Source organism: Papilio polytes, unplaced genomic scaffold (genome assembly GCF_000836215.1).
Source record: "Papilio polytes unplaced genomic scaffold, Ppol_1.0 DF824146.1, whole genome shotgun sequence".
Lineage (NCBI taxonomy): Eukaryota > Metazoa > Arthropoda > Insecta > Lepidoptera > Papilionidae > Papilio > Papilio polytes.
The window spans coordinates 1,145,534-1,217,622 of NW_013525058.1; the positions used below are offsets into that span (position 1 = coordinate 1,145,534).

At 33.2% G+C, this 72,089-nt stretch overlaps 2 protein-coding genes across 2 annotated transcripts; one reads left to right on the forward strand and one right to left on the reverse strand.

Annotated features, from left to right (window-relative positions):
* Positions 1 to 13,855: 13,855 nt before the first annotated feature.
* LOC106111905 lies at positions 13,856 to 48,941 on the forward strand. Its single transcript, XM_013294104.1, has 3 exons — positions 13,856 to 14,133; positions 32,118 to 32,166; positions 45,981 to 48,941. Exon 3 carries the CDS (start codon positions 45,998 to 46,000, stop codon positions 48,104 to 48,106), a length of 2,109 nt encoding a protein of 702 aa, XP_013149558.1. The 5' UTR covers positions 13,856 to 14,133; positions 32,118 to 32,166; positions 45,981 to 45,997; the 3' UTR covers positions 48,107 to 48,941.
* Positions 48,942 to 49,197: 256 nt separating this feature from the next.
* On the reverse strand, positions 49,198 to 57,328 carry LOC106111726. The gene is made up of 5 exons (XM_013293869.1): positions 57,119 to 57,328; positions 56,519 to 56,688; positions 54,739 to 56,047; positions 51,985 to 52,166; positions 49,198 to 51,549 (listed from the first exon to the last, which is right to left on the reverse strand). Exons 1-5 carry the CDS (start codon positions 57,120 to 57,122, stop codon positions 49,480 to 49,482), a joined length of 3,735 nt encoding a protein of 1,244 aa, XP_013149323.1. The 5' UTR covers positions 57,123 to 57,328; the 3' UTR covers positions 49,198 to 49,479.
* Between the last annotated feature and the right edge of the window lie 14,761 nt (positions 57,329 to 72,089).

A 72,089-nucleotide genomic window follows, 5' to 3' on the forward strand; every position in this document is an offset into this window, starting at 1 on the left:
TAGCTGATAGAAGCTCAGATAGTTTAAAATGGACGTCACTGGTAAGGTAACAAAATACGATATTTCCATCACTTATTTAACACGTTGGATTGTTACAGACAATTTACAATTTGGTGGTACAGGCCACTTACATCATACTCAGATTTTGTAAAGTAATTACTGCTTTTTAATATGAGGTAAACGTAAGAGAGGTACTTTCTTTCCCCCTTATAATTACGTCCGTTAAAGAGGTAAGTAATGCGGAATAATTTACGCACGCATTATAATCGTGATTATTAACATATAGACAGTAAATATCCAATAAATCTAGCCGAGTTAGAATGTTTAGATAGTAATCAACCTAATTCTAGTTCATTGAAGAAACTAGTCTCAATATAGGTATTTGGAGCAATAGGAAGTTAGAATTAACGGTGCGTTCAGGACCACTTATTAGTGGATAGAATTCTATGCCAAGTATACACAATACAGGTTAAGTAATTTAGGTCAGTCTATGCTATTTTAATTACCGAAACTTCATCTGGTCACAGTCACAGAACAATTTAGTCTACTGATTGGAGCTTATTGCATCACATATAACTGTTGCACTGAGTGTCAGTGACACTAAGGAAGCAGCTAAGTGTAGATTTATAATATTTAATCTATAATAAGTAGCTCCTTGATTGTGAGTACGGCAGTAAATGAGCAACGTTTAAATGCATATATGTGAAAAAGAAATCTATACCTATTAATGTATAATAATAAAGAGGAAAGATTTGCATTTTTGAATTTCTGTATGTATTGAAATAACTCAAAAACTACTGGACGGATTTCAAAAATTCTTGCACCATTAAAAAGCTATGTTATCACTTAGTAACATAGGCTACATTCCTACATTCCTTTTTTTGTATTCACGCAAACAAATTCGCGAGCAACTGCTATGCATTATAATTTCATCTGCACATGGAGGCCTTGTTCGAAAAGAAAATTAATTCAGCCTATAAAAAGTTTGAGATGTCTACGCACAGATTTCCTGAGTCATGCTGACAGCGTTGTGTAATTATTGTTTCTATTTTTTATCATTATTATCCATTATGATCTACCACGATGCGCGTTGTATTACAAAAAACTAATTTCGCAAATCAAAATAACGCCGTAAGGCAACTAACGTTGTAGTTGGTACGATCGTTTTTAATAATTACAGTTTATTGTTTTGTATACTTCGATATAAGAGATAATTTTAGGCTAATAGGTCATATAATTAAGACAGACAATTTTTGGAGCAACTAACTGTTATACTATGCCTTAAAAAATGTTAAGCCTAAGGCTGCTATTGTACTTACTTTTATAAAATAACGAGCTGTTGCCCGCGACTTCCTCCTTGTGGTATTAGAAAACATACGAACTATATAAATTACAAAAAGCTACGTATCCCTCGGGAACCGGACATTTCTCTGGGATGAAGCTTATCTCATGTGTAGTCCAGACTTTGTTTTATATCTGTGCCAAATTTCAATAAGATATGTTGAAACGTTGCAGAAGGATCGAGTGAACATTAAAAAACTAAATTAATGGATCCCACGGGAACCGTAACTATTCCCGGGATAAAAAGTAGCCTATGTGTTCTTCCAGATTATGCTCTAAACCTGTGCCAAATTTCATAGAGATCCGTTCAGCCGTTCAGGCTACAAACGCTAACAAACATCCATCCATCCATCCATCTAAACTTTCGCATTTATAATATTAGTAAGATGTTATATCTTTTTTAAATTCTAGTACCTAATGTAGTGACAACATTATAATTAGCTTTTAATGCTCACATTTATAGGTCAGTTTTCTGTTACTTTTGCCACAACCAATTTAAGAAACATTTAATTACTTACATTAATTATTTATATTAAGTACTGCTCCAATACCCTCGATTCAATTGAATTCATTATCTTATTAAAAGAGCAAACTTGATTTGATCATACTAATACTATAAATGCGAAAGTTTAGAGGGATTGGTGGATGTTTGTTAGAGTTTGTAGCGTAAACAGCTTAACGGGTTTCGATTAAATTCTGTATAGATGTAGAGGATAGTATCAACGAACACATAGGCTACTCACTTATTTAATTCCACGCGGACGGAGACGCGGGCGAAAGCTAGTAATAAATGAAGTAAAATAGATGTTGACTTAAGATTTTCTAGAAAAATTGAAAGAGAAATAAAATTGCGCCGTTATTATTAATGTTTCACATTTGTTGGAGAGTAATCGGTTTGTTTTCGGAGACAAACGAGCGTGGGTGTGCGGATGCAAATGCGAGCGCGACGTGCGGGGCATTGTGAGGGGAACAGGGGGCCGGGGGGTCCAGGACTCGAGTCTTCCTGTGACGGAACACCACTAATTGTGTCCTGGCCACAAGCCGCAAGGTCGCAAGACGGCCACTAACTGCATAAATGCGAAGATTGCTATTATAATGCGGGTGCCCCAGCTTGTCTGTACTGACTGCAAATAAAGCGTTTTAGAATTTTGACAATTTTTGAATTTGTCGTATGTGTGGGAGAAACTGTGGAAATGCATAACCCGACTTGAGGTACATGATTTGTCGTTTATTCTACTTTTGCGATTCTTTCAACCCGCTTTTGGCACAATATAAAGATAAATCTTTTGTTCGTTTCTTTGTTTTCTTAATAGGTATACAAGCGAAAATAATGAAAAGCAATATACACTACGCTAAAAGCAAAGTGTATTTATATTGTTATTGTTCATTGGCTTTCTAAATTATTCTAAAAATAAAATTACCTATTAAATGTTTAGTAATAAAATCTTAATCTTGTAAATAATTGTTGTTTAGAATTGTTTTGCTGTCGGTACCGTTGAAACGTTAGTGCGGAGACGGAGGCGCTGTTAAATTCGGTACATATATGAAGATTGATAGTGCCCACCCTGGATTATTTGCGACACGCAACAAAGCGTACGGATCAGCGACGACGATTCAATGTGTGAATACTGCACGTTGTAAGGATGAAATTCGACAGATGGGTGCTATGCATCAACGCCGAAATTTATTCTTATCGTTCGAGCAATGAAGTCAATAAGAAAATTGTGGGAGTCAATGTCGAGGCCATGAACTTTGAGCATCCAACTTGACCTTGCGGTGTTTCTAGCTAATTTAAAGATTTTTCGTGTAAAACCAAACTATTGAAAACACAAAGTTTAACACATTTAATGCCACTGATTTAATTTTTTTGATTTCTTTTTTGTTACCAAAAAATCATTTTGACATGAAACGTTTTAACTCTACTTATTCCAATTCAAAATTGATTCTGTATAAAATATTGCACGTAACTTCCGAGACATTCATCTTTAAATAGCCTACGTGCTACAGCATTCGTAGTCGTAGATTGCTTTGCAAACTGTACTGAAGGTCGGTCCGTCTGAAATAGACTCGTTGTGCTAACTATATTCATCAGTCACTTGGCGGAAATCCATATTGAATGCAGGTGAAATTGAATTATGATTTATTGCCTTAATGGATGCTTTGCTGTCAGTAAAGTGTATTATTAACTACCTAAAGATAATCAAGGACAATCGAAGAAACTGTTACGGTATCGAGGTCTTGAAATTAGAATATGCCTGGATATTTGTGTGATTTTTGTCGCCGTAGAAAGGGAACGGAGACAAAATTGATACAATAACAGACGGACACGAAGAAAACGTTAAAATTATCTTTAGAAAATGTAGTGCAGATATACATAAATAAATAAAAAAATAAATAAATCTTTTACCATTTGCGAGTCATAACAGGTGTTAAGTTTTGTACATTGTGCAGACCGTAGTAAATAATTCGTAGTTGTTCATTGTATAAGTTGAATATTCATCTGCGCCAATTCGCCCACAGCGGGAGACCGACGTGCCATTCATTAACCAAAGCCGTGAAGGTATATAGAAGTATTGCTGGTAACCAGTAACACGTTTTAAACGATTAGATCTGGCATATCAAAAACTATTCCGTTTCAATAATGAACTTTACTAAAGAAAAATAAAAGGAATGCAACGTAAAAAGCAAGTTAAGCGTTTTTTGTAACTAATGAAGTATATTCAGGTTACGATTCCAAGGAATTGTTGAAGACTATATTAAGAATGCAACCGATGTTAGTAACGAAACAAATCACGTTATGATATCATGCTAATGTTATAAATGCAAAAGTTTAGATGGATGGATGTTTGTTAGACTTTGTTACCTAAACAGCTGAACGGATCTGGATGAAATTTGGCATAGATGTAGAACATATTCTGGAAGAACACATAGGCTACTTTCTTTTGAATTGACTGTTTTCTTTTTAATTCCACGCGCTAAAGTTGTTCTCTGTAATAATTCGAAAACCCTACGGGGGAAGAATCATTTATAAAAGATCATGGAGCATATGGGATCTTATCTACTATCTACCGAAAATATGACAATTAAAGTGGCTTTTTCTTTTTTGCAGGTGATTGTACGCCGAGTTATATCCCAGGTTGGATTGTGCCGTGCCAAGGCCTCGCCCACGGTTTGCTTTACGAGTAGCGCAGCATTTGTTGCCGCCGACATCCGTCGATTTATTGTCTTCATACCGGTCCTTACGATATCCTGTTCTAAGAGCAATGCAGATTAAAGGATCGAACTCATTGGTCTTATTTTCTTGTATTATGGACAAATTTAACGTGATTTATTAAACATGTGGTACCAAACACATGTGGATCTGGGATATATGTATTTTCTAATTTACAAGCAGTTATCTGTTATACGTTTCATGTTTTCTAACATTTAAACTGTTAATTGTAAGAAATCCCACACTCCTTCCTCAGTGGCGTTACGAAAGGTGCCATGTACCTATTCGAAGAACTTGGTTAATTTATTTATCCCTCTATGGTCCAACGAGCGTTGTCCACAGTTTCTTGTTCCGTTTCCCTGCCAACGATGGAAAGCTGTACCAATATGTTATGTACTCAACTGAGTTGTGTAAGATTGAGAGCAGATATCTCTTATGAATATTGTTTATTTCCGAATTATTCACGATATTAAAAGTGTACATGAGGTTATTTCCGATTTTATATCTTAATATGGATAACGTCAATGTTATTGCCATTTATGAGCAACACCGTTATGTCCAAATTCGATATTTTTGTATTCACGGTACACTTGAATATTTTTAATCAATATTTATAGTAGGTTCGGTTCAGGTTCTGTTCTGGTCTCACCTCAGATTTTTTTTCCCCTTCAAACTCGAGAACTTTTAACATTAATTAGGACGTTAGAATTCTGAGGTCCCTCATTGAAAGTACTGAAGATAGCTCTATTACTGAGAGTTTACTTTAACTATTTTTTTAATTTATTCAGTTTTCATGTTTTGATCATATGTTTTAACAGAAGGCAAATTCTCAGAACAAAAAAAAGCCTACTGACATATTCACAGTATGAAAGTCGAGACTTTTTTTAGCACCTTAGTGTTGTGTTTTAACAATGGACCATACACTTCATGCTCTCTGGCTATGCGCCAACTAAATACAAGAAGTTTCTTTTGAAGAAAACATTTTTTTTGTTCATAATATTTTCTCTATGCAAGCGTAAAATCATAAAAATAATTAAACGATGTATTTGCAAAACAAGTGTGAACACGTTTCTTTTTGTGTACAAAAAAGATAGTAACATTCGGTTTTAACGAAGGGTTTCGGTAGAGAAATTTAACGACGAAGTATATTGTGTACAGGAATGTGAAGTCGTAAGGGGACTTAATACTTGACAAATAACAAACAAGTTTGTTTATGGCATCAATTAAGTGGTTAAATGCTTTCACTGAGCGACCCTATAAAAGGTTAGCTTCAATTAGATAATAGGAGCGTTTGTCCACAGATAATTTTATTTACTAATGTATTTGAAGTTACTCTATTTGTTTCTTTCTACTTTCATGTTGACTTTTCGTTACTTAACCCATTAAAGATCGTTACTGAGCTTTTAAAAATGACTTCAGAAACAATTATTTCTTGGAATTATTGTCAAAGTAGTTACAACATATTTATATTTGCCAATAAGTTACATTTTGTTATGGAAAGGATTCTTCTTCATAATGTCTGGGATATAATTCTCTATGAAATATGAATAGACAGATTTACTTACAACCTTAATACGCGTCTTGCGTCTACCAACGAAATAATAAAAGTATTTACGTGAAGAGATAAGTTGAAAAATTCATAACTATTCAGTATCGAGTAGATAGCAATACATTGTTAGCTGACCGCAATGTGCGATTTTCTTTACTACACCTTCAATATGTAATCAAAGTATAATTAAAAGATTTATATAGATAACTGAAGCTAAAGTGAGAACACGTAATTGTTTTTTCAAAGTTTTTTAATCATTTAAATACCATTCTTATGTTATCTTGTCGGTAACGAAAAAGTTATGTAACAAAAAATATCGTTATTGACCTTAGTTTATTTTTACAAACGTACGTTTTTAATCTGTGGTTAAAGATCAGACTACAAAATAAAAACATAGATAATATATTTCTACATTGTCATTTGTTTTACTTTTTTCACTGGTAATGATGAAAAAAGATAATAAACGAACAGATGTTATAGCACGAGAAGAGGCCGTGGGAAATCCTGATTAATTACTATAATACATAAATAATTTTTATTTTAATTGACGCTGGCAACTGAATTGGTTTGCTCTTTATCTTTGATATATTCAATTGTTTATTGCGCGGCCATTTCTCTTTGCAAACAATCATTTCACATTTGATTGCGAACGATACTGGGACGAAGGACAGCGGCAACCGATTTACTTGCATATGGTTCATGCTGTAGAAATCTTTCTATTTTTGTATATACGGATTGTTGTATTTACTCAAATAACTTAAAACCTACTGGACCAATTTCGAAAATTGTTGCAGCATTAAAAGGCTATGTATAATTGTGTAACTTAGGCTATGTTTTTTGACTGTTTTTAACGTCACGCGGATGAACTCGCGAGCAACATCCAGTTAGTGATAAATTAACTATGTTATAATTCTAATATTCTTAGGAGGACAACTACTGCCTTCTCAGTCTAAGTATCCAAGTATAGAAGTCAAATTAAGGGTTAGTATAGTTTTCATTTGTTATAACGGTCAAGTACAATACCGTACGTCATTTACCTGCAAAATAAGTGAGGTTGCTTTGGTTGATATATTTATTTTAAATATGTATGATACCATAAGAGTACATTGTGACACGATGATAAGTGGCCGTGGTCGCCGGCGAGGCCAGGCCGTTGTCACAGTTTGTCATCATATCTAACTGGTACGGTTAATGTATCAAGAAACATTATCAAATAACTACTCTACATTTATGTTTTTGAATATTAATAAATAATTTAAAATAGTTCACTCCGTTTCGACCAGTTTTTAGATCTTCTATTGACTATTCCAAATTTCACCTTCTTCAAAATCTCTTACTTTACTTCAATATTATTAGTAACTACTACCTTTTATTCTGCCCAGACACCGTTAATGACGCTACCAGTCTAAGATATGTTATAATCAGCTAGCTTGAATAGACTAGCAATACCCAGAACGGCACGAGGTATGTTCATAAGCTGCCATCTAAAGTTGCACACTAACTTCACGGCTATCTCGTTTTTTGCGCGGTTTAACCACAAAATGAGCAATTAGGCCAATGATACGAGTTTCTGCTCAAATCGCTTATATTACAGTATAGGAAATAGAAGGCAACGCATAATAAACTTGGTCAACTAATAACAATAAACACAAGCTACTAAGTATCGCCAATCTAAATGCTGTCGAATTATTTAATATTAATTTGCTTGTAGTATTTTTGTGTTGACAAAGGTAGAGGAAGACCGAAGAAAACATAGATGGATTGTGTGGATGAGGATTCAGATATGACAGCTGACAAAAATATATGGACCAGCACGTACTGTGCCTTTTCCTCTGTAGAGACAGGGGAAAATCGACGATAGGTGTTTTGTGATTACAAAACATTGTTCTCTATCGATGAAATACTTTGAGAATCAAGAGCATTCGAAGCTAGGTAATTACGAAACTGGTGTTGCTTCAAATCGACGTAATAATGTCTAGAGCGCAACATCGGGGCAGCTCAAGCGTGTCGTTGAACGATAACAGGCGGCAATTGTCGCATTTGCAAGATAATGGAAGTGGCTGGAAACGGATAATCTGTTTCACTATGCGACTCAGAAAATGACGACGGCCTAGATCCGACTAATAGACTTCCGTGCGAATTGTGCGGGTGATCTTATTTTACGTCTCACTTCCGTTCAGGAATGACGCGAAACTGAGATGCAACGGGTACAGAAACATCTATCTAACACAAGAGATCTAGAGATTTCATGCAAGCACTAATACATAAAGTGAGAGTATATGAGATCATTGGCACTAACCTAATACTCATCAATAGAAATCTTCAAGAACAAGTTTAGACTTAGAAATAGTTCTTTATAACCTGTCGTGTTTGTTAACTAAAATATCATTAGTTAATTTATTTTTGAAAAAATGTAAACAATAAATAATTCTCATTATTAATTTACCGCTTATTGTAAACAAAACCATTAAAGACTGTCTTAAGTCAACAGAATGATGTATCTGTTTGTTTTGCATGCTTCCTCCTAACAGAAAAACTCAAAGGGCAACAATAGACCAACTTTTTGTCATTAAACTATGAGACAAGAATTAAACCTCGCATTCCATCGTCGCCATTTGCACTGTATGCTGATGACGTCTACTCCCGTCGGTGGCTCGGACAGAACTGGATTGACTGTAGACAACTGATAAATATATGGTAAGTATGGAATTAAAAAAAAAGTTAACGATAAGATTTCTCATCGGAACCTTTCTTCAAAAAACTTCGATAAGGATAATTGGAATTTAGAGTACTTACTTTAGAAATGGCGCTTGAAATTTTGAGAGCATACAAAGGCTTTAGGCATCGATGTTTATCTTTATAAGGAAAAATCATTTAACTTTAAGTCATGACGTAATGTACTTTTGTGTCACGTCACAGCGTATCAGTGAATCATGGTCGAGTCGTTTTGCAGGTTATCGCAAATGTTAAAAATGTCCTAATCTTGCTTTTTTGTACGTTCACTATAGTACGAGGTAAACCAAAACATGACCCGTCTACTTCTCGTTCTGAGTATTTGAAAATACGTATGTAGCGATTAAATTTTCTGAGAAATTAGTTTTGTTTACTTTATGTATATAGCAGGGTGCGGTGTCAGCGTGGTTTTCGTACATTTTTAAGCTTTTTGCTTTTGAGTTTAATAACATTTTATTATTTTTACTTCTTAATTCGAAAATGTTTGCATCTATGCAAGGTCTAGTACATTTTTTGATAGTATTCTTACTATGTGTATTTATATGCATTAAAACTAACATGGGAAGCATATTGGGAATATTTTCTAACCACTATTTGACATTGAATAAACCACAAATGTTAGTTATTTGATAAACTTTTATAACATAAAGATAATGTAACCATATTTCAAATAAAGTATATGGTATCCTATTGTATTGTTTCGTGTTCTGTGTAATTTGTCGTTGTTGTTTTTTCGCGTAAATATAAACGCAACGGACGTGACCGTCACAATTGCGGACATCCGCGTAACCTATTACGCGTAACATCAGAAGATTGACTTTGGTATGAAAGTCAATTTCAATTTACAGACCTTACATTGTGAGCTTATAAACTGTTCAAGAACTCTAAAGATATTTGTTAAAATTGAAAATAATTTAGAGAAAAAGAAATGGACCATTTGATGAATTTTATTGAGTCAAATAACTGATGTGATGTACAAGGAAATCTTTCAATTAAAATTTAATCAATTGATTCATAAAAAATATAGATTTTATGGAATTAATCTGACAATTAACAAAAGACATAATATACGCACTCTTTATACGATCACTAGCTTTCGCCGCCGCGAGGAATAAAAAACATAAGTAGCCTATATGTTCTTCAAAATTATCACGTCTGTGCCAAATTTCGACATCCGTTCAGCAACTTAGGCCACAAACTCTAGCAAACATCCATCCATCTAAACTTTCTCATTTATATTACTAGTAAGACTAAGGTTCGCTATAAATCATATTTTAAACAAACATAAACACCTTCCATAACGATATCCTGTTTTCATCTTAATAGCGCGAGCGTGAAGAAACAATAAATTAATCAAGCAGACAGATCCGAAGGCGAAAGCGATCATTGTGGCCTCAACCACTTGTGTGAGGACTTCCAGTTTTATTATCGTTGTTTTATTGGACCTCTTAAACATGCTTTCAACCACCTAAACTTATTTGTATGTTTTTTTCCTCCACCGGCGTTTTTGTTACCTTGAACGTTTTCTATACTAATATTATGAATAGGAAAGATTTCATTGTATATTTGTAGGATTTGATACAACTGAAACAATTTCAAAGAGACAAAACAAATTATAGAATTAAAAAAAGGAATATGTCTTCATTTGCTAATAGCCTGAAACTGTTTGCAGTATTAATCATTTTTAAAAGATTAATTACTATCTTCATTCAATAAATGCTTGGAAAATATCATCTCATTTCAATTTCTATAAACGTTAAATTTTCCTGGTAATTTGAACTAATACCTGTAGACAGTAAATGCACCGTAAGTTAAATTTAATAACCAGTGCTGTTCCTTTTAATAATGTAATTTGATAGCTCCCGTTGTATGGCCGAGTTATACAAGAATTTAAATTCTATATCAAGTATTAAATAATAAGTGAGTATTTTCAGTAACACGAATAAATAAGATACGAAATGAGTATATTAGAGGAAGTTTGAGAGTAGCCCCAGTAGTAGAGAAGGCAAGGAGTAAAAGGTTAGCATGGTATGGGGAGGGATGAAATGCATGTTACAAGGAGAACGTCATTTATGAGTGTGGAAGGGTACATCGGTAGAGATAGACCTAGAATGAGATGGGTGGATTGCGTAAAAGGTGTCATGATTTTTGGGTCAAGAGTTGACTCGTAAAATCCCACTGGGATTTCAGGAAAAGTGTACATAAATATTCTTTTAAGGATACAAAATACATAAGGAGTGTGGAGAGTTAAAAAGCCGTCTGATTACATTCACAGTGCTTTACCGTTAAGCCTCGTAAAAGCGAAGACCTATTAAGATTAACGAGATATTGCTTCCTTCGACTATCCTAATGTGTTTACTTGTTTATTCAAGCTTGTGCGTTAAGACATCAGTACTTTTTAACTATGTCTTAATGATGTAAGAAGCATTGTGTGACGAGTTTTAAAGATATTAGTAAATGCAGTGACAAATAAACAATGTATTAAATAACAGCATACAATAAGAAAAGACAATGTTAATGAATTTATGATTATATCTACATATGTCCATTAAGTTCATTAAATCCATTTAAAAAGATAATAAAAACCAAACTAATAATATAACCTTCAATTAATTTTATCAAGACAAATAAATTAGATATTTCATTGCACATTCGAAAATAGAATTAAAATATCGCGAAATCCTATATTTAATGTAAATTTAATAAGATTTAAATATATATCACATTTTCTTAAAATAAACAATTCAGTAATAATATTACGATTACTATTACAATGTTTTGCACATCTGTGTCTCGATGTCAATTAAAAATCCATACGGAAATGTAGCTATAACGGATTAGGTATCAATTTCTTGATGGAATTTTATTTTATCTACTGCATAACAATGATATCCTGCTCAAATGTTAAGTCCATCAATGCTGATTTGTCATGTATATAATTATAAAAGAATATATAAACAACCGTGCGGTTTTCGCGGAACTTCCTGCCCCGCACAGCCGAGCTGTGGAACGGTCTGTCCTCGGCGGTATTTCCAAACCAATACGACTTAGAATCCTTCAAGAAGCGAGCCTACAATTTCCTCAAAGGCCATCAACGCATCTGTAGTTCCTCTGGTGTTGCGAATGTCCATAGGCGTCGTTGACCATCTCTGTGTTCCCGCCGCTCGTTTGCCCCCTTCTCTTATAAAAAAAAAACTAATTTATAAAATAAAGGTGTTACGCAGATAAGTTATAACTTTTTATGGACTTTTTACTAAGGTTTCTTGTGCAATGTCCATCCAAGTTTGGATTCTAATCGTAAAAGCAATATTCTAACTTTAAACTCTAGTGGTTACAAACATAATGGTTTGAGCTCCTAATCAACCTAATCGTGGTAAGAAAACTCTTACGATTAAACCAGTATTCTGTTCAGAAATATTTAATAGACAATCTTCGACACAAAAATTAAATTTAAAACCTAGAAAAGTTACTTAGAGGGCCTTTAGAGGATTACAAGGCTATTAGGTTTTTTAAAAATTGGTTGTTCAGAAATTTTCATACTGTATTTAACGTTAGTCCACCCTAAATTATTTAAAGCATATACGCGATCCCTTGTAATAGCAAGGGCGGATTCAGCCTTGGCGCCAGGGGGGGTCACATAGTCGTGATCAAGTCAAGAGCTTGACAAAATATGTAAATATATTTTCTCAAGCTCTTGACCAATCAGCTCAGGGGGGGGGGGTTCATGACCCCCATTACCCCCCTCTGGATCCGCCGTTGTGTAATAGGTTACCAGGACCTTGATTATACAACGGGAAGTATCTCATGCAGGTATGTTTGCATTTAATAAAAGTTTTAATTAGTAATGAATAGGGGAAGGGGCCGTCCCCAACAGACTCAATGAGTTACTTAATATCCCAGCAGTATTAAACGTTATTTGTATATTGACATATTATTTGTTTTAAATTATTTTTTAATTATATTAATTATCGAGTAATAATTTATAGAAGACATAATAAATTACTATGATTTCTTTATTCAAATTATAGTGTTTCAGTTAAATCTAAGAATAGATTTGTACATTAAAATAATTATTATACAAAGGCCAACATTTTAAATAGCGTTCATTCAAAACTAGCTTTTGCCCGCGACTCCGTCCGTGTGAGATTTAAAAAAAAAAAAAAACAAAAGCGAGGAGCTTATGTACTCTTCCAGACTATACTCTACATCTATGCCAAATTTCATCGAAATAGGCTTAGTCGTTTAGGCTACAAACTCTAATGAACATCCATCCATACATCTAAGTTTTTGCATTTATAATATATACTCGTAATACTAATATTAACAAGATCTGATTATCATGGTACATAATACAGTGAGACACGTAACGATTTCAAGTAAAAATTTAGTAATAATACGGATTGTGGTGTTGATTGTCACAAACCGTGGATCCACGACCGGTATTCTTGTTAGAAGCTCTGTGTGTACGTATGTTTCTATATTACTCTTTGGGGTCACGATATACCGAAGTATTCAGGGGCGGGAACTGGTTCCACGTAGACTGCGGATACCCTACTTTAAATCGGACTAAAGTTACTTTCAATCTGCGTTGCGAATGTATGAATTTGGATCGAAATGTAGTTAATTTGAATTAATTTCTTATTAAAATATTTTTATTAACATTTAGTTCTATCTCATTTATTCGTACACTCGTAGTTTCTAAAAAAAACGAATTAAAGCAATCCGCGATTTGAATAATAATTTTATTCGAAAAATTATGTATTTTTATTTTTTTATTTTATGTGATGTGAACTGGCCAAAATATTTAATATTCTTTTTGAAATTACGATTAGGGTCCAATAGAATGTTGTTACATCTGGCTTATCTTAGAAATTAAAAAAAAATCAGTTACAATCGTTTGAATTAGGAACGAATGAATGACTATTGGATACGGCGTTTGCATCCGAGTCTGTTACAGACGCCCGGGTCTAGAACGGACGACCGGGTCTGGTTGCATCGTTGGAGCCGGGTGGTGCGATCGAGCGTCAGTCCAGTCGTCACGTCAGTCCACAACGAGCCGTCGACTCGACAGTACGTCACTACGTCGCCACGAGCACCGAACGTGGCGCGATAAACTTCCACATACAAATAATAATCAAAAGCCGACTGTGCATGGATTGAGTGACAGTGCGTCAGTGAAGATTAAGTGTTCGGCTCCTAGCTACGGGACTCCAAAAAAACTATTATTTTTTATAAAACGAACATCGAAACGAAGCAGCGACGAAATTGTTTTTCTTTCCGAATTGCACAATAATCCAAGGTGAGCGCATTAACTTTTTGTACTAATTAATAAAGTTAGCAGTAATTCAATTAATTACTTTTAGTTTCTTGCTAATAGTAACCTGATTTCAACACAAATTAATGCCAAAATCTAGTTAAATATATAAAAAATTATAGGCAACTTATTTTCCCGTCAGTTATTTTTACAAAGACATGATATCTTTTTTAACAGTTACCGTCAACAGCTAAGGTCCATGGTTGACTAAAGTAGATTTTTCAAAAATGCCAACGAAGCTGAGTGTGAATTTTTTAATTCGAATATGTTTGTTGTGCTGAGAAAATATCGATTTAGTTACTTTACGATGTCAATGGCACACACTATCATTAAGAACTCGTATTTTCGATTTGAATAACAATTTAGGACGACGATAAGATTTCTATGTGATGACAAATGATTTTTAATATATAAAATTAAGACAGCTAAAATTAAAAGGTCACGCGATAAAGAACTCAAGTACAAACGGATATTTAACAAATGATTATTTTTAATATAGGCACTTGATCTATGATTTAATTAAGATTTATCTTAGTATTATTTAGGATTTCCTATAACGAGATTATAAGATTCAGCAAAGTAGTGTTGTAAATTTAGTATTTAACGCTTATAGTTTTTGCGATTTAGATACCTGGTATTGAAAAGGAACGAGTAATACACAATGGTGCGGAAATGCTAAACATTTCTGATGGTAAAAAATGAAAACGACCTACGTACCCCTACAACCTCTTAAGTTGACCTTTGCAGTTTGAGATGGTTGTTGTTCAATTTTAAATATACCCGCATATTTGTGACATTGACGAAAGAACAATCAGCGTTAGTTTATTTTTTACTCTATAAGTTCCAAGTTTGAAAACGCTTAATAAAAAAGCGGCCAAGATTTTTTAATTAAATACTAATAGTGTCATTAAAAACTACTAAAAACACTCGATTAAAACACAGAATATAAAGTTATAAAAAAACACGATATCCGTAATGAAATATCGTCAGTTCGTTAGGCTTCTGAAGACCTTGGCATAGGTTTTTCTTATAGTTGCTCTTGAACAGGATTATCCTAAGCATACTAAGTCCATGGACACAAGAACTTTGTAAAATCACGCTACTCGTATATTAAAGTTCAAGTAATAAATACACAATTTTTCTTGAGTCAACTATTCTTCACTAAAGAGCGCGCGCACATCTTTGACTAAACTATCGCACAACTGTTTAGTCGCACTTTGATTCCTATGATTTATTTTTATAGGGACTCTGGTTCCTTAGAACATAAATAGTATATTTAATATAGAATATATACGATGTTATTCGAAATAAACGGAGCCTGCTCTAACATTATAAGCACGTCGCCGCCATGCTCGCGTCATTTCGTTAAAAATTGTAATTTTGTTATTAAATTTAAATTACTACAAAGTGTCATTAGCAAGGAGAACTACGTCAATGATTTTTTGTTTACATCTGAAATGTAATGACTATAAACAGCGAATATAATGGTCCAGAGAACGAACCTTGCGGTATCCAATATTATTTTCTCAATTTGTTACAATTAATTTATATATTTCTTGATTAATTTTGTATTTAAACGATTGTGGATTAACTTAATGCATCAGAACGTGTTCAGTAAACACCGGTTTTGTGCATTTCTAGACAGCACGGAGACTGGCATCACGATCCGCGCTATTACAGTAATGGATGCTCGATTAGCGAACGGCCGCCTTTAACCTCGCGATCACCGACAGAAGGCTACAATCTGTCTGATTTTTTTCCTCTTTTGTATAACACAAAATCTTTAGTATTGTGTCCGAAATAGACAACTAACTATTGCATTATTTCAGTCTATAATATAAACCCTGACAATATTTCCATGATTTTTATTGCAGTGTCGTTTCTTTTGCTAATAATTCAATAATCGTCGATCGATTCCATTTCTTGCTTGTTATCAATACATATGGAAAAACGTATATTCCCGGTAAATCGTAGTTTACATTTTATTATTACTTTGGAAAAATTCACAGTTTAAAGATAACTTTGACTTCTTGCTTTAAAATTTCCAGAATAACTTTTCTACTGTAATTTTATTAATTGTTAATTTTAACAAAGTATCTTAAGGATTTCCATTGTCTTCTGTTATTTATATTTCAATAAGCTGGGCAAATAGCTAGTTAAATAATTGATACATATTTAATATGTGATAACAGAACCAACTTCATTTGTGCATACTGCAACGTGAGACATGCAAGGCTTTGTATGTACAAGAATGTCTTACGTATGTATTGCAGTGTGAAGAAGTTATCACAAACAAATAATGCAGATATATTAAAACGTTTAAATTTAAATTAATTTCTTGTGATGTGATAATGAAAAACGTGACTGATAGCTAGGTCAAATAGTGATTACGAAATAGCTACTGCAAATTTTACGTGGAGTTTTTGTATGTTATGTTATCGTATTTGTACTAACTAGCTGGTACTCTGATGTGTCTTTTTGATACTTTTATCTGTGTAAAAATTATTTTAAAGTAGTTTTATTTTCTACTAAGATCAATGGAGTCTTTTTATCTATAGATATTGTTAGGAATAAAATTAGTACCGTGCTATAGAATTGGCGCAACTCTTGGTTATCGGCATAAACGTCACGTCCCTAGCTGACAGCTGTCAATGTCACTAGAAGTATGGATAGATTGGCGCGCATCCTAAGTCTTGACGAGAAGTATTGCTCTGAGTTAAAAGCGACAATATCAATTAAATAAGTTGTCTAATAATATAGACTAAATTCATTCATTCCTACAGATGTAGGCTAAATTCATCAAAATTAATACACATTAAAATCATTATTAGATTTTTTTTTTTTATAACATAAGGTGGCAAACGAGCAAGCGGCCACCTCAATCCAAAGCGACCGCTGCCCATATACATCCGCAATTGCAGATGCGTTGCCTACCCTTATCCGACGGAGGAGGAGACGCACATAAAGAGGACATTTCCCCTTCCTATGCATATCCTCCACCGTCAAATCCACTTCCTCTTCCCATCCTCTTCTTATAAGAAAAGGGCGGTAAAGAGAAAGGGACTAAAATTAGGCCTCCGGCCTCCTAGGCGATTTCTCAACAATGGTATTTTTTATCTGATTTATAGAAAGTATTCATTATTCAATTAGAAATACATCAAACTGATAGTTAAATGTTTTAGCCACGACTAAAACTTTAATCTATGTTAATATTATATGGAGGAAAAATTGTTTTTTGTATGTAAATATCTCAAAAACTAGAGGACCGATTTTAAAAAGTCTTTCACCATAAGAAAGGTCATTTATATGTGAGTAACATGGGCTATATTTTTTAATTTTACGAGGGCGAAGTCGCGAGTACCAGCTATAAATATAGCAAGCCCAACACCATTATTAAAGCTGTCAAAGCAAATTGCGAATACAATGTTATCTGTATCAATATGTTAACTACAATGTCTACGTTCAGCTGTTCTCCACAAGACAGTTAGGAAGCTCGCCTGATACTGGTTTATGATTAATGGTGGGCATGGTTCTTTACCGTTACCCGTTTCAACAATGTTTCTTAGAATCCCATTAATTTCACTTAGTTATTTCATTTTGAATATATTTTTATATGTACTCAATAATCAATAAACTGTCTATCAAAAAAATTACATGATTAGAAAACCATATTTCATCACATGATTGTATTTTAGTACTAAATAACATTAACACGTATTGATTTTTTTTAAATAAGAACACTAATTTCACGTTTTTAAATTAATTAGTCAATTTCAGGGACACTAATTAAATTTGTTTACATTTAAGACAATTTGTTTATGCGGAACTAGAATGGCTGTCAGAAAATATAACAGCTAATATTTGTTATTCACACCACTATACCGCTTTAACTGTGACATAACAACCGTCCCGTGTTAATTACCGGTGATAGTATCTGTAATCTCCATGACATTATCTCAAGCTATCTACCGGCTCCAAGGTTTACTGGCAGCGAGGCCCCTTATTACTTAAAGGTGATTATTTTGTAACAGGTAACACATAATACTCTTACAATTTTTAAAATTCAGATAAACTGATAAATTATAATTCAAAGAGTGATAAAGGTTTTTACGCACATTAGGCAACCATCATCCAAATCAGCAACTGGTTGATAAGAGATTTTATTGTGGTTTTTTAATACAACATATTTCGATTATAGTTAACAGATTTCTTAAGATATTTAATAGTTCTTCAGTAGTAATATCAATCTAAATCTTTACTATAATAATAAAGCGTAAACACACACTTCTTTGTTGCCTAAGATGTCAGCAATTACAGCATATTACACTTATGTCACGCTTTAGGCTATACATATAATAATTTCACGCCATTAAACTTAGAGGGTAAATATTTTGGATAAAAACCCTAATGTTGGTAAGAGACCATAAGTTGCTGCCAACATCAAGGAAGCAAGGTTGCTATGGTTTGTCATAATGTCATGTCAATTTGACATTTGCAATTGACACATGTAAACAAGAAAATAGAATTTTCATAATTTTATGCGAATGAAGTCACACGGGAACAGCTATTAGTAATAAAGTCTAACAGAAACAACGATTATGCCCTTCACAGTATCTCATATTGAGGTTATATTTGTCGAGAAATATTTACAAAGTAAAGTTGTTACATATCACTTCTGAGTCAATACCCACTAAAGAAGCATTTAAATTAAAGATAAGATAGTTATAGATTTTTTATTAACAACAAATGGCTGATAAATAAAAAAAAATCAAATCGTTATTTCCGATTTAAAGATTGTATCACTTTTTGACCGACTTCCCAAAAGAAGGAGGTATTCAATTCGACGATATGTTTTTTTTTTGTATATAAGTTTTCTGACATTTTCTCCAATATGGCAACATCCTCTATAACGATAGAAATGAACTTAATAACCTAACTTCTATCTCCAGTTTATCTTAGTCGTCGCCACTGTTAGTATCCAATTATCACGTGAACCCTCACTCAAATGATCACTCGTCTGAGTGAGGCGGATAACAAGCTAACACCATTATGGAATGAACTATGGAACGTATGGACTAGCACTCCATCTTTCGACCAAATCGCCTTAATATCGGTAAATGGTTAAACGTTATTTTGTATTTTATTCGGTTAAAACGCTCGAACTATAAAGCTCGCTTTATAACTGCAGTGAAAGTACTGAATGGAATAATTAGTTCGTCGAACTGTATCACACTTGCGCGTGTAAAAAAGTATGTCATTGGGTCTTTCCTCGATGAATGTTTGCCGGTAGTGCAATTCGAACCAACCGGCGTTGCAGTGTCGAAATTGATATATCGTTAAAACTTTTGTCTGTCTAATCAGATTTGGTGTATTGAAATGATTTGCGTGTAGCGTAATCGATTAGTGTAAGCGACTTTCACCTTTTTTTCTCATGTGGTTATGATCACAATCGTGTGCAACGGTATTTTATCGAAGTGTGCGTGGCTTGCTGTAACGTTTCAGCTTTCACCGAGCTGAAGTTTGTTACCGTTTATCTTACAACAAAATTAAAAGATTTCGTTTAACGTCACACGAGAAATGTTACAAATTACATGAGCAATTATTTGTACACGTCTTATTGATTTAATTTTCCTGTCAATTTTAAGTTTACAATTAACTAATAATAAATAACTTTATACAAGACATGTTTTAGAACATTTACTATATCTAGCAGATTTTCGCGTTAGTTTTTTTTATGTATAATCAAGACGCAACCGGTTGTTTAGCAACGATCGTACGATGCGGGCGGGGCGGGTTGCCATCCGCTACGTCGGTATGTAACACCGGTATTGCCATACTAATACCTGTAATAGGATTTGTGTAGTATTGTGATACAGATATAAACAGATTCTATCAGAATCGTATTAAATGATGCCTTTTTATGTGATATGTTAACAATTCTAGTGTTGTAATAAATTTTGTAAAATGTTATGAAGTTTCTAATGACATAAAATCGTACTTTCTTGTTAAATTATCAATTCTAGACATAATTTCACTATTTAAGGAAAGCTGTAACAATCAATTTACCGTATAAAATCCCGTTTATCGAGTTATTTAATTGTCGGTGTGAATTCAAAAGCCCATTGACCTTCCCACGTCCGTAATAGTCTTCAATTTCCTTATGTAACTTGTTTTTACGCATTAGGTATGAAGGTACGGCTTCAAGTAGTGGTAGAAAAAAAATATTAACTTGAACATCTTTGTACGTTTTGACGAACATTGATTTTTTAGTCATTCTAGTTTAAGAAGCTGAGATTTCTTTTGATAATTCATGCAATAAAACAATATTATCTCATAAATTATTTGTTTCTAAATCTGTTTGGACACAAGTCTTGGTATAAGTAAGGAATTAAGCGATATATTCGTTCGCAGTCTTCGTTGTGAATAACAATTAAGTAGCCTTGTGTATTGGCGCCTAATCTCCTTGGTCTGTTTTCCTTTCGTGACGTGACGTATGAAAATCTCAAATGGAATGATCAAGGAATCAAGACAGTACTATATCTATGTACAGCTTTCTCATTTTTCGGTTACCAAATCGATACGTAATTTATTTGATAGTATCTTCTTTATAAGGTATCATGCATGAATCAGACTCATCTACACTTTACCTTATAAAGTTCTTCTAGTTTAGGCCTCTATGCTCACTGTAATAGATGTTTTTTTTTAATATATGAAATATAACTATCATAATTAATTTCAACGTATAATGCTAAGGCCGATTTTAACTTGTTCCATACATACAGACGTGTTTTAATTGCAGCATGACGCTTGCCGTTTAAAGCCCTGACGTGACGTGACGTATCGTATTATGTGAATGGTGTGACTATTTAATGGTTTAATAGCGAATGAATGTAGTTGGTTAACGTCATTAAATAGCATGCGTTTTTTGAACCGTTGCGATACGTTTTTTTTGTTCTAATGTAGTTGCATGGAAACGAAACGTGCGTATTAAAATCTAGGTTTTAAAAATATTTTTAGTTCTTATCAAATTCTCGGTATTATTAGACACAGGATGTAAATCACATTGCATGGTACGGGTATCGTGCCGACCAAAATTTTTTGACAATATTTTTATTTAATTCACTTGTATTAATCGTCTGTAATGGAATTACCAGCTAAATATTGTTGACTTAATTAAAACTGATAACCGTGAACTTATGGTATCCATGGTTTATATGGAAAAACAAATATTATTTTATATTAAGTTACGAAACATATTGCGTGACATAAACTTTTGTTTAATGTTGAAATATTCGAAAAAGGGTGAAATAACAATATCTAATTTAACTTATTTCAGATATTTACATATGTGAATAGTAATTATATTGAATAAGCATTCATTTTAATGTTTAAATGGGACATCGGCTGGCGCTAAGGTGCGCCGTTTCTACTAAATAGGTCATAGGCCATTATGTGACGATAGTCGCTGAAGTCATTGTAATTGTTCTCCATTGTGTTACAAAACAGTTTTAATATATAAAGGTATATATGAGTGATTTGTATAGTATGGAACTTTGTTGACAAATAAGACATTAAAAAAATGTTTCTATTATTTTCTGCTAGTCACTGCTTGCTATTTAGAGGTAATGAAAATAAAAATTAAGAACAACATAAATAAATATCTCGAAACATATTACAGGCGAAGCGAAATTTCATTAAAAAAATGAAGTATCGAAAACGAATTACAATTTTCAAGAAATACATTTCTACGTTCTTCAAGATTACTAGGACTGTCATTAGACACATCATCCTCCTTGTTTCCATTTTTGTTGCGATGTAAAAAGTTGTACTGTGTAGTTATGTCACAAGTGTAAGTAGTGCTTAGCTCCTACCATTTGTATTCGTACAAACTGACTGAAGATTAATAATCACGATCGATTTTATGTTCAAAGAGGACTACGATCTCCTATAAAAGGTAAATTCGAGTAGGTACTTTATTTCTCTATAATAGCTACATGTACATTTTGTCGAAGTAAGTTTTTCCGTTATTAATTTCGAGTTTGTTCGATTTGTTTATAAACCGTAGTAGTGGTCGGATGCTTTTAGCCCAATATAGGCATGGTATGGTACCGGTCTAACATGGCGACTGCCTGTACCGGTCCAAATTCCTAATCGCGTGTTTTCTTAGAGATAATTATCTATTGTTCCCGATGTTAAATTCTATAATTAGTGAATGAAAGTTAAATTATTTCTCGATGTTCTATTGTTTTTTTTAACAATTATGATGCAATACCAATAGTTTAAGGAATTGTTTCAATATGTCTTTACAAGCAATTCACATGTTTTATTCACTATTATACTCCAACACTACTTAATAGTTTTAAAACTAGACACCTCTGTTTTCATGTAACACAATTAGAGAGTTACATATAAAGAAATTCGAAATTTGTTAGTTCTTTAAGAAATAATTTACTACTCATGTGCATATATTCAAAATTCAAGGATAGTTTACACTGCATTACACGAGCACTTACATAAACATAAACAATTTAAATGAAACAAGTTGTTTCTAGAAAGCGATGGTGGTCAGCTCTAAAATTCACTATAAATTTCTTGCATTTCATTTATACATTATTAACCCAGATTACATTTTCCCAATATAGATTTGTACTCAATTATTATACGTATTTCCCCTGAAGAATAATTTCATCCTCCTTATCTTATACGTCAACAAATTGATATTAAAAAAAAAACGTATTTATACAAAGAATATAACAACATTCTGAATTCATTTACCGTTTCTCCGACACACAGATTGACATTGATAACATTTCATTTGCCTTTTAACATTAACTCCTTTCGAAAATCACGTGATATGCGTAATATGAACTGTTGGCATTTTGTAAACTCGACGGATTTAATGCCGACGATTAAAACAACCTTTAATGTAGAATTACTTGATTTAACATCAATCCCACTGTTTTATCGTCAGCAAACTGTAATAAAAAAGGAAAGGTGTCTATTTTAATAAAATTGCGTATTAAACCGGAAGTTGTTTACGATCAAATTTTACTTGTACACAAGGACTTAAAGTAAATGGATTAAATCCTTGAAAAGTTAAAATTGGAAATTATTTGATTTCGAATGCACGGCTTTTATATGAAACATGGACATTGGATTTATTTGTACTACGTATATGATTACTGCATAAATGTACCAATATTTCCCGAAGGTAAAAGCACTCACTGCACTAGCGTGGGTGAAGTGACCACAAGTAAATCTAGACCAGGAGACAACTGGTTATAAAGGACAATAATACGGTAGGGACGTTTTATTTACAGGGTAAGCGCTTGAATTGCATATCTACATAAATGTTAAAGAAACAGTTGTTTATCTCCCATTCATAAAAACTTTCTTTAACTAAGTGTAACAACAACATTTAAATAACAAGCATTTGAGTTATAGTAGAAGACATTTGAATCATTAAGGACCTTTCTGATTACGATCCAACTTGTATAACATTTTCAAACAAACATAGACACATAAAAGCAGAAAAAGAAGATTCAAGTATTATATCTTCAAATTCTAACATTTAATGAGAAATTTTACAATTCAAAGTGCTATACCGAAGCGATGTCCAATTAGAAAGCTTATGAACACGCCTAAGAGAAACGAACGAACCATTCAAATCTAGACTTAGAGCGACCAAGAGTTAGCGGGCCCACGCGAACTTACCGCAATTCAATCTAAAGGCTTTCCAACGGTAATGGATTCTCAAACGCCCGCAATAAACATTGTAAACTATTATAGAAGGCATTTGATTCGATACTGCGGCAATGGACAACCTGGACGTTTATGGCCGCTTACACGTTACGGCCGCTAACAATAATGACTATCTTAAGAAAGTACGTGAATAAATCTTTCAGAGAAACTTGTTTGATTTATCGTTTAAGAGCAATATATTCCGCTTTGAGCATAACAGTGAAACTATTTATGTCGATTGAATTGACTGAATCGTAATTCAATGTAATGTTTAGTATAGAAAACAATAATAAAAAATGGTTAAAATACTTACGTACTTACGTACTTACGTTACGTATTTAAGATGAAAAGAATAAAAATGCAGACATCTTGAAGAGGAAGTTCTGTCAAAACATTACTGAGCACGTCTTAAATGCTTACTTAAAAACACAATAGGTTATCAAAACCCTAAATTGCTACTCGTGTTGAAATAAGGTAGCCTAATATAAATAGCTAGTTTATTGTTTACTTGCCCCATTAGCTGTTTGAGAGACAGTATCGCAGGTAGTAAAGCAACGGTTTCCGTGAACGAGTTTATTTTAACTGCACCACAAAACAACGGATGCTTGCTACTTTTGGCACTAACTGACCACTCTTACACAATTTGAAAACAAACAAGGAAGAAAAGAATTAAGACTATACAAACAGTAGCCTTGTTACGTAAAAGAACTGAAACATTATCGATACAATCATTTGTAATCGATATCTCGTTATTTAAATCTAATCACATTTCTTATGTTGATCTTATCAGTTTTATATATCGTTGTTAATTAATAAATGAAAGTTAACGATTTCGACGGTTTTTTTTTTAAATTAGGAATACCCTTATATCTAATTTTCTGGTGTTTGTTCCCATTCCGATAAACTAAGAACTTCATGTGAGTACTGTCACGTAAAAAATACCGTGTAACAATTGACTTGTTCCGCGACGTAATCTGTTGATATATTTTTTCAGACACTAAACCAGTTAAATCATTCTCAGTAAACGATAATACGTTTCTCGCGGACATATCTCATTATCCATAGCCTCTTCGCATTGCGGTTAGGTAGTCATAGAACCACCATTATCGTTGTCTAGATTACTTGTGACCGCGAGCGTGGGGCGCGGGATATGTTTTATAGGTAAATCTGCTACAGCTAATGGCCACTGAAGTGCCATTCTACCGTCTCCTGATACTCTAGACTGGCCGGCTGCGGCCGATTCCGGTTTGCGCTCCCCGCAATTTGCTTTGCGGTGTCATTCACCGTGACCATCCAGTGAATACACTATAACTATACGCCGTATCGTAAGCCATTCTCGTTCCATGCCAATAGTGTCAGTTATAGAAGTACCTTTTTGAATTAAGTACTACATACGTCCATGTATTCATCGTCCATACATTACGAGGATTCTGCTTTTTTGTAATAACCAAAAAATGCTCTTTTAAACATTTTGATATACTTTTTATGCTGTATTCAGGTTGTTTTCACTATTAAATCAATTTGGAAAGTGTTATAGTCTTCGGCAAGTAAAAAACCAAAGTCCAAACTATTTTGTCGTAGGTTTTTTTACTTGAATTTTGCAAAAAATTACTTGTAACAATTATGTACGTGAGTGTACCCATGTTGACTGTCATTCGAAAACATACGAGAAGTGAGGTTCGTGTTATGATCGATCACGTTTGTTCTGCGGTCGTGTTGTGATTAAGTGGTGTCGTCCGATCGCATTGTTTGCGTCGCTTCGGTAAATCGATACGTGATTGACATAATTGCACTGAACGCCCGCCTCAATGTGGCTTCCCTGCATCACAGTATCTACTTTGGCATGCATTGTGGTGATTAATTCGATGATTGTTTTACAACTGATAAATAATTCAACACCTAACGTGCATAGATGTATACAGAAACAAAACAAATGTTTCAGATCTGTGCCAAAAAATCAACAGTCTCTGCTTGCGCCGTTAGGCTTTAAGCGTGAATGATCATCTATGTAAGATAGACGTAGAATTTCTGTTATCAGTTAAAAAGTATATAACTAATGTTTTAATATTGTTGTTTTTCAGAGCAAATATATGTTTTCCGAGAAATAAACTCTGTTTATGGACAAGAATGTTTAATTAGTATGTCCTTTCACTATGTTAAGTTTGTATTTAACTGATTTTTATAGTCTTATAAGAATATTTTGCTACTATAAAGTAGCATATGGCATAAGCGACCGAACATTACTAATTAATTTTCGAAATTAATTAAAATTTACCGTCTCTCAAAATGCCAACGCTATAAAACCAAACTTTAATTTAATTAATATGTGTTGTTTAATTACGTATTTACTTAGCTAATCATAAACATGTATAGCCACTGGTATAAAATTTTTAATTTACTATCCGTTCGTACGTTTAGTCGACCGTGCTACTCTATAGTAAATATTTTTTATTCGGATTAGTTTAACCTTTTATCGAAGTGCTAAAAGCATACATCGACATAATAAATCAAAAAGAAACAACGTCACGGCTTACTAAAGTATAAAACGAGTCCACGTGCGCATTTGTAGCGTTCAAAAAGTTTTAATAAAAGACGGAACATGAAAAAAAACGTTTAAGCTGTCGCTTTTGGACGGTTTAAATATTAAAGAGTTCGTCGTTGAACACGGTTGACCTGTCTGGCACTAAGCATTCATTGTATGGGGGCACTGCATAAAGTATTCTGTGTAATCAAGCAACCTTTTGGGATATCGTCATTCTCAATGACATCGCATCAAGGTTAAACGTTTATTCATGGTTAGCGTTCAATTTTCAATGCTAATTTATCAACTGATAATATATAAATATTATATAATAACGAAAAAGTTATCATATCAGATATGTTACTGCGTCATCGGAAATGATAAGTAACATTTAAAATCTCGGTTTCGTTAGTGTTATTTAAATACTTAAGATATTAACGTCATTAAATATTTGTTAATACATGATAGTTTTTAGCAAGAAATAAATTACACAAGAAATAAGTGAAGATAATTAAAATTTATTTAGGTTTCGACTCGGAAGGAAGAATGTAAATTTCTCCTTCGTGGGAGCATTTTTTACAATGAGTTTTTGTTATAATTAAGTCATGACAAAAGACAAATATAATATGTAATGGAATTCGTGATACACGAAGAGTAGGCACGAATACGAGGTCGTCCATATTTGTGCAAACATAACGGCGATAACAACGTTTGTGCACGTAAGTAACCGAGATAAAATCGACCACGAAAAGAGTAATCCCGACCGTAAAGAAATTCCTACCTGCGTGGAGCGCCGTCGAGCCGACGCCCGATTCATTTCTATATCTAACAACAAAAAATCTTTTCCTTCACAATCTGTTTACAAGACCTCCGACACTGAGGGCCTTTGTACTTCGCCTTGCCATCCGACGTCTAATGCCGGCGACCTTTTTTTTTGTCCGCATGCTTTTCTTCGAATTTCAATTTTTTAACCTCCCGAACTTCTCAGCTCGACTGAGCCTGATATAAACTTGAATAAATTGATTTATCACAGTTGGATTTATTTCATTGGCTTCTTATAGGCACTGTTCTTGATTCCCAGCGGAAACAATATTTTATGTTTGTTTTTCAAGAATCCTACATTCCTCTTTGAGTCCTTTCGTATATAAGATAGATTTGTTAGCTCAAGCTTGGTTAAGTAAAGGTTTATTACATTTGTTTCATTGGCTTCTATTCTGACGAGGAATTACATAATCAGAAATCATTCGCGTCAACCAGATTTGCATATGTGATGTCATATTTCCTCGTACCACACGATCTGTTTAATATTTTTCATCGGAATATCGCAAATTCGTTCGAAGCATATCAGTAAATTTACTTTTGTGGTTTGCGAGCGGTGGGTGACAGTGTGCAGTGTCATTGACGAAACAATATCAGTGAATCATCACGCCCACTGCCCATTGCTGTAATACTATTGAATTAGTTAGTACATATATGCCACCACCCACTTTCATATGACGTATGGTGCACCCTTTGTCACTAGTGTAGTTTTACAAATGCATGATGAATGTTACTGCAAATAATGTTTTCCAACTTCTACTAAAATAACGAATTAACTCACCTGCTTCATGATTGCTTGGTAAACAATATTTTATTCAGAAAATTAAATGTGTTTTTACTTACTTTTTACCGGAAATTGTACGAAAGTAGACGGTGATTCCATCGTTGCTATTGCCTCATACAAAAAATAGTAAAAAAATAGATATAGTAGATAGCGCGCTGCGTGCAAATATAATTCACACGCTATGTGCTCTGCCCAGAGTCAACAAGTCGTCCGCGTCGACCTTGTTCGCTGACAAACACTTTTATCAGTGAATGCTGTCCAATGGACACTGTATTTTATAATATTACTCAAAACATCGTATTTTATTACTCGACTGACAGAAGGGACTTAGTTACAGATATGCAAATGTGTGTCTTCCATTACTGTGACCTGCCATTAAAAGGCCAGTATTCTTTGATTCCTACTCTTGCCTATATTATGTAGTAATTTTTCATTAATTACTAATACTCTAGATAAAGCTAAGATTTATAGAAGATCATCATCGTTTCATTTATTAATTTCCTATGCTTACTCTTATGAAAACATAGCTTGTTATTGGTGCAAGGTATGTACGGGAGTGTTATTTTTCTCGCTTTACTGGTAGTGTATAATGGTTTCTGTCGGCGGTCGTTTCCCACGATTGCAGTGCAATGAAATGAATGTTGGCCAGATGAGGTTACACTCGCTTGCATGCAATTTACGCACTTATGTGTAACAGTTGGGTCGGGTTAAATCTAGGAGTATGAAACTGTTAACTAAAGCCTCTTTATTTACTGAAGGCAATAGTAAAAGATGACTCAATGATAGACAATAATTATTCACATTTAAATGTTTCAAACGTTGGTATTACGATCATGACATAACATTGTTATCTATTTTTAGATTGTTAGCCAAAATAGGTGGAAATCATTGTTATGTCATTCATTCTAAAAGTGGAAGAAATTCTTTGCGATTACTAATTTGAATTACATTTTATTGTATAGTTTAAGGTTGTAGATGTTTTTAGTATTACATCCATTTAATAAAATCAAGGATAAATAGAATGCAGACTTATTGAAATTGTTCGATCAGTTTGTCAGGTTTTCAATAAGGCAAGGTAAATAATAGAATGTATTGAATTGAATTTAACTATTATTTCTATTATAACTGCATTACCTGGTTATTGTTGCAAACCTATTGTTAAATTACTAATAGAAACTAAAAGTACTGAATAGTTTTTACAAGTCAATAAAAGATATTGAAAGCGTAATATTAACAGATCAGGAAATTTGTTGTATAACTTTTCAAAAGGTTTTTTTAACAAATACCTTACTAAATATACTCTTTTTTCTTTCACCAGCATTGTATAACAAAAATGCATAATTATTAGTATTAAATCGTCATCACTTTAACAAAGTGTTATAATTTTATATTAAACCAGAACACGGTCTGATTGCAGTGTTATAAAAAATTGAAACTCTTACAATATTCAAATTTCAAACCAATTTGCAAAATGCAAAATGCGGCTTGGAATTGAATTCATTTCCTGGAATCTCTCCATTTTTAAAATGATGATCATAAAAATAAGCACAAAAATAAGTAAGACAAATATGACACTCATTTTCTTTAGACATCATCCGAATTTGGAAAAAGTTCGCGGTGCAACGCGAAGCAGTTTTAGTTATCTCGTACGGTATTTGCAGCGGTTTGGGTTAACCGTTACCTTAACTGGCTGTAGCCGGTGTTATTTTATCTGTACAATTCGCAAGTTTTATCGTACTTTAAATTATATCTCGAAGGACCGCTGCAAAGCTGACCTTAATTAACACGGAATATTTTCTCGGGCTAAGCGCACGATTTACGATCTCGTTGAATTTTGATACGGCATTTCGTGCTAAAGAGTTTTTAACATGAGTATAATTTAAAGAAAATATTGAAAAAGACCTTGTTATAAGTCATTAGTTATGTATATTTTCTTGGTTGTTCGGTGCGTTTAAAGGTATTCATTATCAGTGTAATATTATCTATTTAGTTGTTTACATGCGTAGTCCAAGACGTTCGTCGTTTAGCATTGACAATAGTGAAGTCAGCGCCTCTAATGAGTTAATGACTAATACGGTGACCGAAGAATTTACATTATGTTCAAACAATAGACGTGTTTTAAAGAATAACTTACGGGAAACAATTTCGTTGTATACCTCGCGAGTGATTGCAACAGAAGAATTTATTTGAATTGTTTGACAATTTCTTTAAATAAAGTGAAAAGCAGCCTATTTTTAAGGGACATAGGTTGTATTAGGACTGGATTTTTTGTCATTTTTGATGTTACCGAATTAAAACATTTGAATAATATTGTGATGTGATGTGAAAATAACTGATTTTCTTAAGGAAATTTTACTTTCACAGACATTTTATTTAATTTCGCATCAATTTACATTACGTTTTTTATCATGATATTTATAATAGAGTTTTAATTATGTCAGATAAGAAGTAGATATACTAGTGTGGAATTTAATTAACTGTTTTGTTTTGACTTTGCCTTCATTCACCTCTATATGTTATTTACAGAGAGCTTCATCTGTTGACGTCAATCTGTGATTATGACAAGTCAAGTCAATTCCCTCATTATCTTATAACGTGCAGTTTAAATCAATTTATCTTATTTACACCGACAATGTCACCGTATCTTATGAGACCCGCTTCATTGAAATTATAAGAAAATTTACAACTTCGCGTTATTACTAGCTTTATCCCGCGAATCCGTCCGCGCCGAGTTAAAAGTAGGTTGTCTCTGCGTTCCTACAGATCATGTTCTACATCTATGCTAAATTTCATCGAGTTCTATTCAGCAATTTGGCTAGAAACAAACAGCCAAACTTACATGTCTAATAGTAAGATACATACAAACATATGACAGAATACTCGTCGTATGTGTATTCAGTACCTTTTAGCAATGGTTAAAAAAATGAAAGCCAAAAAAAGAAGAAAGTCCGAAATTCCAAGTCAACAAAACAACTGCGGTTAATAAAAAAATGAATTCAATTTTTATTTAAGGATTTATTTTGAATGACTAATCAAATAAATCTGTACAAGTTTCTGATACAAGGACTTTTGTGCAATAACGAACAGTCATGTGCTTGTTTATTCCAGTTTACAGATAAAATATTTCCTACATATACTCCTTACGACTGCGATCGTTAGTGTTGCGCGAATTCAGATAACCTATGCTCTGATATTGAGGCCTAAATGCCGAACTGAGATTGCATTTCATATTAATATTGCCCCAATTGCCAGATACAAGATTTAAAAGTTATAACGTAGTATAATTTGAGAGCAATTTCATTATAATATTTGCAATAATAGATTTTTATGTTCGAATTAATTAGGATGTAACTTTTGATCTAAGTTTCAAAATCATACTTCATACTAATATTATAACTGCGAAAGTTTAGATCGATGGACGGGTGGATGGATGAACGAATGTTTTTTAGAGTTTGTAGCCTAAAAAACTCAACGGATTTCGATGAAATTTGGTATAGACGTAGAGGATATATAGGATATAGTCTGGAAGAACACACAGGCTACTCAGTTTTGTTTTTTTGTAATTCCACTCGGACGGAGTCGCGGGCGAAAGCTAGTTATCTTATAAGAACGATTTACAAAAAAAAAATAATAAAAATCGGTACTATACAAGTATTACTCAGAAATTCAAGACAGATATGTAGATAAATATTACATTGTGTATAACAATGTTTTTTACAGTCAACAAAAATGACAATGTCGGCGATGTTAAAATTTTTTTTATGTTGATCTTCTTTGATGAATTCTTCATTCAATCCTATACAGGTATGAATGAAGAGTAAGTATATGGTATTTCAACTATCTAGGTATAAAGATCACGTGATACGGGTTCGATTCTTACCTGTACCGTTAATAATGGAGCATCGGCTGTCTGCCAACAGCTGCTCGGAGTAATCATAGTGATTTAGAGCCGGCAATAACGCATTGTAATCGACGATTTTCTTATAAAAAGTCTGTGGAGCGAATACTTTTACAACTGCTATTAATAAAGCAGCTGCCACCACAATTGTTGGTCCTATATAAATTGTAATACAACTTGTTCAATTTTGTTATGTTTTGTTACAGAAGTGCAAGAAGTGGGATGCCGTAGAACTCCGTGTATCTGTCATCAGGTCAGTATTGCTATCTTATATGGTCAAGTTCTTTTAAACTGTGACACAAAAATGTCCCCAAATCATAGTTAAAACAAATTAAAATCCAACTATCACTTGTAATTTTGTAATTCATTACTTTATTAAAAACTAGCTTTTGCCGGCGACTCGGTCCGCGTGTAATTTAAAAAAAAATGAGAAAGAACTGAAAAAATATAGCTTATGTTACTCACAGATAAATAAACTTTCTAAAGGTGAAAGAATTTAAGCCTATTCGTTACAATCAAACAAACAAAGTTATCCTCTTTATATTAGTGTAGATATATAGTAGAGATATATAGTATAGTATAGATTATTATAAAGAGCAAGGATTTGTATTTTTGTATGTATCCGATTCACGTAAAAACTACTAGCCCGATTTTAAAAATTCTTTCACAATTTGAAAGGTAACTTATTTGTGAGTAACATAGAATACGTTTTTTTTATCATTTTTTAATTTCACGCAAGCAACAGTCAGTCATTAAGAAACTGTAATTAAAATATAATAATTTGCATTATAAGTCCACAGTATGAGACTATTAAGATACGTATATGGTTACGGTCTAAAGTTCGTTGCATCAAGTACACGTTTTGTTTTGATATGTCCGGTATGAAAATATTTCTGTTTACTCAGAATTGCGTTATCAATTTAACACGGATGCATATTACTCATAACAGACTTTGCAATTAGTTAAAAAAATGATTGAATTATGCACACTCAGAATAAATTTAATGTTTACTAAGTCTTTTAGTAGTATATGAATGAAATCAAATTACTATGTTATTACTTCAAAAATGCAGTACGTTGGTTAGTTATATCTGTGTTACAAGAACATATGATTTATTATCGATTGGAAGATTATCAATAACAATTTTCTGTATTCGTACAACTTAATTTTAAATTGCAACTTAAGTTTAATTCCGAAAGGGACAAGTTGATTGTTTTTAATTAAAATGCAGCCGGACAATCGATCGCCAATTAATGTCGATTACTTTAAATTGACCGCCATCGACAATATTGCACGACAGACTCCTTTCTTTATTGACCACTGATTTATATGTACAGCCATGTGACTTTTAAACGCACTTTATTAAGAACTTAGCAATGACAATTTGACAAAAAAATTAAACCTTTTGTAGTCAAAATAAACAATTTCTACTAATTTTTACTAGATTTTTGCGTCTTTGTTTCCTCCGCGGATCTTATTAGTGGTTAATTATTTTATACCAAATTCAATGTGCACAATTCTTAGTGGCCAGTTCGACCTCTTTGTTTGGTACAAAACATCTCGGCGACCAAAGAGGTTGTATACGTCAAACTACACTATAAATGTCAGTTTTTTAAAATACACAGTACTTTGTTATTACAGTGGTATTAGGTGGTACATTATGACATCGGTGTAAACGAATTTGGAATTCCCAAGTGGCACTGGCTATTCACGAAATACCAAGTGAGAACGAGTTTTTTTTTCAATGACATTAAAGCCAGCCAAATTTGCCGAAATTAACTGACTTATATGGACATGTTTTGGAGCATATTTAAAGTTCTGTATGTTTTAGATTAAGTGCATTATTTATTATACGAAAAGAGTTCCGTGGTGTGTGTGAATGCTAAGATTTTATAGTTTTTATTCGTAAAAGAAACATTATTGATTTCGTACTTGTTCGCGTTGGTGGCATTTAGCATCTTAGCTGTTCAAAAACTCAGCTTGGAGCTTATTTTTCACTTTAAAATACATGTGTATACAAGCGAAAAACATGATGTTAAAATTTTGTAGCAGAAGCAAAAAAGTGATGACAAAAATAAAGATATCGCCGTTGATTTTTTATGATTTTACAGCCTGCCTCGTACACAAAAAAAGAAAAATAAAAGCATAGTATTTAAACCGGACGCGCCAACCGTTTCAGATGCATACAAAGTCAATAACCCGCTTAGACCCATGCGGTCGATAATTTATGAGCAGTCGCTAATTTGATTTTATTAGAGCTATGAACCGTGACCTAGGCGAAGTTTGATAATTACTTTTAATTGCTTTTGTAAACTGTTACGGTTGTTTTTGTTAGATACAAACGAGGAAGTGGGTTCATGGCTTTATATCTAAGCGCAACACTAGTTTTAAATTTTAACTCTTAGTTTTTAATAGACAGATTAATATCTTTATCTATGTTTGGACTAAACACGAAGTAACAAGTTAGTATTCGAGAGAGGAGGCACTTCTCACCGGAAAAGCTGACAATGTATTCCATACAAGCTTCGTCCCCTTCCGACCTTTGCATTTACGCATAAATCACTAACCGGGTCTTAGACTATAGATGTAAAGGATCAACATATGTGTAATGAAATTTAACGACACCGGTATTTCCGTCAATTGCCCACTTCATATTGTTTAAGTGCAAATCATTTTTGAACATTGATGGCTCCTACGTAGACTATCATAAGCAACGATCTTGCGCTTTATACTTTGTATGTTGTAAAATTAAAAATAATTAACACTCATTTCTGTGTGAATTTTATATTATTGTTATAAATAAGAAATGTAGTTTGATTGTCGATGTTTGATAAGTTGTAATAAATCGTATTGTTCAAAGGTTTGAGTTGTTAAATATTAGTAACTTACGAGTATGATGTTTACGTAGGAGCCATCGATATTGTTGAAGTTTTAAATTATTTAGATTTGTTGAACCTCAATCAACAAATGCACATTTTTTGAATATGGATAACTCCTTTTTTATTCAACTTAGGTGAATGCCTTTTTTAAACGTTAATTTTTAACTGATATTAACTAATTTCATAAATTACTGACCGTTACATATTGCAGGATGTTAGTAACATGTTGACGTCATAGGGATTAATTTATCTTATCTAGTAGATAACATATTGGTAACATAATATGGCTCGCACTTCTGCGAAGTTCCCTTTTTTCATGTTATTCCAAGCCCCCACTTATTAAAAAAAGTTCCAACGTGGATAAAAATAACGATGCCTGAAAACCGCTTTTTTGTTTCTATCCCAGCTCACTCGCAAATGTGACACTTTTTGTTAATTATGTTTTTACAAGTGTGCCGCTAGTTGTAAAAAACTATAGAAAATGTTTATACTTATTTGTTTTTTATGAGGTCAAAGTTAATAAGGGACAAATGAAGGTCGAGTCAGATTTTTTATACTCCTTTATTAATAGTAATCTTTTTTTTACCTATGCATCTCATCCCCTGCCAAAAGTACTTCTCCTACCCATCCTATTTTTGTACTAAAGGAGTGGAAATGGAAAGAGGATTAAAATTAGGCCTCTGGCGCGCACACTTATCAGGCGCGGAATTAATTCCACTTCACACCTGTCTTCTGTATGGTTGAGTAATGCACCGGTCGAGTCGCACTTCTTTGTAATAGTAAAATATGTTTCGTTAACTAAATTGCATTAATGAAGGTAGTGATATAAAAGTAATAAATGTTTTCATATTAAACCCTACTAAAATTATAAATACGAAAGTTTAGCTGGATGGAGGGATGGATGGATGTTTGTTAGTTTGTAGCCTAAACGTTGAATGGATCTCGATAAAGTTTGGCATAGTTGTAGATGATAGTATGGAAGAACACATAGGTTACTTACTTTTGTTTTGTTTAATCCCACGAGGACGGAGTTGCGGGCGAAAGCTAGTTGAAAATAAATAACAAATATGTTGTGATTAAAAGATGTCGCTAAGCAATATAGTCTTATCAATTCATTGGACCGTTTACACGTTAGATATTTCTACATTTTACATAATATACAATGTAGCATTTCCAACTTTATATGTCACGAGAAAATATATCCATAAATATTAATATCCCCCAGTAAGATAAGCGAAGAATTAATAGCACCTTATCAGTTACCGAGGTCGTGTTTAAATCAACACATTGATTTTATTATACTCGTACATCTATACGGAGATATACAAGGATCTAGTTTTAGATAAGATATCTAGTAATCTTATAAATAAAATTAAATAAATTTTACTCCCGTTTTTTTCGGTATACGTCGTAAATCGATACTAATATTATAAAGAGGAAAGATTTGTATTTTAGGATTTTTGTATGTATTGAAATAAGTTAAAAAAAACTGGGCCGATTTCACGAATTCTTTCACCATTAAAAAGCTACGTTAACAGTGAGTAACATAAGGTGTACTTTTTTAATTTCGCGCGGACGAAGTCGCGAGCAACAGCTAGTAATTTTTACTAAAATAGTCCTAAAGTAATACCACTAAAGGTACGAGTTAATTGAATTATTAAGTTGTTTGTATTTAATTTAATAAACGGTGTCCGACATATTTGGGGTGACGTTGCGATGTTTCCGAAACACGTTCGTTGCCACGCGAATAAATGGGAATGATTCGTTCAATTAAATTATACCCAAATTAAACCGGTTATGTTTGACATAGTATTTCACCTTGTTAATTTTATTAAATCTTTTTTAAAGGTAATAAAAACAATAAGTAAACATAAAAATATTAATAAGTGCTATAAAGTTTAAAGATTTAATTTAAAAAGTAAAATATTCTTTTTGTATAATTAAAAGTCGACATAAGTCGTGTAATTTTATTATGTTGCCAGCGACTTCGTCCATGCAATATTAAGATAAGGTTGCCTATAATATGGCCGGTCTATGTTAGCTACCCTTCAGTGAAGGTCCGGTCGAAATCGGTCGAGCCGTTTCGGAGATTTCCCGGAAACGCGGCTTGCGAACAAACAGATAGACAGAGAGACTGACAAATACATTTTGAATGCAAATGTCGTTATCAGCATAGCAAATGATGTATTTGCTATGCTGATAACGACATCTCCCCGAAATCTGGAATTTTTTCTTTGATATTACAAACAGACACTCCAATTTTATTATATGTATATAGATTTTAAAAATCAAAGATGAAATAATGATTAAAATGGACATTAACTAACGTTAAACAACTGGTTAGCGTTTCAGGGCAGTGATGTTTTGAAACAAACATATTAAAATGAGGTCGGAAATGGTACATTTATCAACTTTGTCCAATGTTTGTATCATACAATTCACATTAAAAATATCAAAGCTACATATACTTCCTAAAGATATATTATTCACGACATACTTAATCAATTATTTTAGAAGCACTTCTTCAATACGTTTTATAACGACAAAAGTTAACTTCGTTAGGTGTCTATATATTTATTGATAGTTGTATATCTATACTATTATAATAAAGCGTAAACACACAATTCTTTGTTGTCTAAAATGTCAGCAATTACAGCATATTTTTGAATAATTCTTTTTTTAATTAAAAGCCCTACACTTACGTCATGCTTTAGGCTATATATTTTTACGCCATTACACGGTATATATATTTTGGATAAAAACCCACAACTGTTGTGCGATAGTTGATTGTTTCGCAGCTATTCAACTGTTTAGTTGCACAACTAAAAATCGAGTAGTGAACACATCTTCATACAAGCTTATAGGAGCAGCGATACTAAAAAGTTGCGGGTTAGTTTAGTCAAAGGTGTGCGGGCGCTCTTAGTATATATGTAGTGTCTATTTAAAAATTAAATATGCAATTACCGCATGCGCAGGCGTCATCATGTCTAACATCACCTGTTACTGGCATACTGCCCGATAGGTACTCGCAGCACGACTAAAAATTTTTGTGAGAAACTTTGCGATAAAGATAAGGATTTCTTTGAAAAAAAAAAATTGGTTAAAACCATATATTTTATGTGTGTACAATCTAATAATTAAGAAGGTAGTCGTGTTTACATTTTAAGAATTATTAAACAAGACTAATTAACGAAATGTATATCATTATTTCCAGTTTTTGTAGTTTCAAATTTTTTTTTAGAACTTATAAAACAACTGGATTGAAATAATATTTCTCTTGATCACTTGAATTACTGAGATTATCGTTATTTATGGTTATCCTAGTTCCTACTTAATTGAGGGTTTTGGTGTTTTAATACGTTTTTTGTCATCTTAAGTTCACGTAATAATCCACAGCGGAAGAATTACAAAGGAAACAAAAAATGAATAGATTTTGCTGCGTAATAATAGTGTTGTATTCTTGTTTGTGCTAAAACATTGACTTGCAAAAAGCAAGTGCGTTTGCGTCATTCGCTTGTAAACCAACTGTTTTATGAATGAATAATAAATGACACGAATTTAGTATTTTTGGCGTCGACGCATTTATGTATATTGGAAGAAATATTTTAAATACTTTCTAAAATATAGGCCACGCAATACGATGTATAACTAGGTTATCGGAATAGATTGTAGTGTTGGCCGCCTTGTTCATGATGACATTTTAGTTTTTAAATACAAAATACATGGATTATATTTGCATCTCGTGTTATGGCTTACTTTACACACAACATTTTGAACTAAGTTTATTTATCTTTATTCGATAAATAGATTAAAAGAGGTAGAATTATCAGGGGATATATCAGCTTGCTTGCACGCCGGATTGTAATTAGCCTTGCATAATACTGTCTAGCTTTCGTACACAAAATAATTTCATTTGGATGTCGGCCAGCTACGAACAATGTCATCCCAACCTTGAATTTGGACCGCAAATAAATGTAACATTTCACTTTCATTGCAAAATGCGTTCAAATTTTACTCTTTCACATTACTTTGAAGAAAGTTTGAAGTTCTGCATTGTAATAAAATAACCTATATGTATTTAATTAGTCGTCGAATGTTAGAATATGCCTTTAACGTTTATTTGTATAAAAACGTTTCTAAATAAACAACAAAAAAAAACCTTCACCAATCGTTACATAACTTTCTCAAAGACCAATTATACATACCCTCTTAAGATGGCAAACAGATGTTTACTTGGATCTAATTAAGTTAATGACCACCCGACAATGACCCGACCGTGAACTGCAGTTTTGTCACGATGCATCTACGTGACACAATTATGTTCATACGTCAGACACGTGTCGTCATATAAGTGACACGACATTCCAAGTTGTGTTAATGATTTTTTACTTTATTTGTTTTATAAATCAGGAAGTAAACAACCGAACATTTAAAACAAAGTAACGTTCTTCTACTTAATGTGCGGCGAATCAAAGGAAATGTGATAATATGTATTGACCTCAATTAGTTTTATCTGAGAAAACATCTGCTATGGACGTATCAAGTGAATAAACGGCGTCTCTAATCTATCTTGATTTTCTAGTGTGCTATGAACCTTAAAATTATAAAACGATTATAATTTATTTTTATTTATAAACATGTAAACTATTATCAATCATAGATTAACATTACATTCTCAAATACTTTGTGGCATTTGCAAATACATTTTACGCTTAAGATGTCTTTTAAATGTGCTCATATATTAAAACATTAGCTCTTTAAAACCAACGTATCAAATAAGAGTAAGGTCGAGGTACATTAGCAAACTACCGATCTGACTTAATGATTTGTGATTGTTAAAAAATACAAGGTAAGTCTTAGCATGTACTAATTTTTTGCTGCTGCACAATAGATGCATTTTGATAAGACTTCATCGATACTATCTATACTCTATACTGATATTGTAAAGAGAAATAAATCAAAAACTACTTGGCTGATTTTAAAAATTCTTTCACCGTTAGAAAGGTAATTTATCTGCAAGTAACATAAGCTATATTTCACCCGGGCGAAGTCGGGAGCAACGGCTAGTCTTTTATATAAAAAGACAATGCAATACTGATTATTCTATTCGGGATAATAGTCGTAAACCATAGTCGTAATGTCCGGGAAATCTTAACTCAGAGACGAGTCTTTTACGACGAAATCCGCCGAGACGCATAAAACGGACGGCATTAAACCGCGAAAGTCCAAGGCGTTCAATTCAATGTTTTATAGTTTCAGAGAAATGCACATGTTTATAACCTTATATAGTGTTCTTATGTTTTGGACGAGTAAGCTTGCGAATAAAACGTTTATCGATTATCTGGAGTTAAAATTAAATTTTTACTTCAACCATTTTCGCTTTCTTTGAATTTAAGTGTACAAATTGATACAAAATATAACAATAAGTATATCCAATATTTTAAGGTACTCATTCCGAAATTTCCGAGTCAAAAACCTATCAATGAAGGGTCTTACATTTGTTTACCTTTGTTAATGTTGCAAGCAGTCAAATAAATTTTCGAATTATAGGTATATGTAGTAATTTATAGTAACAATTACATGGTTAAATATTATGCTATCCCTACGTTATTGTTTAAACATAGTAGTAGTTTTCATTCCTGATTCTTTATACTTGAGCGTAGTAATCAAACAGCATTGTTTCCACGGCGGGCTATTTACAAACTGTCAGATAGCAGTCCGCTGAAAGAAAGGCCTTGCTACCATTCCTATTGTGATGGCTGCGAAAACAAGCGACGACCTACATCCTAGAGCACAGCGTATTCATACACTAGCATGTTAAGTGTCTTCTGTTCAAATACGATCTTTGAATTTTAAGAGACAGGACCTGTTCAGCGTCTTATAAAAACGAAGTTGTGTGCACTTTTTATGTGTGTAAATTTTTGAGTCCCAATTTAACGCATGTGTCAGATTGATTTACTTATATATATCGATATATTATTGACGAATCCGCTTCTGTATAGTCATGAATTAGCGCGCTACAATAACGTCCTTTCAAATATCGATTTCCATCACTGATACGACACGTGTACATATTAACTATTCATTGTATTGATTATTAAGTGGAGCCACTTTTAGCCGCGTGAAAGGCAAAATGATCAGTTTCTATAGTGTTTGTTAATAACAGTTAAGATTTTTGTATGATTGCCTGATAAATTAAAGGAGAAATTAGTTAGCACCTGTCCCACTAAATTAAATTATCTGATAACAATATAACGTGTAAAATATGTGATGGTAGTATCGGATTTAGTTTTGAGTTACCTTATCTGAGAGTGACGTCATTTTTAAGCTATCTGAACCTCTATCAGCTAGTGGTGGGACAGGCCCTTAGTGTAAAGGTAGTGGGACACCGAAGAAAGTATGGATAGAGTGTGAAAGAGGGAATTCAGATATGAAGGTAGATAAATATCTATGGTAGAACAATACATTCTGTGCCGACTCTATAAGGGAGTAATATAAGTATCTAATATTTCTTGTAACCTATTCTAAAACAATTGCAATCGTTATCTAGAACTAGATAATTCACACACAATCGTTGCTAGAATCTAATGAAAATTTATTGGTAGTTAATCCCACGCATCTAATGGAGTGCGTGCAAACATCCATCAAGTTCAAGTGCGTATTATAAATATTATTAAATCTTAATGTTGCGTACGTTACGTATTAGTCTGTTTATTTACGTAGTTCTTTATGTTGCCAAAACAATCGAAATTTGTACAAATTTTAGCCTTTGGTTTAAAAACATTGAAATAATCTCATGATCATCAAATATTCCAATTAATTAGTAAACAATGTCATTCCGCACTTTGAGTCCAAAAGTTGGAGAGTAAAAGGTTCCGAGTGCGGCTGTTACTACCTATAACTAGGCAACAGTTGTCATGAAAACGATAGTTTTATATGAAATAATATTATCGTGACTATTAAGCACGATTTTAGTTTTTTATTTAACAGTTCTATATTAAAATAACATTTATTATTTCGTAAAAAATAAATTAATAATTAACATTACTTATTTCGTTAAAGACGTAATTTGTATTTTATCCAAATTTATTTTTAATACAGAATTTCTTATTTTAAGTTTTACTTGTTTTTGCGTTAAATGCCAAAAGAGTGTGCCAAATATGTACTGAATAAAATAAATAATTTGTAGTAATTTTGGGATACGACGAAACAGTTGTCGATTTGTTCAAAACTAACTGTTGCACGCGACTTCGCCTTCCTGAAATAAAAAAAAATGATAAAAAGTACAGCCTATGTTACTATTTAGAATTGAAATAGGCCCAATAGTTTTTGAATTATTACATTCAATACATACAAATCTTTTCTCTTTATAATATTAGAAGATATTTGATTAAACGCTACCTTCATTAAACATACAAGTGTGAAAAATGAATGATAAGCCCATTATCAATTCATATTTACATTATAACTGCTTTCTCCGACGGCTTTCTAATTCGAACCTAACACACCTTGTGTTACATAACACATTAAAAAACTGCAGTTTACGAAGGGCAGAAATGCAAATTTTACTTTCGGTAAAGTTATTAAAAAGATAGCTATAATTATTTATTTCTAGACGTAACAAAACTTTGAGATTTTTTTAAACTATCTTGTAATTTGTTTCTAAGGTCCTAAAGTAGTCATAGATATGTAGATGTCTCTCCAAAGAAACTCTCAACCAATTAAGAGTTTGTGAAAATGAAATTCTTAGCGGGGATTCCCTAAATGATACTTAAAGGACTCCTAGTTTTAAGGGAAGTTTGCTGAAATTGCCAGTAGTTTTCATTATGGTTAGTAGTTTAGGAGTTATTACAATTTTTATATAAAAGATTATGCGCAATATCAATGTTATTTATTTTATTGTACACAAGTTAATTACGTCAACATAATAGCGGTTGAACGAACTAAAACAAAGTAAGATGTCTACATTGTTACCTAAGCTATTGTACTATTGTCATATAAATTCTTTAATGCCTTATCTATCCTAGTTATCTTCACATTACTGTCCACTTAAAGAATGATCATTAAAAACATTTTTTTAAATGGATTTACTAGTTGTTCCCGTGCGGCTTCATCCGCATGAAATTATGAAAATTTTATTTATTGTTTAGATTTGTCAAATTACTACTACTACTACTAAGGTATTTATCCAAAATATTTACCCCCTAAGTTTAAAGGCGTGAAAATATATAGCCTAAAGCGTGACGTAAGTGTAGGACTTTTTAAAAAAGAAAGAATTATTCAAAAATATGCTATATTTGCTGACATCTTAGGCAACAAAGAAGTGTGTGTTTACGCTTTATTATAGTTGTATAGATTACAACTATCTATTTAATTCAAAAACTACTATGATTTAAAAACTTAAATCGATACATTCTTCTTTTAAAATAATCTGAAAATATTCGGCACTGTTGATTTATCAACGTTTGTCATTTTTTAAATCTATACTAACATAAAGAGGAAAGATTTGTATTTTTGTTTGTATTAAAATAACTCAAAAACTACTGGACCGATTTCAAAAATTCTTTTACCATTAAGAAACTACATTATCAGTGAGTAACGTAGCATATAACTTTCCACCCGGGAGAAGTCGCGAGCAACAGCAAGTACGAAGTAATTTCAGTAAAGTTATATCAATATATTCTTCAGCCGTCTTGCGACTTGACTGCTCGGTTATTTATAATTGAATGAGGAACGTGGGAAAGCAATAAGGAAACAGCAAACTATAAGTAATTGATAAAATCTGCGTGATTTATTAGTTTTGCTGTTCTCGAGTATTACTTGTATCGCGTATCGTGAAAGTACATATAGCAAAATTGTTACATAACAATTATATACATATTATATAGCAACTTTACCAGTAAACTATCAATTACTAATATTTATTACTATTAAATTTACTGCAAACCAGTATTTGAAGTGTAATTTTTTGACTGAGAGATTTTAAATTAAATTTAAACGTAAAAAATCGTCAAAAATTTTTCTTTTTGACCGACTTCCCTAAAGAAGGAAATTCGTGTGTATGTTTTTTTTTGCTTTTTTCATGTGTGTTACGACGTGTCTCCGGTCCTAGACCAATTTTGAAATTCCTCTTTAATATTTATCATGAAGAATAACAAATAAAAAACACTTTATAGTAAGAAACCATTCTATAGGCAATTTGATTATCTAATTTAATAAAAACTTAATTGGTTTAGTTTACCTAATTTTTAGGTTATCACTAAGCTTATAATAGTGTATCCAATTTCTTTTGTAGCGTTAATTCTATTTTATTCCTATTTAACTACTTAAATCTAAATCTAAACATATATTATACACAGGAAATATTTGTATTTTTGTATGTATTAAAATAACTCAAAAACTACTGGGTAGATTTCAAAAATTAATTCACCATTAAAAAGCTATATTATCGTTTAGTAACACGACTAATTTTTAATTTCACGTGGACGAAGTCGCAAGTAACAACTAGTAATAAATAAATCTTAACTTGCTTGTTTTATCGTTTTAATATAATGGAATGATTGACTGAAAAGTTCAAGATAAAATCGCTTAGTCAACCGCGATAGGTCTGTTTTCTCATGGTCAATAGGTCTTAAAATTGACTGCAATCTATTCACTGAATCACCACTGAATTTCGACATCCGATGCCCTTGTGGGATTTGTTTAGTTTTAAACGCAATGATGTAGCTATTAGCTGTGTAATAGCCATTTGAAAATGAAAGTCATTTTGTGTTTATTTTTCTTAACCTTCTTGACTGCAAGTCTAGTGATACAAAAACGTAAACATAAACATGTTACTAATTTAGGAAAATTGAATTTTTTAATTAAATGCTTATTTTGGAACTAAATTGCATTTAATATTAGTATTATTTATTTCTTACCGTTGTTAAATAATTAATAATTTAGATGACACTAAAATGCTACAGATTATTAATACGCGGTGACATTTAAACATGTTTTGAATCTGTATTACGTGGCCTCTTACTATTTGTTCATTGACCATGTTATTTTCTCTAGATTGATATTTAAATTGATAATTATAGCACCGTATTATGTAACAGGTGTGGTTTGTATAAGATGTTGGAATTATGTATTTGAATAAATAATTTCCTTGATATCGGTGGGAAAAAACATACAGAACGATATTAAATAAATAAGATATTTCGATTTCTTATCAGATACTTATCGTGTGGTAATTAATTTAGTTAATAAAAAAAATGTTTAATTTTTATTTTGTCATTATTTAGACTTAAACATGAGACAATCGAAATATACTTTTCATGTTATATATTTACTTATGATTTTCTCGACCAAAATGTTTATCACATCAGCTATAAGAGGAAAGTCCATATAAGGCTTGATGACAAAAATATTATAATGATCAGCTGCACCTCGAGAATAACAGGACAGCTCATAAAGTACATGAACCTTGAAATACTTTTCAGTACAATAAACCAGGGTCGAGTGTTAAAGTTTTTTTTGATATGTTTTTTTAAACTAGTTTAAACTTACTTCATTCGCACATTTTAAATTATCAGACTATTTTTAAAGCCCTATACACATATGATACTTTTTTTTTTCACTGTCAAAATGGAAATGTCTAAAACATTCATCTTATGGAAAGCTGCAAATTTATCTTTTGTTTATTAAATTTGTACAAAATTGTGGCTTACATAAATGTACAAGATATATACCATACATCAGTATAACAATATAACAATCAAGGTGCTAACCGTTAAGAATTGCGCAATATTTTCCAATTGGAACCAAACAATACGTCCCCCGTGAAGACGACATTTGCACAAACGGTTAACAACCAACTTCCTGTTGCGCTAACATTGAACCACTTCTGGCCGCGAGTGCCGGCCAAGTGCACTGAGGGTGTCATTATGCGGTCAGGAATAGATACTTGATTTTATAGCAGTCATTTTTTTCTCCTATCACAACACGATTCTGCGTAGATTTCTACTTAATTAGAAGTAACAAAGAAATTGCCCCAAACGGTAAAAACGAGTGTTGTAATTAACATCTTAAAGTCTACTTTAAAAACAATTTAGTTAAATTATCATTTTAAATTAATAACAACTACAGAACACATTTGATATTTTCGCCAATTACGAAACTATAAACATTTTATTTTCCTTTCCAGGTAGTGCAGTCCATAGACAATGGCCTGGCTTCGCGCATCCGCCTGTTTCCTGGCGGTATCCCTGCTGGTGGCACCCATACTTGCCGCGGTCTGTCCAGAAAGTTGCGTCTGCAATACAACTCGCGACGGCCTCCATCGTGTCACATGCAGCAGTCTCGCTGAACTTTACAAATTCACTCTCCGTCAGAAGCATCATAATATAAACATTCTTGATCTGTCACATAATAACATAACCAAGTTAAACCACGAACTGGACAGATTAACAGAAGTCGTTACATTAGATTTATCTACAAATGGTATCACAGATCTCAATAAATTTTTACACAATGCAAAGAAATTAGTACATCTTAACCTAGCAAATAACAGGATAAAAAAGCTGTCCTTGACGCATTTGCCTACAAGTGTTAGTTCATTAGATTTAACAAATAATCTGCTACAGGATGTGCCTTCAGATTTAGGGCACCTAATCAGTTTGGAACATTTAGAACTTGAGGGTAATCCTTTGGAATGTTCGTGTGAGAACATTATAGCTCGTGATCGCCTACTGGCTGCAAATGTTTTTATAGATAACGTAAAATGTGTTAGTCCAACAAAGCTACAAAACCGGTCGTGGCTTGAGTTAAAAACAAAGGACATTTGTAAATCAGCTAAAATCGAAAACGAATATTTGGACATGATGATGGGCGATCAGCCAATTGATGCAATTAAAGTCGGCGAAGAAACGACTGCACTGAAGTCAATGCCCTTGGTGGCAATAAATGACTTAGAAGATGGAAAAGTTATTCATGGATCCGAGCCTAGAGAAGACGATGACAGCGAACAGTTTTTGAAAGTGGGTCACTATGTTACTTCATCGCCTTTGAATGACATTGAGGGATCTGGAGAAGCCGAAAGCACAACAATGAGTGACATAATTGAACCTGTTCAGAACCGGAAAAGTTATGCAAATTTATTAGCTGCAGAAGAAGTCATTCCTGCTGACAATTTGCACACAACTGATGATCCAATAGAAGGATCTGGTGAAGGTTCAGGATTTTACGTCCCAGAAATTGAATTTACAACGGAAAAGATCCAAGAAACAACAACGCCAATATACGAAGAATTAAATCCGGGTCCGGTTCGCAAAGTATTTGAGGAAGACTCGAACACAGCAACTTCTGAATTTCCTATACCTCCACCTCCGTCAATCTATGAAGGAGGTGCCGATTGGCATAGTAGAACTATTCCAGAGACAGTTACTGAAACTGTCGTAGCTGCAACACCACAAATTATACGCGACACGACTGTTTCTGAGCAAATTCGAGTAACGCAAGCTGCAGGTGTCTTAGGACAGGTACCGTCAAATAACGAAAATGTTGCGCCACACAAAACAGGCACTTACGTATGTATAGCTTTAATTGTTATCCTCCTTGTTGGATTAATAGGATTTGCTATTGTGAAGGGTCAAATGAGAAAACGTAGAGATAGACGATTAATGAGACAACAAAAGAGAGACGTAGAGAAAGCATCTAAAGAAATGGTAGATATGAATAAATCTTTATTAGGTAAACCAGCCCCTGTTGACACCCCAACGGAAAAAGTAATAAATGGAAAGTATGAGCTAGTCCCAACTCATGAAAACTATCCAAAGAAAGGTGATAATGGTGAAATTGGAAACGGCTTTAAGCCCAAGGACAGCAATGGAATAGATAGTCCTAGAGACTCAAATCAGAATAAACGTAGCTCGATTGATAACAACCTTGCTGAAGACAGCCAACTATCGCAACAAGAAACTTCATTCGACTCTGAACCAGCATCGCCGAGCTCCAAGAAGGATACTCACTCATTATCTAGCGAGGATATATTCGTTCCTATAAACGACGACGACAATCCCAGATTAAACGGCAATGCTGATTCAGATATATCTCAACCACTAATTAATGGAGACCCAATTAACGATGCTGATTTCTTGTCACCGTCACGAGAGTACGTGCCTGTATATTCCCCAGACATGGGAAGAGTTCGAATCAAAATGACTGAGACGCCGAAGCCTAAGACGCCGGTACTAGTCACCAGAAGTAGGTCAAACGCCGGAGACATCATTATAACACCAACAGTAGAAGAAAACACACGTAAATCGACCACTTGAAATATAGCTTCTGTGAAAGAAGGACAATAATGCTTTGTGTATCGTGTCAACAAACATAACACTATTGGCAAAGTTCTGTGATTTTGTATGTGCGTTAAAGTGGGAACTCATGTGCATGAGGGTAGGGTAAATAGTTTTGACTAATTTTTCTAGAAACGTTGCTGCCAAAGTGTGTTTGTAGTCGACAGTGCCTTTTTAATTCGCTAGTGGTAAAATATATTTATAAAATTATATTTCTAGTAAGAAAAACATATTTTTATACATGTAAATTGTTGCCATGTTCATTTTAGTACTAATATTCATTCATGTTTGTGAAATTCAACCTTTTTAATTTCTATTCATATACGTAAAAATAATAAACTTTCATTTGTGTCGTAAGGCAATGTTTTATATTCCATATGATCTTGAATTGTCAATGGTTGTGTACTTACTTTATACAAAACATTCACAATACACGATAATAAACAGATTTGTCCGGTGTTAGCTTTTATTTCATATTAAGAGATTCTTTGTTTCAAGTTCTAACCTAAGTTCCTTATGAATAATTTTATTGAATTAGTATTTAAGATTGTGATACCATTTATTGTAAGTTAAACCATGCTATTATTTGATATGTCTGTAATTAATTCAAATATGTCGTACGCGTATTGTAAATTTTATAAGATTTTATAATTTGATGTTAATTTTTTTTCCATTAAGTGCTATGACATTTCTTATCTGATGTCACGTCAATCTGCCGGTCGTGTTGCAGATTGTATATCACTAATTTAAACATACCAGCTGCTATTTATAATGAGGAACAAAATAATAAAAAATAAAGAATTTATTGTAAAAATCTCTTTTTCCTTCATTTTATTTCCCAATTTTCCTATGATATTTTAAAATGTTTGTACAATTATATCCTCAACAATCGAACCATTGTGTTAGTTGGATAAAAAATGATTAAAACAAAGCACATTAATGATTTTAAAGTTTGATTAGTTATTGTAGCAGAGGAAGATGATTAGACAATTAGACTTAAGGGAATAATAGAAACAATAAAGTTAAACGTTTATTTACAACATTAACCAATTTCTTGTTGATAATAATAATTATTTGTAAATGCTCAATAATTGAGGTTTAATTAAAAACTATGTTTAATTCTATGTACATAAATCATAAACTCTTAAAGTAAATATTACAACAATAAATTAATTGACTGACTGAAGATGACTTGGATAGTATTTCCACAAAATATTTAAACGCATAAAATAATCGTTGGTTTTGGAACAATCTTTTAACTAAAACTAAAATTGTTTTGTCATAGTTTAACATAGAAATAAAACCTCTGTATGATTGTATTTCAAAAGTTGCACAGTGGACAATTGTAAACATTAAAAATCACTTTCCCTAGGATCATCGTCATCTATTGAATGTCTTCTGTTCCTGGGCCGCAGCGGTCGTTCTAGGACTGGCTCCACTAAAACCGTGATACTCTCGTTGCCGCTCATGCCATACTCAGACATGCGTCTGCGGCGTACTCCTGGAGACTGATCCAACTCAGCTATCTCATGACTACCGAAGTTCCTCGGCCGTCGGCGTCGCCTTCGACGATGAGTTTCTGGAGCTTCATTTAATTCTAAGTCATCTCCTACGGATAAATCACCATTTCTCTCAGTTTCTTCCAGCAAATCTCCACTAGATTTCGTTTTACGTCTGCCTCGTCTTCTTTTCTTTTTGCCCGTTCTCTCATCGCATAACGACTGGCATGAGGCAGTTAGCTTGGGCATAGAGAGAGCTTCATCATAAGACGGCGGTGCCACTAAATCTCTCGGGTCTGGTGCATTGCATAATGCCTCCTGTTCGGCACGTATTCGAAGCTGCCGAAGCCTATCTCTGGCTTCCTCCACTTGCCTCATTCTTTCCTCCTGCAAACCAGCTAATCGGCGATTCATCGATCTTCTTATCACATTTATCAAAGTTAAACATAAAGCTAAACCTATTATCATAACAACTATAAACCATATCAATGCATCAGCGTTTGCCTTTTTCTCGGCAGGATTCCAAGAGAAATAACACGCCTCGAGCCACGTTTGACCAACTAAATTGACAGGACTGTTGCAAATAAGATTGTAAGATTCTTCTTTTTTGTTTGGCTCTAACGTAACGAATTCATAAAAGTCAAACATGTTACTGTCCGCACAATCGCAACGCCACATGTTATCCATCAGATCCAGTCTCTCTAAATAAGGGTTAGAATCAAAGTATGATCTACTCCAAACTGTTGTAAAGCGATTTCCGATTACTCCTAGCCCTGTTAAACGAGGTAGCATGAAGAAAGTTGCATTATTTACACCACTTATTCGATTGAAATTTAAATTTAAAAATTTAAGGCTGTTTGAAGATAGACTATCTGGAATGTATGACAGAAGGTTGTGTGACAAATCTAAATCAATAAGGGATTGCCAGCCTTCTAAGGAATCTTTGCCCATAGTGTTTATTTCACAATAGCTCATATCTAGGATAGAGACTGATGTTGAACTTAAATGACCAACTCTTGTCAAATAATTCCTGCGTAGCTTGAGTTGTGTCAGTGAAGGCATTTCTAGCAGACTGTCTTCAGGTATATGAGCAATTTCATTCCAAGACAAATCTAGATATTTCAACATTCCTAATCCACGAAAGGTATCGCTTTTCAGAGAGCCAATATTATTATATGATAAGTCTAAGTATTCTAATTTAGAGTTATTTATAAAATTATTACTCTCCAAAAATCTTACTACGTTATGACTTAGTAATGCCCTCCTAAGATTTGGAAATCCTGCAAGACTGATTTGCATTATATTACAATAAGAAACATCTAAATACTTTAATGAATTGGACATTACAGTACTAGCTGAACTGTATAAAACTAAACCGTTATTATTTGAAAGTTGCAGATATACTAACGATGGCAAATATGATAGTTCATTGTGATTGATGGAATTCAATAGACAATTACTAGCGTAGAAACTTTTGAGCGTTGGAGAAACAAGACCTTGGATTCTCGACAACGGGTTAAAATTAATTTTAAACACCCTTATATTTATTAACCCACTTAAAGGTGATCTACCGCGAATTGAGGTTATTTTACAGTTATCTAGAATCAACGTTTCTAATGAAGGGCTTATTAAAAGTTCCTGATTTGCTAAATTATCCATCGTGTAAAACTTATTATAAGATAAATCAAGTATTTTTAGATTTGTCGCTGGCTGTAGAAGTTCATTAGGATTTAAATTGAGCCATGAATTGAAATCATTTTGCGACAAGTTCAACAATTCAAGTGACGTCATATTATTAAGAGCATCTTCTGGAATTGAATTAATTCTATTGTTGCTTAGATCGAGATCCACAAGATTGTGAAGTTTGTTTAAATTTTCTGGAAACTTTGATATCTCGTTGCTGGACAAGTTGAGCCGCGTGACCTGGAATTGAAGAAAATGATAAGGGTAATTAATTGGAATTTTATCACTAATTATTTTTATTGATATCTTGGGGATGACCTTATTGACATAGCTTGCGGTTTATGCTCTTCGAGTACATTTTCCTATTAGTATTTTGATTAGTATAGCAGCAATATGTTAAGAGCGTGCGCACATCTGAAAGTAAACTACCGCACAACTGTTTAGTTTGCTTTGATTCCTATGAACTTATATGGAGGTGTGGACACTAGTAGTTGTGCAACTGAACAGTTGAATTGGCTACGAAACAATCGACAATCGCAAAACGTTTGTGCGCTAGTGGAGTCACAGATGTGCGCCCCTCTAACTGTTTTAAGAATATACTATAAGTTATTTTAAAAATTATAACGTAACATTTTAAAATTAGTCAACATTTGCATAATAGAAGTTTGTAACTACCTTCTCACTAACGCCATCTGGTATACCGGTCAGTCCGCGCTTGGAGCAATCGACGTTAGCCCTGTCGGCGCTGCACTTGCAGATGTAACACGCATCATTTCGGTCGCTGTCATCGACATCGGAGATCTCCGCGCTCGCCACCATCACCAGCAACAGAAGATCTAGCAACCGCATACCGCTGTCTTAGCATAACTATCTGAAAAATATCAACAGGCTTGGTAAGCGAAATATTAATGGGCCAGAGTGTCTTATGATGTTGACTGTAATTGTTCGCTGTGGTGAGGAATGGAACTAAAAGAATTAACTGTCCTTAGAGTACAAGTATTTTTAAATCGTAGTGAAACTAAAGTCATCACATCAAAGCGATTACCTATCCATCTATACAGATCAGAAGCAACACCTCATACTAATATTATAAATGCAAAAGTTTAGATGGATGGATGTTTTTTAGAGTTTGTAGCCTAAACGGCAGAACGGATTTCGATGAAATTTGGCATAAATGTAGAAGATAGTCTGGAAGAACACATAGGCTATTTGCATTTGTTTTTTTTTTAGTTGCGGACCGAGTCGCTGGCGACAGGTAGTATTTAATAAAGTTTATCAAGGAAAAATTATTAAATAAATTAAAATAGATAGTCTTCATAACAATTTTAAATAAACTTCTCTAATTTCAAAATATTTGAGACCTATGGTCGAATGTTTTGAGTCACTCGCACACCTGCGTTATTTTTCATTGATTATTTTCATGTCACGTTTCAGTTAACCAAAAACGTCAAGCCCGACCTTAATCTACACATAACTGTTATACATCTATACTATTATAAAAAAGCGTAAACACACACTTCTTTGTTGCCTAAGATGTCAGCAATCACAGCATATTTTTGAAAAAATCTTTTTTAAATAAAAAGCCCTACATCTACGTCATGATTTAGACTATACATTTTCACGCCATTAAACTTAGGGGGTAAATATTTTGGATAAAAACCCTAATGTGGGAAAGAGTCCATAAGTTGCTGCCAACATCAAGGAACCAAGGTTGCCATGCTTTGGCATCATGTCATGTCATTCGTACATTTGCAATTGATTTGACAGTGACACATGTAGACAAATAAAATTTCATAATTTTATGCGGGTGAAGTCGCATGGGAACAGCTCGTGTAAGAAAACTATTACATATTGCCATGAAAATGATATAAATACCAACATATTACATGCATACAACAATTTTATCTTTGTTATCTGTATTTGATAAAGGCGCAGGTTGTGGGCTACATATATTTAGGTCGATTTTATGTACATACCTTTAATACTGAAGAGAGAGTCGAATTGTGTCATAGATTTTTCAGCAATGAACCATTTACAGACAATTCTGAATCATCGTTCTGTGAATAAACAATTAATTTCATATCATTACATTTGTGAGTCATTTTGTTTAACAATTTAATTCTAAATTCATTTCTGTAATGGCAATGATTGTAACTAACATTTCAACATCATTTATTTTAACACGACGTTATTTTTAGGTTATTTTAGATGTCGAGATTGTAAAATCTTCACTTACCATAATGTGATCATCAAATACTATTCGATAACTTGTAGCACTTGTATTATGTAAAATATTAAATCTTGTAGCACTTGAAATCTACACTCACTTTTTAAAACATTTGTTGTATCACACTATCGTTTCTTCCACTTAAATACGGAATAGATAAACTAATACTAGTACGAAAATAGTTAAAGCCGGTTGATTCTATCATTAGTCGGTGGGTTTAATTTTTCCGAAGGGATGTACAGTTTTTACGTGTGACTCCAAGCGAAAGATAACATTGTATGAACCGAATTAAGCGTATTACTTGTTATCTTTGATAAGACAGTTTTGCGAAATCGCAGATCATATAACCCGTAGTAGTATTAAACACTTTTTTTTTCTAACACACAACTTATTTTACTCGCTTATTAATTTATACTAATAGTTATTTTTTTTGAATAGGTCAGCGTAAGAATTTTTTTTTTTGTTAAAAATAAATTTTGTAGACCATGCATTTCTATCGTACTTAATTTTATAAATAAAAATGGTACAATTTTATTACAAGGTGTATTTTCTATTTTGTTTTAAAATCACTTTTACACAGTAAAGCGACATCTAGTGGCGAATAGCAGATATATGAGTCTTTTTGACACGATTTAAGCAACCACGGTGGCTGTTATCAAAATTTGTTAATAGATGTCGCTGAAGCTAAAACAATAAAACTGTTTTTTACGCGAAGATTTTACGTAATGTGTTATCCAGTCTAATCTAATGAGATCTTTTTCTTGTCAGTAGGTCGATCTAAATGTAAATAACATTTTGTAACACATAATCATTTTATTTACCAAAAATGTAAGGGTAATAGTAGAAATAATGTGACAATATTAATGAGTCTTTTTATTTTTCAGTCCTAAAATAAAAGTCAAATTAATTCGTATATAATAATACATACAACTTTATATTGTTTAATTAAAAAATAACAAAAAACTATTCCTAACTCATACACTGGACAATATTTACACAAATAACAAACATGCAGACAATAAGTTATTAGTAAGGAATTAAATACATCTTATCTTTTTATAATTTCTAACTTACCCTTAATCGTATTAGATTAATAAAATAAAGGAATATTTAAAAATGGTAACCTTATCGCTACATAAATTAATAAATCAATATAATAACAAAAAATAACAACAAATTTTAACGTTGTTTTCAATTAATACGTATTTCAACAGTTCGCCTTATCGACCGTCTCTCGCTGGCCCTAGGCCTCGACTCTGTGAGATCCCCAATAGACCGGGACCTACGGCAATTACGATCGAGAGTCTGTTCCTCTTCGTCAATAAAGTCAGGCAAAGAGTGGAATGATGAATTCAGTCGAGGCATTAACAACGCTTCTTCGTAAGTCGGTGGCTCGTCCTCGCGCAACGGTATCCTCATAACAACGCTTTCGACTCTAGGCTGCACAGTTACACCATTGCCGCTAACCGTGGTGGACTCCGTAGCTGTCCGGAGATGACTTGTAGTGGGACTGGGCTTGTTTAAAGACATTAAACCCCTACACACGCACGACGTTATAGCAATGCCGATTATAACACCAATTAATACTGCCATGAATGTGTACGTCTGTTTCGACATTTCTGTCGGATGCCATGTCAATATGTAAGCTTGCTGCCAACTCAGCTGAGTTACATTAGAAGGGGAATAACAAATCAGTGACCCCGCATCCGCTATCTTCGGAGGCTCCTTCGTCAAAAAGTCATACGTCAGTAACAAATTGACGCTGAATCCCTCACAACTCCAACGGTTTCCCTTCACGTGAACTTCCCTCAAAAACGGATTCGAGGAGAAATGTGAAGTAGACCAAACCTCTCTGAACTCATTTCCTCTCAAGTCCAACACTGCCAAATGCGGCAGCGCCGAGAAAGTGCCGTCTGTTATTTCGCTTATTTCGTTGTAGCTCAAATCTAATTCTTGTAGAGTGTTCGAAGCTACGCCATCTGGGACGTTCTCAATTTGGTTCATACAAAGATCTATCGCTAATAAGGAACTCATACCCGTTAAGGCTGCAGGATCTATTTTTGCGATTTGACAGTAACTTAAATCCAAAGTCCTCAAAGATTGTGATTGGAAATTTGGTAGTTCAGAGAAATAATTTCTAGATAGGATGACAGTATCAAGATTCTTAGCATCGGAGAAGACAGTTGATGGTAAATCATCGATTCTGTTCTCAGATAAATCGAGAAAAGATAAATTTGTCATTTTTTCGAATGCTTTCATGTCTATGTTGCTGATTTTGTTCTTAGATAGATCCAGTCTTTTAATATGATATTCGGTGTCGCTGCTCACCCATTTATCGTAGTTGTTGTTTGATAGATTTAGAGTACGAAGATTCTGCAATTTCTGGAAATAGGTCGGCAAAGGATTCGTTAATCGATTGCCGGACATATCCAATAGTTCGACGCTTGAAAAGTTTTCCAGTCCCTCAGGGAAGGCGATAAAATTATTATTCGATAATAGAATTGCTTGTGCCTGAAATAATAATTAAGCTTATGAAATTAATATTATCTAATATGTTAATTAAGAAAGATACATTAGCGATGATAGATCATTGGTTAAGCAACTGAATCGCTATCAGTAGATCTGGAGTTCGATTAGATTGATAATTTGGTCAAAAAAGGATTCACCGGGGATGTACCATGACGTTACTGCACCAGCGTTTTTTATTTACGATTTATAAATAACCATAGTCTTGTGGCTGAGTTCGTTCTGTATACTTTGTACCACTTCCTTCTTCTCTTTTCAACATCCACAAGTCTGTCTTTCCTAACGTCTGGCAATACTAGATTTGGAGACGCTTATGGTTATTTGTGAATGCATAATATCAGGCAAGATGACGATCGTATAAATTTCTTATAAAAATATAAGACGTAACTAATTAAAATTCTAAAACATTTTACATCCGTAACTTCTCTTTAGTTCTTAATTAAAAATAAAACTTACATCGTAATCTATCATTTCTGGTAACTCTGTAAGTCCTCGATCAGAACAATCAATGTATTGCATATCATTGAGTATATAAGTTCTACAGACGGAGTCGTCGTCACCCAGGCGCGGTATGATGCCTGCAGTCACCACCGACAGCCATGTCCACAGAAAGAGAACAGTAATGCCTGCAAATAAATGAACATCAATTATAGTATCTGTTATCTTTGAATGAAACGAAACGAGAAAGATGTTTATGTTTTGAGCAGTGTCGACAGTGGAAACCCACCGTGTCATATTAATTAGCCGGCGATAGTCATTTTGTCTATTTATTATTTTACAATTATTTTAAATTAAGTATTTTTTATTAATTTAATATGGTAGTAAAAAGCAGACGTCAAGCAATTGGTGAAAGAATAGTGGCGTTTTCATGTGGTAACTGCAATGGTTCAAAATAGAAATTGTAGATTTTGGCAAAATGTTGTCTATTGTTTGTAGTCAAAACATTCTTTCAATGTAAAGTAAAAAATACACCTTGATTTTCATGAAAAATGTGTTCTGTGAAGACGAATTACAATTAAATTTTTTTGTAAATTCAAATTTCATTGCAGAACTTACCCATTAGAATAAATCTGATCTCTTTCTTGCTTTACGCATGTTATTTTATACTAGAATAATATCTAATGATTGTACATCACTATGTCCTCACCGCATCCAATATTTAGTTATCGTTAATCAGCAATAATATCCGTGTCACTTTCATTCGCAGTCACTAAACGTCACTAAATACAATTCGGTACTGGCTATCTGTACATTTCGCGGCCGACACTGGGTTGGTTCGAAGGCGAGTACCGATGCCTAAATAGAGGGTGTCTCTATTTTCCAACGATGTTCTGATAATACATACTACAGATCTTGTTATTGATTTTCTATCTCTGACGTCAAACGAATAAGCTATTTTAAGATTGTTTCATTTTTAAATACACCTTGTCTTGATTTTAACTAATATAGGATGATTTTATTTAGATACGAGCTGTTGCCCGCGACTTCGTCCGCGTGGTATTAGAAAACATACGAACTACATAAATTACAAAAAGCTACGTATCCCTCGGGAACCGGACATTTCTCGGGGATGAAGCTTATCCCATGTGTACTCCAGACTTTGTTTTATATCTGTGCCAAATTTCAATAAGATATGTTGAACCGTTGCAGAATGATCGAATAAACATTAAAAAACTAAATTAACGAATCTCACGGGAACCGCAACTATTCCCGGGATAAAAAGTAGCCTATGTGTTCTTCCAGACTATGTTCTAAACCTGTGCCAAATTTCATGGAGATCCGTTTAGCCGTTTAGGCTACAACTAACATCCATCCATCCATCCATCCATCTAAACTTTCGCATTTATAATATTAGTAAGATTACAAAGTAATGCTAGTGATTTTCCTGATGTCCAGTGACAACTTACCCAAAAATAACGATAAGAATTACAGACAATAAATGGTTAACATTATTATAAAATGTTTGAAAACAAACTGTCTGTAATTGGTAACTTTTAACCTTTATGCCTCAGTTTAGCGATTGGATAGTTTTTAGCTATTTTACTTATTAAATTGTTAATAATGTAAACAGGCTTAACAACATTCAGTTACATTTTTACTAATTATTTGCGGTAAACCAAGTGTTATTACGCAATTTTAACTTGACATAGATTTTTTAATTAAAAAAAAAAACAAAAGAAAAGTGAGAACCTCCTTTATACACTTACAGTTATCTACAACTTGTTATCACTGATTAGACATATCGACTTATCGTCAAACCCAAAGAAACAGTTTTCGCTCGAAATGTGATTCACGTACCTCAATCTTTGATGAACGATTTACTTCACTGTTTCCACAACTTGTGACAGTAATAGAGAAATATTCAATACTTATCAGACTTCTGAACTATTGTTGTAATAACCTTGAAAGTCCTTGAAAATGTACATCGATAACCTTCTTGTTTGAAGAGGCTTAGAAGTATGTTGTAATCATATTACTGGTACATTTAATTTAAATAATTACTATTGATATATTCATTACATCATAATATACAAAGATCTAAGATTAGTTAATACCGACAGCGTGAATTCTAATACTGCATATCAGTATGACGAAAAATAAACTAAGATTACAACTCCAGTACGAAAAACACTCAGAGTTATCTTAAATGACTCTCGCTGTAGTGTAGTTTAAAACACGTGTCTAAACTCACACCGGTTCAAGCAAAACATGTAAGGTTAACTAGCAATCTGTCACATTCAGCCGCAAATCTTAAGTGCGGATTATACGCAGGTGTCGAGTCGTGGAACCGTGACATGTTCGACTCCTTTCGCCTGTCTGAACTCGTTTGAGGTCCGCCGTGACCTGTTTACGCGCCCCCTACCCCAGGGAGGAACCCCCCTTGATAAGATTCGTCGATTACAATTCGAGATGTTCTCAGAAATACGGCGAGCGTAATGTCTTTGTGATCAATTTGCTATTTAAAAAAAATAAATTGTAATGCTTTATTTTTAGATTTGATATATCAAATTCTAAAAAAAAAGATTCTAAAAATATATTTTTAAACTAGCTTTCGCCCGTGACTCCGTCCGCGTGGAATAAAAAATAAACATAGGTGAGTAGCCTATGTGTATTTCCAGACTATCCTCTACATCTGTACCAAATTCGATCGAAATCGGTTCAACCGTTTAGGCTACAAACTCTAACAAACATCCATCCTTCTAAACTTTCGCATTTATAATATTAGTATGAAGTATGATTAAATGCAAGCACAGACAATATCATTTCTTTTTTTATAACAAGGGCAGTTATTGTAATCATTACTTATGCATTAATAACTGTAGATTATTTAAATTAACATTTAATTTGCAGTTTCTGTTTGTATTACAAAATGTTATGCTTGTACAAAATAAAGTGCAGTTTAAATTGAGTATCAGTACGATTTGGTTCCCGCGGCAAGTTCAATAAATAAGGATAAAGGCCATTAGCGGCGGTCCAGCAAATCTTCGGCCGCCGAACGACACTTACTTAGACTTAAAGTGTTGCCGGAGCTATTCCGTTAAAGATTTCGGATTGTGACGTCCATTTTAAGAAATATTTCGAAGTAAAGAGACAATTTTATCACTTCGCGAAATGCATATATTTAAGTAACATTTTATATTACAGTCTTTGAAATCGTTTTGTTTTGTAACATTTTAAAAGTAAGGAATGTATATATAACTACTTGTAAATATGTTGGTTTTTTTTTTTAACAGGAGCACGTATTATAAAAAAAATAAAAGCCACATTTAAATGCTTCGACGATTTAGTTAAAATATCAATGATTCATAAAGTGATACGTTGACAATAAAATTAATCCGTTGAATATTTCCAAATAATATAAGAAACAATAAAACTTTCATCTAATACCAATTGAGAGGGTCGCAAAGGTACATGAGTTATAGGGTCCGTCTCGGCCCAATCTATTGCTGACCCTTCTATATCTTTAATACCCGGGGATCAGAAATATAATACGCAAGGAGCGTATTTATTTGTGCTCGCTAAGGATTTACCCTTCATATGTCAAGATGTTTGACCCTGCCAAATGAGATCGTCATAATTTGCGGTATTTACTATCCTTTCGAATTATTGAATCATACGATTAGGTCAATTTTCTTGTGTAATATTGAGACTTCGTATTGTAAACAGTAATAGTTAAGGGAATGGAACACAACACTAGTTTGTGCTTTTAAGTTACTGGTGCTAATTAATTTTTTTCGAGTGATATTTTGTTTTTTACAATAATAATACTTAAAACTATTAAATACTGTTTATTGTGATATTTTTCTCCTAATATTCTGATATCATAAGTGATGTAATACGTATAACATATGGCTGAATGGAAGTGATGTAACGGATTTAATTTCTAGTCACTTTGACGACACAATATTTGCCATAATGGCGCGCAGGTACCTCGCTCGTCTCTTGTCTCCGTCTCAATCCGCTACTTCGATCGTTCTCCACCTCAAACGTCAATCCTTTTATAATAGACACGACCTTGTCATATGCCGATATCGATAAATGTTATCGATAGTATACTACTTTAGTTATTTGAATCATTAATTGTATAAACCTTGGTTGCTACGTCATAATATTTAGTTTATGTAATTCATTAACAGTTAAATCAGGTTTAACTGGATAATTGTTTAAATGATTTTTAAATTTAACTGTCACTTTCCTAAGTGTGTTTCAATTTTCTTTATGAGAACAAAGAATGCGTTTGGACGCAGCATAATATCACGGTATAGAAATAATAAAGGTTTATTAAAATTGTAGATTGTTATAAGCTTACGTAATAATTTATTATACATTACATAGTATTTCTATCGATTTCACTCTGGTACATCACTATATCGTTCACAAGCATTTTAAGTATTGATGGCAGTAGAATAAAACAGCATTGAGTCGATGTCGCATCCCTAAACCTCGACGTCGGGAAACAGGCTTATTCTCCCGATGAGTGCTATCGCCGGTGGCCCGGCTCGCCTCCCGCGGGAGCACAGCCTTTTACAGTGTGTACTCGGCTTTATACGATCGCCGTTCAATATGAATTTCAGATGGGTTATGAGATCGGTAAGCCGGCGTTCACAAATGTATTACAGAATACATTTTGATTTTTCGCCAATACGTTTTATCTCTTTGTATAAGTTTTGTTTTTCTTCATTTTTATTGGAGAATTTGGAAATTTACCAATTAGAAATATAAAGGTACTTAAATAATCTGATTTAGAAAATATATACAATGACAAATTAATATAACTATTCTAAATATAAACTTATAAAACGTAATAGGATTATTTTACTTTCGCATTTAAATCCATAAATTTAAAGAAAATAGATAAAAATGGGAACATATTTAGTTCAAAAACAACTTTATCATAATCAATTTTAATTGCAAAGTTTTCGTATGTCATATTCTGTCTAAAATGTATTAATACTACAATCTAATCAGTAGCGATAAAAATGTGGCTCTATTAGATTAGAGTTACTTACAAATTCACAGTGCGCCCGTGTTATTGATTGACAGATTTTATAAATGACAATGTCATCATTTTTAAGTGTATACTTGGGCATGTTTTATAAACTTTTATCAACTAAATGTGACTATAAGTTATACCGAAGTAATCGTTGAAGAAATGCAACGAATATATTTCATCGTGAAACTTTAGCAAAAACCAAGCAAAGAAGTCATAACGAAATTTAAACACGCTTTGATAAATTTTTGTCGGGAGCTACATCTCGCTTCAAAGTTGCGGTAAGTTTTCCCCAAGTTATAGTTTTCTCAAAGCCCGCCGCGAAACTGCGGAACATTCCTGAAAATGAAGAAGCGAGGCATCCGAGTGAAACGACGGCTGAGGCGGAATAAAGTTGACATTTTTGCAAAGCTACGTTAGAATTTCAACGAAATTAAATGTGGCACTATACGAAATGAAAATAGTGCCGGTAGTCAGCGCCGCCCACCGCCTCGAAGACTTTCTCGCTCTATTTTTGTTGCGACTATTCATAGATCTTTGCGACTAGTTTTAAACTTTTACCATTTAAAAAAATCAACACACCTCCAACAGCATATGATAAATATTATTATCAAATGGAAAAGTGTTAAGGTACCAATAAACATGACTCAATTATGTGGACCGCTTAGTATGAAATTATACTAAGGCTTTCTTAAGTAACCATCATTTAACTGACTGATATGAATTTAAGAGTAAAATTATCTTGGAATGTGGAATGCAATATATTTATTAAAGTCGGTATATATTACTATATATTTACCAACAGTAAAGTTGTGTTCAGTGGAAATGCAAACGAGATGCAGCTGCACATTAGCGCAACGTATAACCTCTGTCGCGGCGACTATCGCGTGCCACATAAACTACAGGCCACATTACCGAATCTGACACACGGTCATCTAAACAATCCAACATTATAAAAATTATATCTCAAATTGATCAAACTAAATCATACTTGTTAGTTTAATTAGTAAAGACATTTCGTCCGCGAGGATTTAAAATAAAAAACAAAATTAAGTAGCCTATATATTCTTCCAAACTATCCTCTACATCTATGGCAAATTTCGTCGAGATCCCTTCAGCAGTTTTGGCCACGAACTCTAATAATCATCAATCCATCCAAAGTAAACTTTCGCTTTTACAGTGTTAGTAAGATTAGCAGCTCAGAAAACGTAATATGGCGCAGTTCATTTATTTTGTTACTGATGTTTTGGAGCATACGAAGCAATTTTTCAATTACATCAAAATTGATTTACAGTTTGTCAAAAATTAGTAGTACTTTTTTTAAAAAATATCCTGGTTCAATTTGTTATTTAACAACCAGTTTTATTATTTTCTTGCCCGTGTGTCAGGGGGTACGCCATCAGGCGGGCGCTATCACAAGGCTAATGTGCGCGATCGCGGCCGCCACATTACAGAGCTTATGAATTTCACGATGAAACATTGCTTATTCACTTGACTCACATTTTAAGCATTCTATCACTGTTTTACTTAAATACGAATTAAGGAGTTCTTAAGTGTTACGATAAGGAAATCGGACTATATATCATATTTACTTTACAAAAATCTTCAGTTATCTGAGTGTTTCGTTAGCTATTATTATTTTATTCCACACGCTAGTAATAAGTATACAATATTTTCTTTTAATTTATCTACATATGTACCAAAGGAATTGATAAGAAATACTCACGAACGGTATATCGAGACAATTTATCGGCGCCGGAGTCCCAGGCTAAATGTCCGCTGTAATTGGCGCCGGTCCATCTTCAGGCAATTAGGAGGCGGCGCGCTTTAAAAGATCCATATTTATTCGCAAAGCTGTAGCCCAGCCGTAACGACGCTCGGAATGCTACGCTGTGCCGCTACGACGTAGAATTTAATGCTACGTAATGTTTGTACTCTAATTCGTATTTTTTATATCTATATTGAATTTATATTCTTTTCGTTTTAGATAACTACTAGCTGTCCCGGTGCGACTTCATCCGCATAAATTTATGATAATTTAATTTTATTGTTTACATGTGTCAAATTATTAATTGCAAATGTCAAAATGACAAAGCATGGCTACCTTGCTTCCTTGATGTTGGCAGCAACGTATGGTTTCTTTCACATTAGGGTTTTTATCCAAAATATTTACCCCCTAAGTTCAATAGCGTGAAAATATATAGCCTAAAGCGTGACGTAAGTGTAGGGCTTTTTATGAAAAAAAGAATTATTCAAAAATATGCTGTAATTGCTGACATCTTAGGCAACAAAGAAGTGTGTGTTTACGCTTTATTATAATAGTATAGATAGTAGTATAGATAAAAATATAAAACTCTTCTTTTTGGATTCTTAAGATGTCTGATATACATAATTAGAAACTCAATATGTAGTTGAAACTAAATTAAAGTACTAATTAGGAATAATTACCACTAATTCTAATTCGTGTGTAACTCAATTTACTACTACACCGTCGTAAATACTAAGTTATTGAATCTAAGCTCGGGCCGTCCAATTTAGAAGCGTTCTGCGCTTTCTGGATGATAATGACCCTTTGCTTGTGGCCAATAACTTGAAGTAAACTTCCCTAAACTCTACTTAAATGCATCCACATAAGCTCCTTGTACATATGTACCTTATTTCTAAGGTAAGAAGGTTGAGTATGGAGTGCTGATTGATTTATCAGACGCAAATAACGTTATCGTTTAATATAGGACGTCAGAGAGGCACAATGCACTAATTATATCAGTGTCTTAGAAAGCCCCTAACCAACCCCTTAACAGTTTTCCACGGTATCGGAGGGCATTAGTGCATTTCCCAGTAATGCCTCTGAAGACGGTTGCCGCACGATGACCAAGAAGGCCATCCGTTGCCACCACATTCAGTTAACTATAAGTTAATCGTGGTTTACTATTACCTCATGAATTATTTATTACTTTCGTGAAAAATATAATAAAGTTATTGTTACATTGGTACTACTGGGTCAGAATTAGTGCATACTCTACTAAAAATATTGAGAAATAAACGATAGTTTGATATTAATAACTTATAATATTCACTAAAATTTCAAGATTTAAAAAAAAGTTGCATTCCATAAATAAGCTATACTAGATGCGTTATCAAATTCACGTGTTCTTAAAACTCTGGTTAATGTTAAACTTAGTTTAATTCAACGGTGCGACTCGTCCCTGTAGCTAATTTAGAACTATCGACAAGCAAAGTGCTTCGCTAGCGTCTTGCCGCACCGGACCGCTCGAATACTTGCTACTACGTCCAAACTTAATTTTAATATGTGATCTTATGGAATAAGTACCACCGTCAAACGCATCGTGTGGCTATCACGTAATATAATTTGTTGACCTTAATTTATGAAGAGATACTCTGAGATTTTGTTGTATAGTTCTTTGCAGATCTTTTATTGCATGCTTTTTTACGTAATTATAAACGTAATGATTATGCTAATGATGATTTAACGTTATGGTTTTGATGTAAAATGCCCTACATGGACAAAATTACAATTCCATTTTAGACGGTATATTCTTAGTAACATTTTAGTTACATTTAACAAAGGTAAGACTTAACAAAGGTCGCCTAACCTTAGTCGCTCATATCCCTTAATTGGCGACTATCGTCTTGCAAAAGGGATCCGTCTTCAGCAAACCGTTAAAAGGATCCGGTATTGCTAAGTGCTGTATCGAGGGTTCATTTCCCCGTTTCGTAATTCGATTTGGGGCCAATTAAGAGTTTAGTTGTCGTCCGAACTAATACGTCTTGGATCTTATACGAACTGTTGCATAAATGTAACGGACCCCGTCTCAGAGTTAGTTTCATTGATTTCATTATTCTAGCAAGTGTTTATTGTTTTAACTGCCACTTGATACTGATATTCCGAATTATTTAAGTTTCCTATTTTAATACTAATATTATAAATACGAAAGTTTAGATGGATGGATGTTTGTTAGAGTTTGAAGCCTAAACAGCTGAATGGATTGCTATGATATTTTGCATAGATGTAGAGGATACATACTTCTTTTTTTAATTCCACGTAGACGGAGTTACGGTAAGCAAGTTGTTTGAAATTGTTTGTAGGACTTTAACAATTAATTTTTATGTAACCTACAAGTTTAAAGTTATATACAGCTTTTTTTAGCTTTTGCATTGACGGCTACATAAAATATTTTAGTTTTTTTTGCTTTTGTATATTGTAACCTTTTTATAAAACAAAGATTTTGAAATTATTAAAAATAGCGTTTCTGTTTAACATGAACAAAAAGAAAAAAAAAACATACGATATCTAATACATAGGAGTATTTAAGTGATGTGCTGAAAATTCAACGAGTATAAGAAACTAAGCGCTAATCGCGCTGAAAATTCTTTCAGTTGGGCGTCGTTTCAGGCGTGGCTCGCTGGATATAGTCGTATCCGTATATCCGTCTGCGTGGTGATATCCGTGCGCATATCCGCGCGGGGGCGGATCAGCCGGATAAGCAACAGGTGGGGGATGAGCCGGCAGTAGATCCGCCCACCGCTGCCACGTGGCGGACAACTTTGTGCCAACTTTTTTTAACTTGACTAGAGTTTATAAATTCGTTACTTGTGGAAATTAGGGTATAACTTGTACAATTTACCTTATTATTGTAGATTGAAAGCTTTTTAATATACTTTTAAGCTTATTTGTAACTTGTTTTAAGCTAGTAAAATTCCTATAATTTTACTAGCTTATAACGTTTCCTTAATTACTCAAGTTCGATTTAAAAGCTTCAATGTACGCACATAAAACAAAATAAATTGTGTACAAATCGCTTATAAGCTCTGAATTGATCACCTATGAGAATTTATTGGTCCATTTCACAATTTAATGATCGAAATTGATAAAAGTGATCGTTACACTGCGGAAACTTTGTGAGAGTGTCATTAATGACGAATCAATCAAAATGAGCGAAGGGCTCTTTCAAGGATAGTTTATTTATGATAATCACCTGAGGTGCTTTGAGGGTGTTGTAAGTCTGATGATAAAATGTTTACGAATATATAAACACAATAAAAAATAATGTATTATCTTATGAATATTATAAATGCGAAAAGCTGGATGGTTGCTTGTTTGTTAGAGTTTATAGTCTAAACAGCTGAATGGATGTCGATGAAATTAAGCGTAAATGTAGAACAGTCGGAAAGAACAGATAGGCTTTTAGTTTGGTTTTTTTTTCTTTAATTCACGCTGACGGAGTCGAAGGTGAAAGCTAGTGTTTTATGTTTTTTTTTTATTTTGACGTCATTAAAATTTGAGTTAAGTGTTTGATTGCATTTTTTATCATCGTTTTGTGCAAAATAATGATATCAAATAAAAATGCAGTTATCAGTTTGCTAAAAATAATGAAACTGATTTAAAGGACAGATAAGAATCTATACAGGTTTGATTTTTAACTTTGTTTTAAAGATATAATGAATTAATCGGTAATTTATAATTAATGTAGCATCATACAAGCATTCTACGTTCCCACACATAAGTATCCCAAGTTATTTGTTGGCGTTCGTCGTCTAAGACCCAAATTAATAGTCTAAACTTGGTTGGATCCCGCACGCGCCCGCCCGCCTTACTCTCAACTTAGTCGCCAATTAATTTATTGCGCCAACTTTACATTCTTTACCCAAACTCTTATACGTCTTCCTTGGATATTGTGTTGCCATATATTGGAAATTAAATCTCCTTAAATACCTCCATTAAAATTAATTTCTGTTTACACATTTGAGTAAAAAAAAGGTATTATCTTTTACTTATTATTGGTACTTTAACATAGACTTACGGTAAAATCAATAATCAGTAAATACTTAGTTTCTAAATAAATAATTAATGACATTTTCATAAAGATTTCTGTCTACACAACGATTATAAAAGCTACTATAAAGCTCTGATATAAGTAAAATATTTTTTTATTCCACAAGTAACGTTTAAAATTAATTGTTATGGCAACAATTGGTAGGGCAACGGCGTTGCTATGCCGCGTCGCGATAACCGCCTGCGAAGGAGATTTATTTGGCGAACTTGTTAAAACTTCATAATTTGTCGGCATTATCGGCGCGATGTGTGCGCCGCGAGTCGATATCAAATGCTCGCGTGTATTGTGTTATACAAAACCTTTTAAACATAAAATGTATCACATAGCTGTTATATATTCTATTTACTCTAGTAACTATTTTCTTAATTAATGGTTTATTTAATTATCTGTATTACAATACAAAGTTAAATAAAGGAATTAAAATTATTATTATTATTATTAAAATTATTTAACTAAAATACTTTTTTGTTTGTACTTATTACAAAATTGTCTTGTTTAAAATAAGGGATGTTGTATGTAATCATTGTTTATGCATGTTAAGTATTTGAAGCAAGATGTGTTTATCTGTAATTGTAGTTACATGATGCCATGTGAGTTTGGATTACTAAATAGAAATCAATGAATGTCATGTAATTATGTTGATAAGCCTAATTTAAATAAATAAATAAATAAATAAATAAAAGGCTGATTCTGATGAAAGTCTGATTAAATAAAATAAGTATTTTTAAATTGAATCAAAATCGACATAAACCTTAACCAAGTAATACTAAAATTACCTCTCACGATTCAAGAACATAGCGATATTTAATACCCGAGTACACATTCCCGTTAAGGCAATTCTAATTAGGCCCTTCTTATTTATGATTCATAAGCCAATGTACAATAAATTCTCGCTGAATCTTTCCGTCCCACATGTGCCAGTAAGCCGAGGCATTAGCGAATGTTGAATGTTGGTTCTCGCCTAATAAGAGCCGGGATGTAAGGAATCGCACTGATTACTATATTATTTATTACACTACGTGCCGCCCGTGTAAACGCTTCCTAATACTCTTTGAGAGCGCGTCTTGCAACCCTGTCGAAATGAACGCTGCAAGAAAATAAAGACGTTGCAGAGCAGATTTAAATGAGCTTAAGTGAGTTTTGTATTTGGAAGGTAAAACCATTTATTAACGAATAACGATTAACTAAATCGGAGGTGATAGCTGCGAATATTTTTTAGCTTTCTGACTAAGTCCGTGTGGAATTAAAAAAAAACAATTGGTATATGTATTCTTCAAGACTGTCAGAGGATAGATGTAAAGACATCTATGTCAAATTTCGTCGTGTTCCGTTCTGCAGTTTTTTTTATAAGAGTAGTGGGCAAACGAGCGGCGGGAACACAGAGGTGGTCAACGACGCCCATGGATATCGGCAACACCAGAGGAACTACAGATGCGTTGCCGGCCTTTGAGGAAATTGTAGGTTCGCTTCTTGAAGGACCCTAAGTGGCAACAAACGCAACAAGCTCTTTCAAACATCCATGCATCTAAACTTGCGCTTTTATGATATTAGTAAGAAGTAAGGTAATAGTAACTGATGTATACCTTGTTCAAGAATGTTTATATTGTAACGTACTGAGGCTACAAACTAATATGATAGCACGAAATTACGTTTTAACTACTATAATTGTACGAAAAAAAAAATAGTATTAAAATTAAAAAGTATATCCGAAGGAACCAAAAATATATGAACCGGGTAAAATAAATTAAGCGAGTGGATGTTGACAAAGCGTGGTTTGAATAATGACTCCCATATTTTGGCGTATCTCACGTCTTAATGCCGAAGGGGATAACGGATAGACATTTTGCTTGCCACCTCTGAGCTTACGTCTTCCGCAAAGAGTTTTGTGCGGTAATTTTAATGAGTGTCGTTTGAAGATTGAGCTGTGCAAATGTTAGCTTCGTATAAGCATACGGGTACACATTCATTAAGTAAAGATTAGCGGAAGTTGACGCTTACTTATAGGATTTTAAATTAGCATTTCTATTGAGATGTAAGAAATTATCTTCCAATTAAAAGAGTATATTTTTAGAAGAGCAAGAGCATTTTACATTTCCAATCCACATAGTATGTATGTACATGAAAGGAAGGGTAAAGAATATTCATTATCCTTTCTTTCTTATTCTATTGCTTAACAATTTTTATTTAATTTGAAGTTTTTTCCAATTTAAGTTATTGGTAGACGTAATTGTATCGCTAACTTACTATAACATTGTATTTTATGTAAGGAAATATCTAACTTTCACAACATAACATATTAATTTATTACAATCTTAATACACACATTATAAAAGTTTTTAACAACGTAATAGAGTCATCTTTAACGTAGCTTTCTTTCCTCGACGTACAGACGCGCCGTGAATCACGTTAACCGTAATCTACGAGAACGGCGTACTGAATTATTATTTATAACGTAATTACAAAAACACTCTCACGCACGCTATCTCGCCCACTGCTAATGTTATTTATGCGGGGATGAACGTACGCGGGTAATTTTTGCATATCACCCCCTCTATCGGAGGAATTGAATGATAAGCGCCCTGCTTTGTAAGAAATTTCTTTGTGTACTTAGTTGTCAAGGCATTAATAGAACTTAGAGTACAGTGATAATTTAAGGACCCCCTACGGGTGGATTTAAAAATCAATACTAAGCCAATGTTTATGTGACTATTATGTAATTATAAGCTTTAAGTAATGTAAAAATTAATCCTCGCTGTTAATAATTGTAAATTAAATATATTTTAAAGTGAAGATAATGAAAAACTATATATATATATATATATATATATATATATATATATATATATACTATAAACTAGAAACTATAACTATATATATGTATACTACGTATGTTGAATTTTTTTATTGACAATTTTACTCTGATGCAATCTAAGTTATATTTTGGAAAGCCAGTAGCATTGGTAAAGTTTATTATCGTTTTCCATTCGCCGATGTATCCAGAACTTATTTTGCATGCTAGACGAGATAGGGCGTGTGCTGCACTTCATAAAACTTGCATGAGTTATGGCCGCCTATCTCCTATCATCCAGTATCCTTTACAAAAACTTCGTATTGTTCATCCTGGAATACACGTAAACTCTTAGATTTGAAAATTAATGGAAGACTAATTTATTAGTTTAGCTAGTTTTTTAATTCTAAAACAAAAGTCTGTGAATCTACTAATATAAATAATATAAAAATCCATGCTATAAATGTTTGTTTATTTTAACAGCTTTCATTTTTAAAAGACAAATAATTTGCAATTTTTCAATGTGTTGATCTTTCTGAGAAATTCCCGTGTATTTTGAGTCCTGTAACTATTTTAACGCTGTTTATTTTCCTTTATACCTTAACAAAATAAGTGTATGACAGTAAACACCTCTTAGGGGACCTATATCCGCAACTTAAGGAAAATCATATTCATAGGGACGATAAATTACCAGCCGAACCTCGCACACCTCTTTAACCGGCTCTGTATTATTTTAATATACGTAAACCGTGCAATATTTCATCTCACTCGTACAACACGTCGAGGAATCTAGTCGTCTCTTTCATTTTTCGGAAGATATCTTAATAAGATTCATGAAAGGACGCCATATTTTATATCCGACTCTGTCCTCTATCTTCTTATATTATCCGGCCAAGAAGAGCGCCTTTGAAATATGTGCTTGCTTGGGAATTTCCGATCTTTCAATTACACCTTTGTTGGAGTTCAAGCGCGACGTTTTGAAACTTGCACAAGATAAAATCGCATTGTTAGAATGTTCGAGAATAGTTTTAAAGGTAGATTGTTATTATAAGAATTAGTTACACATAACAAAAGATAATTTAAATACTTAACGTTATGTACGTATGTACAAAGGGAGACATTTAAGTGTTCCATTCGCAAATATTTACCCACTTAAAGTCGAACTGATTTTTAATGATCCATTTCTTAGCTTACGAAAACTTGACAATTAGGTTGAGTAATATACCTTTTGTAAACTAACTATAACAGATGACCAAGTTTTGTTCCGAATGGGCCGATAAATAGTATTGAATTTGCTATATCACTTTTTTAATATTTCATAGTAGTAAACAAGCGTTGATTCGGATATTGCTAAGTCAAGCAATACCGTCGGCGTAGCTTAAAAGTTTTCGAACCTCGAGGCGTGATATTAAATAAAGTTGCGGCTATAAATATTCTTTCTGTTAACTCTGGAATAAGAATATATAGCTTTATCTTATCTTTTACATCAAAAGTAAAAAATAAGTCCCACGAGTATCTGTCTTTACTAAGTATTTTAACTTGGTTTAGGTATATTGTTAACTCTTATCGTCTTGAGATCACTGTCATATAATTACTGTGAGTTTCCACTGTGTAAGATGTATATAAAAAGGTTAATTTATGCCTCACTCTTTAAAATAATGGTTTAAAACCTTTTTAATAACTAGAGGAAAATATCCGCATGATCTAAAGCTTTCTAAAATTTGTATGTTTTTACTGTGTTTTATTTTAATATTTATATTTTATTAAAATATCGTACATATCTTTGGGTAACAGTCAAGTATAGTTTATCTGGATGAAAAACGAGCGTTTCCTTAGTACTGTATGATTTAATATGCAAAGACGCCGGCTATAGAAAATTTATTGACAATCTTA

Coding starts and splice junctions, on each gene's coding strand:
- LOC106111905 (XM_013294104.1), top strand. CDS start 45,998: ATGGCCTGGCTTCGCGCATCCGCCTGTTTCCTGGCGGTATCCCTGCTG.
- LOC106111726 (XM_013293869.1), bottom strand. Junction 52,167..54,738: donor AAGGCGAACTGTTGAAATAC/GTATTAATTGAA, acceptor AGTTATGCTAAG/ACAGCGGTATGCGGTTGCTA. Junction 51,550..51,984: donor CAGATGGCGTTAGTGAGAAG/GTAGTTACAAAC, acceptor CTTCAATTCCAG/GTCACGCGGCTCAACTTGTC.